The sequence below is a fragment of the Myzus persicae genome, unplaced genomic scaffold (assembly GCF_001856785.1).
Source record: "Myzus persicae strain clone G006 unplaced genomic scaffold, MPER_G0061.0, whole genome shotgun sequence".
Taxonomy (NCBI): Eukaryota; Metazoa; Arthropoda; class Insecta; order Hemiptera; family Aphididae; genus Myzus; species Myzus persicae.
This window is the reverse complement of record NW_019101353.1, coordinates 111,601-183,689: the sequence shown is the minus strand read 5'-3', so window position 1 is coordinate 183,689 and position 72,089 is coordinate 111,601. Positions and strand designations below refer to the sequence as shown.

At 27.1% G+C, this 72,089-nt stretch overlaps 1 protein-coding gene across 1 annotated transcript; it reads right to left on the bottom strand.

The window, feature by feature from the left end:
* Positions 1 to 46,477: 46,477 nt before the first annotated feature.
* Positions 46,478 to 54,779, bottom strand: LOC111028766. The gene is made up of 26 exons (XM_022307522.1): positions 54,699 to 54,779; positions 53,517 to 53,652; positions 53,086 to 53,176; positions 52,908 to 53,019; positions 52,393 to 52,487; positions 52,178 to 52,252; positions 52,013 to 52,111; positions 51,436 to 51,944; positions 51,200 to 51,290; positions 51,000 to 51,108; positions 50,834 to 50,934; positions 50,691 to 50,762; positions 50,504 to 50,596; positions 50,089 to 50,405; positions 49,626 to 49,716; positions 49,444 to 49,555; positions 48,772 to 48,866; positions 48,552 to 48,626; positions 48,387 to 48,485; positions 47,882 to 48,318; positions 47,639 to 47,729; positions 47,421 to 47,529; positions 47,251 to 47,351; positions 47,108 to 47,179; positions 46,921 to 47,013; positions 46,478 to 46,836 (listed from the first exon to the last, which is right to left on the bottom strand). The coding sequence occupies exons 2-26, from the start codon at positions 53,649 to 53,651 to the stop codon at positions 46,553 to 46,555; spliced, it is 3,558 nt and encodes a 1,185-aa protein (XP_022163214.1). The 5' UTR covers position 53,652; positions 54,699 to 54,779; the 3' UTR covers positions 46,478 to 46,552.
* Positions 54,780 to 72,089: the final 17,310 nt, after the last annotated feature.

Sequence of the window (72,089 nt, the reverse complement as noted above, 5' to 3'; positions counted from 1 at the left end):
ATTATTTACAAATTGTGTTATACCCACTAGTGGCATGTCGGTCAGTTTTATGAAAGGGCTATGGATGTTTTTATTGCGTCCATCTCCATCGTGAAAATATTGTTTTCGATTTATTTTTTGTTATTACTTACACAAGTGAGTACCAATGTATTAAGATGTTCTCGATGTATAAGTAACCAATCATTTTTGTATCGCTGTCTGAGGATTACTTACTACGTATAATATTATGCCATATATATAATTATATTGCTGTTCAAAAATGGCGAAACGATTCTTGATCATATTCTTTCCTACGACGTGTGCCGTTGCTCGTTCGTTTCTAGAGGATAACACGTCCGATGTTTTAAATGTACAATAAGTACACAAAGTCACCTATAATAGTATTACCATTTATCACATTTATTAAAAATGTACAGCTAAATATGTCCTTATGACATTTATTTCGAGATTAAAATTGATTTTATTTACATAATATGTATAGGTTTATAAAATCCAAAGAATGCTTTGGTAAAAATTTATATAAACGTGCTCTATGAAGAATTTCAGTACGATTATTGATTAAATATCCAGTGTATAATAATATGTATAATATTATGTATATTTAATCAATAACATAACATTATAACCTATAAATATCAATCGAGTATTATCGTGCATTATATTCGGTTCACTTATAAGCCGGCGACACATATGCGCATTTTGGTGCAATGTAACCTGTGATGCGCAAGTGCGCAAATAATAAAGAATATTGTCAGATCTGACAATCGTCCATGGATATTATTTAGGAATGCTTGTTAACCAAACAACTTTAAAATGCACTGTGAAAAAGAAATTATTTATCAATTAAATATTATATAAATTAACAGAAATATATATGTATTAGTTAAATTAAGTGTATGTACATTCTACCTTCTTAATTTATATACCATAGAATTATACAAGCGTACACAAATACACGATACATATACGATTATAAAATATAGCACCATAATAGATTTTTATAGATTGTTAAATATTATAAATAAAAGCTAATTGTAGAATATGAAATAAGGTTAAAATAAGGATATAATAATCATAATATAAAATTTAAAATGTCACAAATAATATAGTTTATAATATTATATGGCCAAGCATCCACGTAATAAGTTGTTATAAGTTATAACCGTTGGATGATTTGAAGTATAATAATTTTTGTGTTCTCGAGTATAAAAATAGGAAACTGTCATGTTACATTATTTGGTCTAAATGGGTTCCAAAAATGTATACAATAGGTTTTAATATTTTTAATTTGTTCAAATTTGTCCGGTCTGAAAAAAGTGCATGGTATAAAGAATATAAGTTGGTTGATATTGGTCTATTGATAGGTTATATTATATTCATATTTCATAGTATGTATAATAAATTACAATTCATATTACTAGTATTATGATCTTTTGTTTTATATGTGTAATAGAGAATGTAATGTCAAATGTGTATCGTAATTTAAAAATGTAGTTTCGTCTTTTTTAAAAGCATGTAAGTAATTCTATCGGCATTTCAAGACATTTTTTTAAATTTAAAATTACTACTAGTATATTTAATTGTATTTATCAATATAGTATAATGGTAGGTAGACGTCACGCAAACTCGTCGTAAAAACCATTAACTTACTATGAAAAAAAAACAGTTTTGATTCGATAAACTTTCAATAACAGCAGCTTTTAGACGGCCGCCAGTTACAAACACGCTCACTCGTCTTTTGTCAGCCTACCGTTTCCACCACCACTATAGGCCGTCGGCATTTATTCACACATGAGGTATATATCTATATACATGCATTATATAAAACTCCAACGAAACGGACGACGTGGAAAAGCCGGGACGATATCGTCATCAATCACTGACACATGCCATTCCCAAACATCACCACGGTATCCACCACACGCTCTACACACACACACCAATAAATGTATATACTATACAATATAATAACGCCGACATCCATTATTATAATAATATGTATTTTTGACGATATGCACTTTTGAGAGTTGTTAGACTGCAGTAGAGGTATTGCGTATTCGTCCATCATTCATATTCGTTCTGCCACGGAACTGAGTTAAGATTAATTCAAGATTCGTTGTATAGGTATGTTGTTTTCCTATAGTGTATAATATAATATGTAAATAATGTAGTGATATACAATACACATTACATATTATTATAGAAAAGCCTATAGGTACTGGAAAACTGTTGTCTACTCAATGCTCATATTAGAGTGCCTATAAATTCCTGTTTTATGCTTTTGTTTTACTTGTAGACTTGAATAACAATTTTTCCCTCTAGCATTATTGTTTACCACATATTATTATGTATGCATACAGACTATTATATTCAGTATACAATAGACATAATAATATACTCATTTACTCTTGTACGGGACGGAGAAGAATTTAAAAAACGGCCCGTCGCTGTTATACAGAAAATCATATTTCGGTTTGTTTCATTTTAATATTTTTATACTAGTGTGCAAGGCATTTTACATTTGAATTGCTATACTTAATAGTAATAGTATACAATATACAAGTATAATATTATTACATAGTTTGTTGAATAATATTCAACAGTAAGTTTTTAAATACGATTTTGATGATTGATAAACAGACTGTTGTCATTATAACGCGCCCTCTTTCATTTTCTGATAAAATAAGGATATTAGAAGTACATTCAAGATTTATGTATCTATTTACATAATATTATATACATACAAAATATTATATAATATAAGTTATTGTTATGGTATTTTGGTATAAATTAAGTGATAATTCCTTCGGCTATCGTTTTTATAATTATTTAAATATTTCGTTTGATTAATTTTGTATTTTGTTTATTTTTTTTAAATGTACACCTACATAAGCAGATGTAATCTAAGATTATTATTCTTTGCAGTCATACTATTCTAAAATGTTTTTGTAAAACCCAAGTTAAAATTGTTTTAAAAATATGAATTCTATTTGATATTTATAAATATAAACTATATAATTGATAAAAAGTTACCCATCAAGTTTGGTTGTACAAAAACTTTCGTTTAAAAATGGAATCAGCTTTTTAACTGATTTGAGGTACTGCACGTTACGCACTTTCAAGTGTTATCAACCAAAAGGGAAGTTGTTAAAGTTTTTGGGCCATCCGTTTAACAAGTCCATTTATGTCTGTCGGTGTAAAGGAATGGTAGGTGAGCTCGTTAAGACAATGACGGACGAGCATTTCGTCAAGAATTTATTTCCCAGCCGAGAGACAATTCCCGAGGCTAATTCTGTACGCCTGTTATCCCTTATATCTCGCACCACTCGGTAATACAGTTAATAACATTGCACAGTACTGTTTCCACCGATAACCAAAACGATTTATCAGCACAATGACCATGGCTGATTCTCGCACATGAATATACCTGTTTTTTTTTTTTTTGGTTTTTATATCCCTTGTTTAACTTCCGATGCATATTTTACGGGTCGTTAATGCAAAATTCACTGAATCTCCTGAGTCATGCGTCAATTGTTTGACCGGATACACATCATTCATATGCGCCTCAAAATCCTTTTATACCCGAAGTTTCACCGGAATGACATCACGATTCGCTAGGAACCAATAAATTATAAACGGTCGTGTTCGCACAATTGTAAAGTTGTGTTGAGGGTAGATTTTATGATCGAACTTGGTTTTACTGTACTTTGTGGGAATATGATATGAGCTATTATTTATATCGTACACCCTCGGTATGTCTAACTTATTACATGTATGATGTCGAAATTAATTTAACAACATGTTTAAACTTTTTAACCACTTTTCAAATGTATAAAACTGCAGACTTGAGAATGATTTGAAGTGAAAGTTTCCAACTAGGTATCACAAACAAACATAAATAAGTTTTTTGTAACTTATTTAATTATTATTGAGTTATTAACGTTTGTAAAATATCGTTATCGTTTTAATTGGCATTTACTAGATAAGCGTAGACCGAATGGGTTCGTTTATAATATTGTACTTTTTCTATAATAACCCATGTGCGTCCGTAGTAAGTATAAAATGTCATCGATATTTTTGTTAAAACCAGCTGCCTCGAAGATTTCAAACTTAACACGAGTATAATTTAAAAAAAATCTCTTTACATCTCAATCATTTTATCTACAGATAATTGAACGATGTTTTTCTCCTTATACATGCGTAGAATATGAGTGGGAAAATATTGAAATTTTAAAAGTTGAAAAAACCCATTTTTGGTGGTGTAAATCAGTTCGTACTCCCCGGGTAATGTTAAATGGTCAAGAAAGCAAAGTGCCAAGATAATATAATTTTTATTTTTATGTTGGGATGCAATTGAGTGATATACCTTTTACGGGCACACTCAGAATATTATAAGGACATTTTGGGACGCATTAAGGAGCTCTCCACTAGGATAACTTGAAATCTGATTCCAGTCATTGGTGTGTAAAGCCTTGTTGGTCGACCAACTAATTGCTTTTCATTCGGCATATTGTATGAACGACAAATAAAAATTGTTCTATGGAAAGGCACTTGAAAATTAATTTTCCTTTTGTAAAATGATTGTACTAATATACTACGTGATGGTTCGTTCGATATATTATTTATTATGAAGTTCAAAATTAATGTGTTTAGAATTTTTAGTTTTAAAATTTTACAATATTGTATTGGCAATCTTAACTAACGGAATGATTATTAATTATTTATCAATAAATCTACAGTTAATATTTAATAAATTACATTGTACAATTATTATTATTTTACTAAAATACAATAATATTATACAACGATTTATTATCGCATACTATGCTATTGTTTTGCCTACACAATGCGCCGGAATACTTTTTACAATTATTTTCAATATTTATCTTATTATTATATTTTATTTATCAACGCCATAGGGCAATTTATAATGTAATACAATATTGAATACATACATAAATTGTTGATATAATTGATTGATAACAGCACAAAATAAGGACGTTGTAAGAACAATTTTTACAATATTATAATAACATTATTATTACCAAATTGTGTTATTAAAAAAATTTAATTCTAATTTTATTTTTTCATGAATACAACAATTTTTATCATGCATTATCTACATCTATAGTTAAGTTTATCAAAAATAATCTGTTATACAAATCAATATTTTAAATCTAATAAATATTTGTAATATACAACATTAAAATCTAATATTTCTATGGTTTAATTCATATTGGATGAATTATGGTATGATTATGAGAAACAATTAGGATATAATTCAAATGTTTATTATTTTTGATTATTTATAATCTCATATAAATAGCTTTTTCGACTTGAAATATTTTTATTTTTATAAAATAATTATTATTTATAATTAGTTAACACAATAATTAATGCTGTCAGTTAAGTATATCATTATTAGATTTGTGGCCATCTGCTTTTATAATATTTATAGATAGGGTCTAAACAAATTTAAATATAATGTAAATGTAAGTAAATTATTGATTATTCGGGTATAAAGCAATTTCAGAATATAATTTGTCTAGCCAATTTGACGGATTTTATTCGTTTTGTAGTATGAATATATATATTTTTTTAAGAATCTGAGAGGAGCGATGAATGTATTGATTTTACAATGGTGTGTGTTCTTTGTGTGTGGAGACATATTTTATAATAAAAAAAATGCTTCAAATTTCAACTTCAATTATTATTGTTTTCTGATAAGAGTGGTGAAAAACAAGAAAACATTTAGGGAGAGATGGGAATTTTCACGCAAAATTAGTTTTTAACAAAATCAACCATTTTATTTGTTGTAAGTCAAAAACGAGTATCTCTGAGTACTTCATATTTGTATAGACTATTTTTAATACACAGAGTATAGTTTTCAAAATGCTTGGCTCTTTTTGGGCTATTATTATAGGTATTTAATTATTTTTTCTTTCGATCAAACATCTTAAAAATGTAATACAAATTATAAGTGTTGATTATAAATTATAATCATTTGAAAAATTTAAAGACACAATGTATCGATAAATATGTATCACAATGTACCGCTGCCATATATTATACTATACTTTTATATACTTTTCTATAATACTACCATATTTTATTATGAATTATAAAATAAATTACTTTAATAATTACTATAAAATGTATATGATAATAAATTTGTGACAGGCCACCTCTGTACTCAAAATCGTTTTTTTTTGCAACAATAATTTATCATCGAATTCATATTTTTGTTAATTCATGAGTAAGTAGAATTTGTGGTAGTATAAAATTCTCTTTATTTGTATTATTTAATTCTTCTTTATAGACATTAGAAGAAAAAATAATGCATTTTTCCAGTAATTTCTTCAAAATAGTAATAATAGCTTACTTATTATACATGCAAATAGTAGTAATATTTATAAAATGATCATGTCAAAACTATAAAAAAAATTTAAGAGAAATTAAATATATATTTTAAAAAGTTTAGTTTAAATACCTCTTATTTTTAAAAAAATGATTGAAAAAATAAATAAAGTACGTAAATTTATAAATTTTAATTTATTACCTGGGATAAAAATGTAAGTTTTCCGAAAAATATTCCACTTTTGTTAAGATAAATAATAATATCAATAATAAAAATAATAATAGAAATACAAGAAAGGCTGTTGTCTGTGAAGCGTTTTATCGAGTTATGTATATTTCATACAGTAGATTTACTGCGAAATAAATAAAGTTATAGGTAGGTACCATAATGTTTTTTTTTTATCATTCTTGTTATTTGAAAAAATTCATTTGTTACAAGTTTTCATTTCTTCTGATTAATGGGTTAGAAAAATGATGATAGGGTTTTCACTTTTTCAGTTAGTTTTTAGTACCACGTGCTTTATACGTTAAAAAAAATATTTTTATAACGAGGTGATCCGAGTTAATCATACCAAAATATTCATGAAGTACGAACGAAGTCATCACGATGTTATGCTATAGAAAGTGCATTAAAAAATTAATCTTGAGTTTAGGTTTTTATGTTTATTTGTATTTCGGTTCTTCAAAAAGTAATTAAAAATATATAAATTAAATGATAATAAACTTTGGTAGTTTGGTGTATAAAAGAAAAACTAACTCTCTTATTTTTGCATCACGTATCTCGATCATTGAATGTACGGATAATGGGGATATACCCAGATAAGCCAGTGAATGGTGAAATCACGTTCGGTGTACTAAATGTTAATTAAATCTTCGTTCGGACTGTTTAATGTAAAATGTACAAGTAATTTTAAATGAAAAGCGAATGTACTATTTGGCACGTTTGTTATAGATCACTAATATTGTAATATGTTAATATAACTATGTACAAACACGTTTTGTATCCTTAATGCACGTGATGGACCTAATTATGTTATAATTTTACCATATTGTGTACTAAAGTACATAACATTTACAAATTGTTAGTGAAAGTGTAATTAAATCAGTGTATCTACTAATATATACATTTGAATTATGAGTTAAGCAGAAAATGGTATCGGTTTTACAGTGTTGTTTTATCAACATTTTTATAGCCATAGTAAAATTTTCAAATAAATTAGATAGTAATTTTAAGCTATTTATTGACACTTGAAATTGTCGATTTTTTTTAGATTATGTTAGTAAAAACGTTGAGTGCTCAGTCAAAAAATTAAAATTAAACAAAATTATTCATAATTTGTACTTAAATATTTAAAAATATTGAAAATATATAGAAATATTTTTATCTATTTATGCGTTTGAAGTTAAAATTTTGATAAAATTAGTTCCAACTGTTTTGTAGTTAAAAATGTATAAAACTATAAAATGATTAAAATGTTCAGTATTTATTGCTGGGTTTGCTTGCTAATTTAATGCAAGATTGTTCATGAATAGTTCATTTTGGAACTAATAAGACTAAAAACTAAAAATTATGTGAAACTTGTTTTTTTTTTATACACATTTGAATTTAAGATTTTGATAATATCCCAAACACCATTTTCAATTTAATAACTCAGGTTTGACAATATACAATACAAAGTTTCTCAAAAGTTGTTATACATTTACATTTGGCCACCGCGTATATCATTATTTACTATACACAATGAAACAGTGACTAACTCAATGACGAGGTACACTCGACACCTACTAATATTTCTTAGTACTAACTACTATACAACATATTCATCTTTAGTTGAATTTTGGCTAGACAAAGTCATTTTAATATAGATACTTAAATATGACTAAGATGCCTATATAAGACTTAAAAGTTCTTTAGACTACATGATTTGGTATAAACATGACATTTGCAATTGTTCCCATAGAAATCTTTTAGCACCATTATATTGGACTCTACTCTCATAAGTATCGTAAGAATATTGATAATAAATAATAAATAATAATAATAATAATAATAATAATAATAAAACTATAAAAACCATAAAATATTACGTGCAGATGACATTTTATTAGACACGGATGTCTACAATCAGACTATTGCACAGTATTGCGTAGAAGGCGTATGTTTACAATTGGCTTGTTGCGGCTTATCACCCTAAAGCGTGTCCCTTGACGATCCACGTGCCGTGGTTGCTGTTAGCCTGTCAAATTAACGTCACTTTACAACATCCCTTCCATATAGTCCTTGCTCCCACAGCACCAAATGTATATGCAGGTTTAGCGGAGCAATGGTTTTTTAATATAATAAGCAAAACGGAAAACAATACTGGTGGAGCGACTGCTGTAGGAAGAGTGGGCAGGGAAGGGCGGGTTTCGGTTGAAAATGTCAATCAATTTGCTATAGACAATTGACAAAAGGTCGACATTTAGCTTTTGGGTGATGTTGTTACGCCTCGAAAAATGAAGAGGTGCCATCGAAAAAAAAAAGTGTATATACACTCCTAATGAACACACACAAGCATTAATAATCACCACCGGTGGCTGATTCTGACAATTTCTAATAAAGGACGCTGAATTGATTATTTTCACGATTCATGAACTCGTATATTAGGGTGTATAATGTGCGTCCGTCTGATCACGTATATATACTTACGTACATTTTGCCTCCACTATCACGTACACCACACGCATTTTCAAGTACTTTTTTGTTTTCAGTTCCTGGCCCCTCTTTTGCTTGATAAAAAAAAGACTGCGTACACCGTTGATTCCAGTAAAAATTTGTTAAAATAATAACCACCCAAGGTGCCGAATGCAGCAAAAAAATTGTTCAACCTTTTTTTTTGCCACCCATTGTGAATAATTATAAACCAAAGATTTATTCACCACAAACAACGTGTGTTGCGTTTGTTAAAAATAAAATTCATTTAAAAATAATTTAATTTATTTTGTTTTCCTGTAAAACTAGAGTATTATTTTTTCATTTGAATACGATATAAGATCATTTTGAGCTTAAACGTATATGTAAGTAACATTTTTAATAAAAAAAAATTGAGAGGATAATGGCCATTATTAGGTTTTTATTTATCTATTACAGAATATATTTCATTAATAAGATATTAATTACAATTATTTTCAAATGAGATAATTATTATATTGTAAAACGTATGTCAAGGTTTATATATAGCCATCCTTTAAACATTATCACCGATACTAAATTATAAATAGAAAACAGGCATTTACAATATAAAGATTTCAAAATTATTATCATACTAGTAAACTATAGGTGAACTACTTCTTTTTTTTAAAGATAGTATTTCCGATTAAATTTTAAAAATCATACATAGTTTAGGTATCTAAAGATTTCTCCTAATATATTAATTTAACATTAATCAATGTTCATATTAGTTAATATGCATGTTATGTTCATAATTTATAATGCAATTCATACGTAAAATATGCATAATATGTATAACATTACAACGTCATTATGTAAATATTAATATTAATATTTCAATATTAGTTTTGGTATGCAGTAAAAACTCTCTTTAACATAAACATTACTTAATATTGGTTGGATTTTAATTCATAGAAAAACCCCCAAAAAAGTATTGGCAGAAAAAGAAACTTTAAACAAAGATTATAAGATGATATGCTATTTTAAATATTTATATTATTTAGTATGTGAGGTACAACAATAGTAAACTCTATTATGTAAATTGTAAAAACGTATTTGTTTAAAACTTTAAAATTAATAATTAAAATTTATTTTTTTGTTGAAAACTTTTTAAAAAATCTCAATCATGAACGAAATTACTTAGTTCTTTAATCTTTGTTACAGAGGGTTTACACTGTAGTTTATATTGTTCTCCCATCCAATAAAGCCTTCTACTTATTAATACATTCATATTGATATATTTGCATTAATTACTTCCATTATAATATTACATATTACTGATTTAGATATACAACTAATCAAAACATTACAGATTCAATGTCTAAAACCTTGATATTATATACATATTTATAAAGCTAGAAGCCTAGAATATTACATTTTTGTCAACTATAGACATTTTCAGTGATTATATAAAATGTTCATATAGTTAAAACATTACTTCAAAAATAGCACGGTAACAGTACCATATTGTACGAAGTTCTATAGTAATTCAATTTTGGCCACCAGATGATCATTTCCTGTTGACATAATTTATACTTGACTAGTGCATCGTACTGTTGCTCTTACTGTAAAATTACAAACATTAAGGTTCATAAACTAGAATAAATTTCATTATTTTAAATAGCAATTATCTTATGAAATTACTTTTTAATATCGTAATGGTTTTTAAAACATTGATACTTACATACTGTAAAATCCATATATTCAATTTATTATTCGATTTTACTAAATATTTTAATACAATTCGGTGATAAAATATTAATGGTATGGGAATATCTTATGAAGACTACTAAAAGCTTCTACTACTGAATGCTGAACACGGAAAGGTCGACAAATTTTACGGTGTAGGGATCCTTGTTGTACTTTCTTGATTAGAATGCTGAATATCGCCCAAATACGATTTTATTAATGATAATTGAATAGTTAAAAGTACATTCTTCGACATTTTATTTTAGTTAGATCAACAGTAAAATATAATAAATATAATAAATTACTAAAATGTTACTAAATCTGCAATCTATTTAGCATTTTTTAAATATTTTTATTTTTGATATGAGTTTACAACTGACAAGGGCCAAGAAAAATATAGAGTTTAGTTTTCACATCATATTACGTATAAGACATAATCACCTACAACTTATAACTATTATCTATTGAAGAATATGTAAATAAAAGTGATGATAATTTAGTTCCGCTCATAATATTTTTTTGAAGGGGTACTAAGATTTATGATTGATTTTCAATGTATTATAATGCTCGTATATTGTAACTACTTATAGTGTACATCAGAAAATATTTAAACACTTGGTTACGTAATATGGATATAATTGTATATTTTAGATATTATATTAAATATTTTAATATTTTAAATGTCCATTGTCTATTACATTGATTAAATTCTTAATTTACATTTTAAAATTCGCAAAAACCACAAACATTTGCAAATTATTTTGATTTATAATTACATAAACATTTTTATTTTTATATCTTAGAAGTAAAATTTAAAAATGAATACACGATTCCTTATAAGTTTGTCTACCTGCATAAAAAAAAAAAAAAAAATTCTACCGGAAAGTCAAATTACATTTTTATGAGTGTTTGAATTTGAAATTATCACAACATTGGATATTTACTCGATTTTTCATGTAGGTTGGTGGGTATGGAGCATGATAAAAGAGATCTTTAATCGTGGTTCGTAGTAACAAACTAGGAATATTTTCAGAATTTATTCAAAAATATAGAATATAGATAAACAGTAGGGGTGTGTCACAGTCCACAGATGTCATTGAATGTGTATTGCGGTGTTCAAGACTCCGTGATATGATGTAAAATGAGTGAAAGTATTAGAGATGATGATCTCTAAATGTGTGTTGTGGAGGGTGTTTTAGTCGATAATGTTTAAGTGTCTTTTTCTTATGGCTTATTCAGTTATTCTATTCACGACAGTTGCTAGCCTTCTGTTGGTGATATTACCATTAAGCCAATAATATTTTCAAGTTTTAAAATATTTTGTGCTATGAATTTTTTAATATAATGTTATTTTGATTTAGATATCCCATAATATGTGTATAGGTACTGGATCAAAAAATATAACTCATCTGAAATAAAATAATAAAACTTTCAAATACTTATTATGCAAAATGCTCATATAAATTATGTGTGTAGTTTCATAAAAGTTTAACAAACTTTATAACTTCTATCAACAAATGTTTTTATCTTTTTAAATCAAAACTTCTGGGTAGGTACCTGCCAACTATAATAGAAGGGTTGAATATTATAATCAGTTTTACACTATTTGAAATATTAGTTATACAAATGCGGTAAATATACTATAAACTCGATAAATAAGAATAACCATAAATGTACAAATGAATTATAAGATTGGACAGTTATTATATGAATATATTCTACCATTGTACAATCAAATTAATTATTCTTTATGCAAACAAAATAACTAAATATTACGATTTTTAATAAGTGTAAGCAGTAAGCACATATCAATTATAATTTAATATTTCTCAGTATCTATATATATTTATGTTAGTGTCAATTAAAATCCTAGATATTTTTTCTAAATCCAAATACTTATTTTAATTTTCAGGAATGTCTGCAATTAATTTTTCAAGATATATTTTTGTCTTGATAATTATAAAATAATATATTCCTAAGGATTTTATGTTAAAATAAATATGACATAAGGGATTACTAAGATAGTACATTGTCTACAGAAAAAGCAAACATAATTAAAATATACACAAACCTCACTAAAACAAAATATATTACTAGGATATAACTGCCATAAACTAATTTGTATTTTAAAAGTCATACCAAATCATTTTCATTTTATCCCCGACAGGTTTATATATATTTTTTGATTACTAAGCAAAATTTTCATTTAGTCAACCTTTACACGAATGTCATATCTGATTTTATATATTACCACGGATTTTGTAATTTGTGGAAAATTATTTATTGTGTACTTTAGACTTTAGAGAGGTCGTTTTTGTAATGTTGTTAAATTTTTTACAAAAATCTGCAGAACAACTATAAATTTACGAATAAAAATGTAAAATCTAAGGGTTACGGCGATATGCTTTTTTTAATAATGTATATTTTGATTATTTTATAATTATTAAAAAAAAAAAAAAAAACATAGAAATATTCATTTTTAATACTTATTAGCTTTAGTATGCTGTAGTAAAATGTTAAAACAAGTTTGATGATTTCTTGATACCTACCTACATAAACTATTAAATCAGATACTAGAATATTATTATTAGTTAATATGCCATATTATAAACTTAAAGCTTTCTGTCTACTTCTTTGAATTATTTAAAATAGTTGGTTAATTATATTCATAAATTACGGGTTTAATTTCTGAACCACACAGGTAGGTATACAAAAAATTGAAAATACACATATATAGGTACACAATAATTGTTAATAAGAAAATAATTAATTAATATTTTTTCTGGTTTTGTTTTTATTCACCATAAAAAATATCCCGTAAAGGGTTTTGGAATGATGGATATAAATGTTGTTACTATGAAATATTATAATATCACATCTTAATGACATCAAGCAAGTGAATAATAGTGAGTAGATTTTACTCAAGCTAGAATAATTTTAAACTCGTCCAGAGTTAGTAATAATCTTTTTAAACAAGAGTATTCTTTCCTGCTACTCCTCTTTATCACTAATCATGCCGCCATTAAAATATTACATCAGTTTATTGATAATATTCTTTTATTCATTATTTTGCTACACGTTCGTATTTTCATTAAAAATACGTTAATACCAAAAATCAGTGGCTTGTAATATTATTAATATTTAATGCATTGTATAACATACGTAATGTACGTTATATGCACCTAAATATTATATTATGTATCTATTTTCATCTTTCTCCAGCAAATCATGGTGAATCCTCGTTTTTCGACAAAGTCACCATGCCGTCACCACGCCCCAAATATGTTTTTTTTGTATACATAATACCTATAGCACATTATTATTATTTTTCCTCGAGCTGTGTCGTCCCGCGACACACTTCGCCGGGCAACTCGGTCTTTTCGCGCGGGGCAGTGTCAAACCAGCGACAACAGCTGCGAAACCGGACGAACTGCGTTCCTACATATATTATTATAGTCGTGCCCTTTTAACCCCTACTCACCCACCACCCACCACCCACAGCCACCACACCACCCCGCTTCCTTTACCCTCCATAATCGTTTTCGCTCTCCTCGCACCGGGTGCCGTAACTCTGCAGCCACCCACCACCACCTCCGCCACTGACTCCTCCACAACGAAACCACTGCCCTTCACTTTCGCGCCTAAAATCTACCCCTCACCCCATCTCGACCACTCACTGACAATATCCACCCCTTGTGGCACGTGTGTGAGGTTCCGCGCAGAGTCACCACTCGTTCGATCCGACTCACGTAGGCGGTCGCGGTGGAGTGCGAACCGCGTCAACAATGACACTTATAATCTAAATAATATAATATACAGGTACAATGTACTTTTTTATAGTTTATAGTTTACAAATACATATAAACGCGAGTGGCGGCAAATCGAATTCGTTGTCTATTTAAATGATTTACATTTTAATATAGATACTCATTCTCTAATCCCTTTAAAACATATAGGACATTTTTTTTCTTGCATAAAATAATCAGAGTACAGTTTTGGTCTACAAATCATGCATCAATTTGAATTTTAGGCACTACTGTGCTCCTCCACTCGTTAGTCATACATGTGACCCACAATCGTTTATCCGGAATTCGGTTTTTTGAAAATAAAGATGCTCTCCTGTTCTATGGATATCAAATTAACTAACTATTGTACCATTATTTATTAGGTAGGTTCTTAGTATATTTAATATAACAATCACCAACCAAATTATACCTCATAGTCTTTAGATCTGTATCGAACACAGTTTATAATGTAAATTCGAACATGTTTAAATTAATTATATCTATAATCGTTGGTTCTAACTTCCATTAAAGAGTAAATATTAAACTTATATTAATTGTATTCATAAAAACGAATTAAATTGGAATTATCACGTTTTAAAATAATTAAAATTTCTTTCAGTAGGTGTTTAAATACGAAAAACCATTAAACGATTTATCATTGTTTAGAATATTTCTAAACTGTAATTAAGTCGAAACTAATGGAAATAAAAACCAACACAAAATTGTATTACATGTATTATCAGTTAATCAGTATAAGTGCGACTGAAAATTAATTAAACAGTTAAAGTTTAAACAGTGAGAGTTGGAATGGAATTTGCTTGTATAGTAAAAGTTTAAACAACCTTTCTATACTATGTAGGCATTTATGACCGCACTATAAGCATTCATAGCTTTAAGACGACACGAAATATAAATTGAAAATGTATACGTGAACAATGTATTTGACTCCAATATTTATACCCATATTTTATCAGTTATCTTCTTATTTATTTTGTAACTGAATTAATGGAAAAAAATATTAAAATTCAATAAAATTAAGTTACCTAAAAAAAATTAGAGTATATAAAACTATCTCAGTATAAACACCTACTCATACAGTCACACAATCATTGTAGGTACATGACGAATCTTTTAAAACAGAACATATCTTCGTACAAGTCAACTTTTGGTTTTAAAATAAAATAAAAATATCTATATAGTTTAAAGTAATTACTTGTGAAATTAAAATGTTTCCCATTTTACGACCATCTATATTTTTAATTTCATATTCTTAAGCAGAAAATTAATATGAAAATTTCCATTCATAAATTATAAATACGAATATCAATGTTCTCATATTAATTGTTATAGGCATTTAATGCGAAAATTAGTATAGTAGTACAACAGACTTGCAGTACAATTTTGAAGGGTAGGTATTCAGTGTATACCACTAAAATTATTAATTGTTATAGTAAAATTAATAAAATATAGCGTTTTAACTTGTAATTTTTTAATTATTATTTAAAATCATAAGAAAAATATTAAATAAAAATATGTTGTTGTAGAAGTACTAACAATTAAAAAAAAAATGTACCAACAACAAACTTATCGTGTGTAAACAATAATGTTCTGCTAATGTAACAAATTGATATTATTACTCGTATGTTCTTTACATAATTATCGTACATTGTACATATTTCCCAATTTCAGTGGGTCAAATATTTACCCAAATTTACCCTCACTGAACATTATAATCTATAATATTTTGACATACCGAATAAAACATGGTCATAATAAACATTAACATTTAACATAATTTGTATTACCTACCTTAAAAAATTGAAAATACATTTAAAAAATAATAGAACCAAAAATCTTTATAAAAATCAAAAACTGTACGTGTTGATATTTTATTTATATATGTCTTAATTATTTGATTGTTCTTAAATGAACAACAATTGTGACACTAATAAACTGCAATGTTCTGAAATTGTGCATTTATATCAAATAATTCGATCAATTCCCTCTGTTCACATGATTTTGGTAGAGTTTAGGTACTTTATCTGAATATAATGCATTAGTACAAAAATGCACTGGCAATTTGTGATATAATAATTATCGCAGTGTTAAATCGATAATTTTCAAATCACCTAAAATTTACACTGCACAGTCAATGTGCACAAATATATTTTATTTAGCTGAATATATTAACTGTTTAAAGAAAACAAATCATCAAGCAATATATTTTTATGATTCAAATGAGATATGAAAATATCTTAAAACCACTTAGGTTTGCTTAATTTAGTATGGTTTTCATTTAATTTTTTTTTTTAGTTGATTCTTAACTTTTTAAAAGTTTTTTTTTTAACTGTTAGAAAAGTTAAAATAGTTTAGTTTATGATGCATTTAATTATGTACAGGGATTATATTTCCTTGTATTACTAATACTATGACTGTGAATATTGAGTAATGATGCCTAGGTACAGACATTTAAAAAAATACCACAATAAGTTGCTTAATTTATTAATTATAGTTATAATCATGTACGAAATACCAACAGTTCATCAAATAAATGATATAATATCTCAAGAATTTATACTAACACGTTGACTGCCATGCGGCCGCCGGCGTCCGTATCAAAATAATTAGGTATTGATAATTTTTAGACCACCGGCTGCTGCACCATATCATTTGTAGGAGGCCATACGGCCGCGGGCTGTCGTAAATTAATTTGTTTATATTATTAACTTTTCCTCGGTGCTGTAAAATGATCTAGAAAATGCGCTGTGGCGTAGCGGGAATAATTGCAATTTTTTTATGTATAAGACATAATTTAAATATTTTTTTTTGTATTTTTAATTTTTTTTTTAATTCAATAGTATATATACAAATTTATAATGACACTGAAAAATTACTCTTGACTAAATAACTTAACTAAAAATTTAACTAAATAATAAATATTCTTGAGGCCGCCGGTGGCCGCTTGGTAGTCAATGTGCTAAGCTAAAGAAATACGACAATTATTATTGTAGTACTAAGTTGGAATCATCTCAATTTAAATTTAAGATACAAATGTTATAGATTTATAATTTAACAATTTATCATCATTACAAAACGATTTTATATCTTCTATAAGATATATTAAACATGTCTTGAATAAAAAAAACGATCTATTTTACTTGTGGAAAAAATAGATGTGAAGAATAAAAAAGTAGCAATCCAAAGTTTGGAAACAAAATATAATCTTTTTTCTGAACTTGTTCGGGATAATGTTATATACCTGCTAATTCTCAATACCTCACGTATAAAGTTGTTATAAAGTTCTAAGAATTCTATTAGTTTTCAATTTTGATTCAAAATTATCAAACTGTTGTTTCTGTTAACATTTTTGGTTTAGTTTTCAATTTTAATAAGTTCTGTGTTATATCCCAATATACTATTAAATAGTTTTACATTAAATTAAAAACATTATAAACCATTTTTGTTTTTTGAGTTTATTTTATATTCGCCACCCTCAGTTTTTATTAGTTGAGTAATATTGTAATGGCATTTTATTAAATTACACCATTCTCTAGTTCAATAATTTGTTATTGATTAGTTTTTCCTGGTTATCAACAATGCTATTTGATTTATAATTCATATATTTATGAAAGTTATGATTGGAACTGAATATATTTTCATTTAAGTGTGGGTCTGTTCGTGTTGTACGATCGTGAAGATAAACTAAAACCTCATCAATAAGAATGATTCGGTTGCTCATAAAAATATTTAACTTCAATTACACAATTTGATAACGGATAATACTATAATATTGGGGGACGAGGTGACCGAGTGGTCTGACTCTTCCGCTGCGACGCAGCCGGTCGCGGTTCGATCCTCGGCCACCGGGCGGCATTTTTCTCCGGACAAGTCGCGGTGACCGGAGAGCAAGTGCTGCCATCCCCCACCCCCGGGGCATGGCAGAAACCTACGGGTGCCCCATTCGAAATTCTGCCAAAACAAACACACACGTGTTCCCCCTACCGTTCCAAAAACCTACAAACCTTCAATACAAAAACCTACAGTACCTACTAATAGCTAATGGCCACAGTTGCCGGGCTCAGGATCAATTAAAAAAAAAAAAAAAAAAAAAAAAAAATACTATAATAGTCCATTTTATTAGTTTATGTTAATTTCAGAAACTTTTCTTCGAATGTTTGAAAATAACTTTATAAGTGATTACTTGAATATGTATTTTAAGCAATTTATTATTTGAATTATAAAAATATTTTTTTTTATTTATATAGCACTTCAAGTATTGTAGTTTTCTTTTGATTATTTTTAGTACAAATTTAATTTTAAATAGATTTTCTATAACAGTTACAACAACAAATAAAAAATTCTCACCCGTTCTCTAAACTTAAAATTCCGCCAGGTATATCATTTAACATTTTTTGCATAAATTAACATTTTCTTACATAATTTAACATCATCTTCCAGTTTTTCAATTTTTATAAAAAATATAATTCAAATTAATAATGAAATATTCGATAAACTGAAATTTGCTCAACATTTAAGTCTTAAGAAATTAACAATCGTAGTATAGCTTTTATTGATTAGGTACTTGATGCGTTCCTTTAAAGTAATAAATACGCAAACATTACATAAACTTGTATTATTTTATCAATAGGTACTAACATACTACGATGCGTGTTATTCTTACTGTATAAGCGCACTACAGGCTTTTCTAATAAAAACCACTTGAAGGGATTTATCGCCGTAATGATGTAGAATGAAGTAGGGTTTATTGCATTTTGAAAAGCAAGTCCGTACAGATGTATATGAAAATTCTGTTCTGTTTCATTGTCCTTCCTGCAGTGATATAAGAGTATGCAAGGCTGTTGTGTCGGTGTTAAACCACCATTAAACTTCTTTAAACTTTAACACGCATATGTCACTTTTCCTTATTTCTTTAGATGAAAAAAATATGTTGCACACGTTACAAAAATACACACAAAGCAGAATTTCATTACGGTTAAACTCATCCGACGGGAAATCAACGAGTACAGACATTTTTTTTTTACTATAATGTGCATATTTCTTATAATTGGTTGTAATGGGAAAAGTATATAAAAATGTATTTTTGTAAGAAGTAGGAAGTAGTATTAAATGAAGGTAAACTAAGTTCACGATTTTGGATGTTACCCAAAAGCTTTAGGCCTGTATAATTCGAAGGGTCCACTGCTAAAAACAAATAAATAACAAGGAATAGTGATGGCGGTGTTACCAGCTAGGGCATAATCGAATAATTCTCAGAGGGATGAAATAAAATATCCTCGGGGATTTCATGAAAAACGCCAGAATGAAATTTTACTTTCTTCTTCCCTTGTTGCGAAAACCAATACGGCCACAAGTAAACATTTGTCAACTGGTAAATTATTCTCTTTTGTAACGTGCAATGTTATTATTTTACTTCTATTTAAAATGAAATAACATTATTAAAATGGAACATTTTGTAATTGTTTTAAAAACTTAAGGTTAGAATTAATTTTTTTTAAACTGTATTCACATTTAACATATTTTATATAGTTGACCAATTCAATTTTAATTTTGAGTAAATTTCAGATAGAATGATTTAAAAATAACTTTTTTTATGTTTTGATCTTAAAAATCATATGCATTTTAGTTTTTATTCAATATTTGACAATTTTATTTATAACGCCTAATGCCCTAATATGATATTTATTATCTATTCTATACCAAACTTCGACTTAGATGATCTTACAAATGTAATAATCTGTCATTACTTTCAAACAAAAATTAATAATTCTAAACTTCTTGTGCCAAGTTGTAAACAACAAAACAACAAGAACAAATTCTCAGACTTTTATCTTAAATGTTGTTTGCCCTGTTACTTTTAAGTCCCCGTGAAGCTTATAACCCCATAAAACAATAATATATCCAAAATAATGGTTTACGCGTCGTATGTGGAGACTGTTTATGATTTGTATGAAATATTCGAACTGTAGCAACAAATAATTTTTGAATTTCTTCCTATTTTTCCTGTGGACAGGCCGGCATTATTCATTCGTGATTAATTTCGTTTTTCAATAAAAGAAGAGAAATCGTTGTATGGGTATTGTTTTTGAAGAAGGGACGCGTAACGTACAATAATTCACCATGTCCTGCGGGATCCTTCGTTGCCTCGTTTAAATAAACCAATTAATCGAACCATTATGAATTATGAATTGACAGTAACACGCTATAGGCTACATTCGCTGATATTGGTCACGCGAACCATTTTGTTTTACACTGAAAGTCAGGAACCAACATATAACGATTATAGAAGGTTGCTCTATAAACATATTTATAACTTATTATTTAAAATATTGTAAATCAGTATAAGTATCTTCAAAATATTATACAGTTATTATAAAGTGTTTTTATAAAATAGTACCTACTTTAAGTTTAATCTAGTGTTGTTTTTTATAGTGTTTGTTATTTAAATATATTAACCACTGAAAATAATACTATTGTATGTTGCAAATTACTACCTAATGAATAACGGCTAGACCAAAACTATACGTCAATATTTTATAAATGTTGATTTTTGTATTCATATTAAATCATACTTTTATAACATATATGAAGTATGGGGTATGTGAAGTATTATGATGAAAATGGGTTCACGGTGAATTCATAATATTTCGAATTACATTAATATCAAATTATTATTTATACAAATATGTAGGTATATAGTACTTACCACTTAATTTATACCTATTTTATAAACAATAAAAGAATACTTAATTTGATGATGTTATATAATACGTACCATAAAGTTATATTGTTTAATAAATATTAATTATTTTTTAATATTATAGAAACTATATAAATAAATCTTTTCAAAATAAACTGATATAGGGTACATTATTATAATACATGTTGCAAACTTTCAAGAATTAAAAATTACATTTAAAATACATTTAACTGTCATCAAGTTACTAAGTCTTAAATCTTAATAGAACATTTCAATACATGCAATAAAAAAAAACTCGAAACTTTTGAGATCTGTTTCTAATTAATTTAAATCCTATATAATCCAACTTCAGATATTTCTCATATTCTCCAATTAGATATCTTAAAAATATATAATATGATATTCACTATAGAAAACGAAACGTTTTTACTGTATTTCATACAAAAAGTGCAGTTGCTTCCCAATGGCCAAGTTTCCGAGGGTTGGGTTGTCAGGGAATTTTACTTGGAAAAAAATGAAAAAGTACAATGTAATAAACATTGAGTTCTCTTATACATTTTAAATTTTATATACGAGTAGGTAAGTAATTGATAATTTGTATACATTTTTTCATGCGTTTGCTTGAGTATCATTATTTTTGCTCGAAGATATTTTTTCCCACTATTTATCTATTATATAGAGTAGATATATTTATTTTATAACAAACATAAAACAGTTTATTTATGAAAAATATCTTATAAATAACTTAAAAAAAAAAATTCTTAAAATAATACAATTATGGTAGGGCTTATTAGTTATACAAACTATTTTATTAAATTTGTGTGTTTAGTTTAAGAAAAAACATTATATTTATGAAAGTAGGCAGTTATAAATATATTTGATTGTAGGGAAATCTCAATAAATTGCTGAAAATTGTTTCTGTATCGTCAATAGACCTTTTACATAGTTGTTTAGTTGTTATAAAATTTCTTTGTTGCACGTAGATAGCTGTTGTTCTTTTATTATGATAGGTACATATTGTGAAAATAATTTGAAAACTTCGGTTACTTAGAAATAAATTCTGTTATAAAGTATCGTTTGTTTTTCCAGTCCCTTTTTTTCACCCTTGCGGTGAAGAGCTTTGCATGTAATTGTGATTCCAAAAGGATCCAGCATGACGTAGGGTTGGTCGAGTGTCACAGTGGAATAAGTGATGAAGAAAAAAAAACCTTATTCTGTGACCAAGATAATGACGTTACTTTGAAACCGTATGTTTCATAGACAATGACGTTTTCCCCCCTCTTGTAGAAAACTTAAGGTGAAAACTCGACGTTGTTCTCGCGTGATTCGTGAAAGTTTTGATATAAAAATAACGTTAGGTTTAAGTTTAATGCATGTTACTGTGTTGTGGATTACAAAGTTAGTGATCGAAACTTTAACGGAATTTTCTGATTAAAAACAATACTCATAAAACATAATAGTTCACCTGCACAACAAAACTGACCCAACTAGGTAATCAATTTGTTTTTTTTTCATTTACGTTGCATTTCATATATTATTATCTTTTTGGCTATATTTCTTCCCTGTGTTAGTTCAATAAATCACCACAAACTAAAATTATCCTTATTAATTGATGCCCACTTTATTCTACCTCCATTATAGATATCGAACCCTTTGGTAAAACAACTCAAGATGATAATTACTATGATTTTTTTCTTCTTCTTCTCTTGAGGCATTGTATACAGTATACTTCATTATTTTTTAAAATTTTAATATACAGTTTCAAACAATAGCAACACTATATAAATATACGTGTATATTGTTTATTTGAACTGTAGGTACGCACTTGTTTGCAAGTATGTTTAATAACAAAAGCCAGGGTGAGTAAACTTCTTTAAAATACAACAATAAAAACTTCTGAGAATATTAAATTGTAATAATTATGTTGGTTAAACTTAATAGTGTTGTACCAAAATATATTAATTAATATGGTATGGGTAAATTTATATCCTTGTTGCCTAACAAATAATAATAATATAAACTTTGTTTTGCATTACTAAAAATTGATTGTTTTATATTTTTTTGACATCTAAATTACAATAACATAAACGTACGAGGCAATATATTAAACTGCTTAGTTCTTTAAATTCTAATAAACATAATATTTTTTGAGTAAAAAATTAATTTTTTCAATGGTGGGTGTGCCTTGTGAGTTACGGGATATTGTTATGAATTTATTACTAAACAAATATAAAAATATACATTTTTAAATATTTTAATATTTTAATCACATATTTAAGAACAAATTGTAGTCAAATTATTGCCTTGGATAGTATGATTAGTAAATAGCTAATTATGATTTTAGATAAGAAAAACTAATTTATTTAGGTCCAAAAAAAATTAACCAAGGTCAACTTTTTATTACAACTTGGGTTTGAAATTGATTATTGATACATGAAATATTTCAGTATTTATATTTATGACTGTTGCATACAAACTGATATACTTAGAATTTACTAATATATTATAGAATTTTTAATTTGTTAAGTTGTATACACAAAAAACATTTCTAAAGTCAAAGATTTCGAGAGTATCTCGTCATTGAAATATTGAATTGATGACTAACATGGATGTGTTAAATTTTAATTACATGATAAATCATCGTAAGTACATGAAATATGATTCTAATCGGAAACAGACAATATTGACAGTTTTTAACCATGGTAAGATCAAATTATAGGAAACCTATATTAAAGTTTAAAATATTCTTACTCATAAATAAAATAGTGATTACACAATAGTAGAAAATAACTTAGTATGGACAAACATTTCAAATGACTATAAATAACACAAAATAAGCCAAAAACAATAAAAAATGTATTTTGTTTCAAATATTTGTGCACTTAGATATGCACAATGATATGTATTTAATTTGTTTTGGATTTTACTTGTATGACAAACACAATAAGCTACACGCAATGAGAAGGGGAGAAATGTATTTGAGTAGGTATAAGTCTTTGAAAAGATACCAAGGGAAGTAAAAAGTAGGGGCGATTCAATGCTTTCAAATCGAAGTATTTTCTAAATGTGAAACGATTGGTGGTGCTAGAGATTAACGAAGGGTAAAGATTTTCTCAGAATAACCCCAATATGTAAGGGTGTATACTATGCAATTTAATTGTTCCCAGATTTCACATGGTCGGCACAGAGGAATTCAATATAAAAGATTGGAATTCATTTTCCCCTTTTCATAACAGTAGAGTGGTAGAGTGTAATGCCTTTGTAAAATCTTAAGAAAAAGTATGGTGATTATAGAATGTACTTACTTCATTAAGGCATATGAAAAATTAATATCGAGTCCAAAAAAGTTGCGATAGCTAAATCTGCTTAAAAAAAATATACTCCTGATAGTGCTTCATAAAAAACACCAATATTTTAAAGTTCTTAACTTCAGATTAATGTAAGTGTACCTACTGTTATATTATAAATAGTTTTATTACCTATATAAGAATAAGATCATGTATAACTAAATATTTCAACAGTAAAAATCATATGGATAGATCAAACCTTTAAATACAACCTAAATATAATAAATATTGATAATTTTGTATTGAAATAAAACGTTCTTCGTTTTTCGTATTTTAGGTTTTCCAAAAACAATAATTCTTATCATTTTTTAATTATCTTGATTCTGAGTAATGTATCTATTGGTATTACAATCATTATGTTTATCGTTATCTTTTAGAGCAGTCAAAATGCTTCTAATTTTATTTTTAAAGACCATTTCTGATAGAAAATTTGACATAGTTGCTGCTTTGTGGTCCAATGAATGATGACACAGTCGTAACTTAAACTATTTAGCAAATAAACCTCTCTTTAAACTTTTAACCGAAACACATGATTTCTTAATTGGTTATTACCTATCTATAACGTTAAGTATAAAATAGGTGGGTGGGTAATATACAATGTACTTTTAGGTAAGATTAAATTCATATCCTAACGTTCCCATTAGTTTCTTTTTAAACTTTTAAGTTGTGTATAGTACATTTTTACAAGTAAACAAATTATTTGACTTGTCTTAATCAATTAAATATTGAAAGTAATTGAGAAAAAAATCATTTATTTGACTAACAACTATACTTTGAGTTAACATGTAAGCATTTACTTTTATTAAACTTTCAACTTAGCACCTAAATGTGAAATATATATGATGTATCTAGATGAAAAAGGTAACATTTATGTATAATAATATGTGAAAAAAATAACATTTATATGTTATACACACATATATATGTGTGTGTGTTTTGAGGCAATTTCGGTCACTATGATTTATGGCCGTACAACTTTTGCCATTTCGATCTAAAATAGTAAAACTTGTATTCCACTCACTTAAATATACATATCTTATACAACTCACGATGCATTGCAATTTCTCAAACTCAAATATGGATTCACTATGTTACATTCTGCAATTTAGTGTATAAGAGCCAAAATATTTTTAAAAAGTTTTGACTGTTGAATAAAGTATCCAAAATAAAATTTTTAGAAAGCTTTTGAATTTGAATTCGAATTTTCAATTACATTAGAATTTATGTATTTAAGATATATCATTAACTTAGCCGTATATGATATTTAGTAAATTACTTCCTAGAGTGAACACATATTTTCCAGTACTATTGACATATTATGTAGCATATATATATTAAGTTGACAGTTATTAGTTATTACATTAACTGTTATGTTGTAATCCATGGACAACTGTGTCGGTTAGAATACCGAAATCGTGTCATTACAGGAGACACAATAAAACTGCTTACAAGGGAGAAATATAATTCAAAACCAGCAGTCAGTCTGCTGTAAATACCATAGATAACCACATACTATACTCTGGTGATTAAAATTAATTGATACATTTGAGAAGAATCGTGTTCATGCATTACATTACAGTTCAAATAATTCATTTTAGTTTTTATATTGTTCTTATTTCAATATAGATTAAATAGGACTGTATATTTTTTTTAAATAAAAATAATTTATTCTCAATTTTATTTTTTAAGGAGAAGTAAGAATGAAATACATACTAACAGCTAAGAAATGTCTAATATTTTTTGTTAAACATTTTCTATCTAACTATAAATGTATTTAGATTTTTATTTATTTTTATTTTTATTACAATATTTATGTCAGAATATATTTTCAGAAAATTTGATTATGATATTTGCTATTTTACCAAAATAATAAATAACGTAGTTTTTCTTTGAACGCTTTTATTTTTTTGATCGACTAAGTCATTATACGTTCATAAACCACACGTGTGTTTCTAACTGCGCTAACCAACGAGGAAGAAATATATAGCCTCGTCCAGTATCTCGTATAATTGCCTTGGGAGTCATAAGGTGGTTATTTCTCAAGTAAACGTACTTTTTCTAATAAATAATTTCCATTACAATTCAACGGTAACGTTACGCCAAGATAAAACTAAATTGTAGAACAGTAGGTAGATGGGCGTTTTCAGACTTTGTAAGTTCCATTTTTATTTGTATTTGTCTGCTCGTGGTAGTAATCAATATGTCTTTTTTGTTATTAAATTTAAAAAGAAACTGTTGGTGGCTTCTATTATATTGATGACAATCAATATCAAACTGTGTAAGCTTTGTATTGTTTATACCTACTTACCTATATAACAATATCTGTTATAATGGCTGGCATTTTAAGCTTTTCAGATATTAAGTCTTTACCAGACGGACCAAAAAAACCATTATTTTACTGAACATTTTTCGCTATTTATAGGTTACAGGTACCTATACATGCACATTTATCATGTGCACATTTCATTTTCTTTTTTTCTAAATTATTAAATTTGTTTATTAGTTATTGTTTAAATTTGTATATTAAAAACTGTATATAATTCTTATTTATTGTTATATAGACCATAGTGTTATGGAATATTATTTTCGTTCACTTGTATTATTAGAAAATTTAAACTTGAATATTATGTAAATGAAAATATGTTTATTATAAATTAGTTGTATTAATTTTCATGTAATAAATAATACTACAGCGTAATAAAATAAACTATAGAAAATCCTCAAACAATAATATAGGGACTGGACATAGGACAGATTGAGATCGTATTAATATGGGAATGGCAATAAAAATTCCCCCCAGAATAAAGACTTCTCCGAAATAAATAACGATCAAACGATAAAAAAAATACATTCTACAAACAATGTATATAACTACAATTAATGTTGCTTAGACGCACTTATAGGGGATTCACAAATATGGGATGGAACTTCTCATGATAAAATTACAACGTTGTCTTATTTCCAAAAACGATTGTAAGAAACTTTGTACCTATTATTATATTGTTGTAAACTAGAGGGGATGATGTATTAGGTAAAAAATTACTTTTGGGAAGTAAAAAAAAGAATGGAATGTGTTTTACGAAGCCTAAACAACCAAAATAAAAATCCATCATCTCTGTAGTTATAGGACAGAAAATACTTCTAGGTTAAAACTTCTATGTCAATTTTTAAAATACGTAGGTATAACATCATAATATAATATATTGCCATTCTACTATAACTACTAGTAATTTCATCGAAACATCGGACACAACTTTGTGGTAGGTATCCATAAACTTTTTTAAACACAGGTTTTCCATTTTTTATTTCAGAAGAAAATAAATATATTTTCAACCCCAACGGCAATACATTAATGAAGTTAATAATGTATGTTGCGCACCCTTTTTAAAGCGATATATAATTTTGATATGTTTAGATTTATGGCATAATAACGAAAACTTTTATTAATTTTAATATTTCTTTTGTGGAATTAAAATTAAAATAAAATAAGTTGATTTTTCTAAAACTATCAAGAAATAAATAAAATTAAGTTTATAATAAATAAATAATTCATGCTTACATATATATATTATACCTACATTTTAGACGTGTTTGTAGATGTTTAATTTAGTTTCAACTTCTATATCACAAATACATTTTTAATATTTTAATTTTTAAAGTGACCATGTGATAGTGATATCTTTTAAATCTTATGAATAATATACAAACACCAATTGAATGTAAAATGTTACAACTATTTTTATTTCTACCGTTCAAGTCGAATATCAATAACAAGTGAGTTTTGAGATTAATTGATTATTTGGAAGTATATTATGGTTTCAAAAGTCCAAGATAATAGACTCAATGACCATACAAAATAAAGTCGCTAAGCAAGAAATAAATATGATCTATAACTTTGCTGTATTATTACTTATTAGTATTTCTTTCTGATAATAATGATAATTATAAATTAAAAATAAATACATGTGTATCTAAATGCTACATCATCAGATATTTATTTCTAAAAATTACACACATATAAAAAATGTTAAGAAGAAAAACTAGAAAACTTTTGGAAACTCGAATACAATATTAAATATATATTTATACATAACATATTTAAAATAAGTCTATTTTCAAGAAACATAACAGATCAGTCATAAATTTGAATAGATATTTTTTATATTATTAATCAATTGGCATTAAATTATGTCTAATACGAACTACACTTTTTCAAATAAAACATTTTAAGCTTCCAAGTTTTGAGTATAAAGTAGGATAAATTCATTGATAATATTTCTTTTGGCATAAAGATAGTTTTCTATTATTTAATATTGAATTCTTCGAAGTCAGTGCATTTTTAGTGAAAAAATATATCTTACATGAAAAACTGACCCTGTGGAATAGTTGGATTTTGCTTCATTAATATGTCATATTTTTAGAGTTTTTTTTTATTTAAAAGAAGAGAACATTTTTCAGGTCACGTCAAAGCCTGATTTTAAAAATTATAATTGTAGAATCATAACTATAGATTTGAATAATTTACAATCAGTGTTATTTTTTAAATATATTTTTCTTGCTCTATTTAAAGTAAAATGAAAATTCACACTTTTATCCGACCTGAAAAATGTTCTCATTTTTCAGATAAAAAAAATGGACATATCAATGAAACATGAGATTTTTTCTTGTGAAGTCATTTTTTGTTGATATAATATATAGTTTTGTAATTATTAAGGTAGTAAATAAAATATAAAATATAATTTTTAAATTGTATAGAATTGTGGAAAATTTATTAAAAACGGCACCAACCCCCTTAAAATGTATTTCCTATTGCTATCGGCTAGGTTTATAATTCTACAGTTTTAGTTTTTTAGTGTTATAATGATTTATTCAATTTAATAAATTACCATATTTGGTTTATATTTGATATTAACCATAATATTATGGAATATATTAAACTAATTAAGTCAATATTCGACGATGAACCAAATGGTCATATTTAATTTTTATTGTTTTATAAAACCGATTTCGAAAACATCAGTAATATTGTTATAATCTCCTAATGAGTTATAATGAGATACTTTTTGTAGTCGATAGCTATAGGACTATAAAGTGTAAAATGTACACCTACTATAGTCTATAGATCATATTATACTCAACGCTCTCGTGGCATTTAACTCACTTGAACGCATTATATTATCTAGTTTTATGTTATTTATAAGTATTTACTAGCTATCTATGATAATTTGTATATGAAAAGTCAAGGAATAGGTTATCTGAATATTTAATTTTGTTCAGACAACTAAAAAATTATAAACTGAAAGATATTGCATACAAAATGATATTTCAATTAAAAAGTTAGTGTTCTCTATACTGTATTTTTTCAAAACATTTACAACTATTGATTAAATACAATTAGGTAGTTAGCTGCATCATTAAACTGATCACTCGATCTGTATGTATGAAAATATTTTTTTTTCACTTTTCAACTAAAAATATAAAAATAAATTACAATTAAAAAAACGTAAGACATATCCTCATATTCATAAAAGTTTTCATTTTACGATATAAGTTTTTTGGTGACTTGCTGAGTTTTTTGGACTTTCTGTTTCTAATTTTCGTACATGACTATGTTTTCTTGCACGTGTAGGTACTATACTTACGTCAATACTATTTTTTATGGGAATAGGCCCTGGCAGTAAAAAAGAATAAAAAAACGTATTTTGTTGCAGAGAAAAAGTGTGAGCGGATCGAAAAAGGAATCCCATAAAAACGTGACCTATGGACCGATAAAAATCGGATAAAAAGTTTATTTGGGCTGTTTGATCTTTTAATCTGCTTATAATAGTTGCTGACAATAAATCAGCTCTCGTTGTGCACGTTCACGAAAATCTAACGGAATCCGATCTTACGGCATGTCGAGTTTTTTTAACGACCACCTTAGAGGTACATATAAAATGCTCGATAATTGAATTGTGTGATTCAGCTTTGAAAAAAATTGTGATTGTAAACGTTCTATAAATAATTTTTATGCAAAAAAAAATATATAATATCATAAAGACGGATTTTATGCACCAATTTCGTTCAGCAATCAAAACTATTCCCTCATCTCGTCGCAGAATGTATAGTAGGTACCTAGTGGTTATTATTTTAATTTGAAAATAGTTTGGAGATTATAAGGTATTCAAAATACAATTGATTTTAATAAGCTTTGAACCGCACATGCTGAGATTCTTTCAGTATCATTTCATGTTGCGGTAATATTTTTAATCTTTTTATATTTGTAGGAAGTGGGAACTATACGGGTAAATTCAAAAAATGAATGCATAAAAGTATCAAATGTCTTGATTTTCAATCAGATACAATGAGCTATATTAATTGACATTTCAGTATTCCACTGCCAGAAAACGAAACAAATTACTAGTGTAGATACAAATGTCAAATTCCCTGCATTGTTAGGAATCTAAAATAACTACAACATTTTATACAAGTCTTAGTTTCATTATATTTACGACTTGTTGAAAATCTAGTAGAAAAAAATTTTTATTATTTTATTATTTTACTTTGGCACTTAAATATATATATTTAAAACATTTAGGAATATTAAAATAATTATATTTCGTATTAATTATTAATTTGTAGGTGTTATTATTTTTCATATCATGTTGAAAATATTAATTATTTATCCGTATAAATACTTATGTGTTGTTTCAATAAATATTGTGGACCAAAGCTTTATAATTTATCCTTTTTTTGTTGTAGTTATTAATCTGTTAAAGTTAAGTGAAGTTCAAGTTGTACAATAAAAATGATTGTATCATATAAATTGCACAACTTTATCACTCGTTTTGTGTATGAACTTACAACATATTTTTTGTAATTGTTATTTAGCAAACTATGCGCTCGTCCACAATATATTATCACAAATATGTCACGTACTTACTTCATAATTTCAAGAAAATTATTCTGAATTAATAACTATGGTAACCATAGTATAAAAATAAAAATGAATTCAATTAATTTTAATGTATTATATTTAGAAATTAGAGAAAAAAATCTTTATGCTTTAAAATGTTTAAAACTACTTTTTTTAACTTCGACCTTCTTAAGTTTAGTGAATTAAATAAATAATAGTTTTAATTAAAATAATATTGAAAAAAATATTTATTTGTATATGTGCCTTTATTTCGAAAAAAATGAATAAAATGTTTGTTCCTTGTACTTTAATAGATTTCCAAATTAAGTTTATAAAAAAATATCGAATTGTATAAATAACTTTTTTTTTAATATTTTAGTTGTTGTAAATTACATGTATTATTTGTATAGTAGTACAATTTTTTCTAATTCCATTAGGATTTATTATGATATTATATTATAGGCTCACTCGTAAGATAACTTTGGTAACACTTTTTGTTTTCTGTGTTCTCACTTTTCACACTATATTAATTATTAGTATAAGGTATTATTATTTTAAATAGCATCGATTTTTCTGGAAAAAATACAAATAATTACGTATTATCTCAAGTACCACGATTTATTAGTTATAATCATCTGTAACTTAACTTAACTCGTATTTAATGTCCACGTGAATTTAAAATCTACATTTTTGTTTCAAATAATAATAAATCATAAATTAAAGAAATCATATTTGTACATTCGTAAAAAAACTTTTATGTTGTGGCAACTGGCAAGTGTCAAAAAAAACTTGATGGTTACATGTCTCTTGAGTATACTTTATACTCATTACGATTATATTAAATGGATAATTCGGTAAAGTATTATAATTTATAACTAGTTTTTTTATTTTATAACAATTGTTCCCGTTTGTATTCTCATCAGTATCTGGATAATCCTTTTAATACATCCAGTGTGATAAAGGGATCCCTCACAGAACCTAAGAATAAGAGACTATAATCTGCTTATGGCTAGCACCACCCTTTATACCACAACAAAAAAATAGCATCCAATTTGCATACGTATTGTCATTGCTGCATTATCATTTATCGCGACAAATGGAATTAGCGAGTTTAACTATTTAATTTTTTTTTAAAGGTTTAATTTTTTTATTTGAATAAAATATGATAAAACACGTCACGAATTTAAAATAGATTATACTTATGTATATATATATACTGTGCTTGTATAGTATGTGTGAGTTTGTGTGATGTGCCTCTCGCCATGTTGTTAGGATAAATACCAAATCTGAAAATAATTGCTTATACTTGTTCAAAAAATATTTTTATTTACTTTTAACGCTGACCCGTGTATTTTGAAACATACGTAGATGAATTCAGAATATTATTAAAATTATTATTAAAAATATTTATTCACAACTCTATTACACTGTGCACATTTTCACTTTGTGTATTTCTGTATCAACGAGTATAGCATAATATTACTTACAAGAATAAATAAAAAAAAATATTGTATTAATTTTTGTTTTTCAATTAACATTTTGTAAAAAGCATAATACATCACATTCTTTGTAATCAATTTATCGATTATCAAATATTATAATGTGTTTATTGGCCTGAAATGGTTTGATAAATACCTCATTTGAATCATAAAAAAAAGTATTTTGTTTACCGATATCCCGTATTTTCTGTCCCACATATTTTTTTCAATTACGTTGCGCTTTGACAAATTTATGTGTTACAGTCTTTTGAGTACCAAAATTAACAGGTTTATATTTATGTCGAAAGGATTTAAAGATACTAGAGAATGTAAAATCAGCCTATTTTATGGTGGTTTTCCAGTTTACTTACCATTATATACAGCGTGCTATATGATACATTATAACACATAATTTAAATAAAAACATGACTGCAATGAATTTTAAACAATATATTTTTTATAATATTTTAACACAATTATTCATTTGTTTATAATATATCAAATGTTAATTGCATTTTAATTGCTATCAATTTATTGTTAGCTGTGCCAAAAAAAAAATAATAACTAAGAAATCTTATTTCACTTACACAATTTCAAATACAATATAATACAAGTATATTATATTGGTAACTGCATAACATAAAGTTGTGTACAATTTTTTTTTCATTTTACTTGTACGTTCTTTTAGATTAAAACTTATTTACTTTATAATAATTTATAATTAATTAACTTAATAACCGTGTCCACCATCCATCAAAATATTTACATTAAAGGTAGACTAACAAATATGAATATAATATCGTTTATTTTATTTGTATAAAAAATATACATAAGTATACACAATCTATACATTATATTTAATATGTACATTAAATCACATTAAGTATATATTTTATAGTTTACTATAGAATAGTTACCAGAAGGCTTGGCGAGCTTAACAACAAAATATTTGGCAACGATATTACAGTTAGTATTAATTTGTTCGAACTTATTACCGTTGATAGAATAACATGTTAATAACATATTCGATGATTCGCCAAAAAGGTGTAATTAGAGTTTCCAAATTGAAGATTATGTGTACCTGTACCTTTGAACGAGGTCCCCAATCACTAGCCGATATTTGAAAAGAACGAAATTTGTAGATTTTAGAGTAAATTTAGAAACATGGAAATAAATAGAAATAATAATAATCAAATAAAACTTACAACACAATATTGGATACAGAAAAATCAAACAGCACCATAAAAGTTAAGGTAATTATTAAGGCTGACATAAAGATAATTGCAAATTAATGTACCCATATTAAAATACAATTCAGTTAGTTCCTAGAATACCAAACGGGCGTAATACTCGGACAGTAAAAAAAACAGTGAAACCGAAATGATATAAATAGTATCACCTTGGACAGTTACCTGATGGCCGACTATATGATAATAATAATCAAATGTGATTGATATGTGTTTTTCGGATTCATTCATATTTTCTTGGGGCGTTGACAGGGCTGGTACGTGGTTATAAGCTTTTTGGTTATTTTAACATCATTGAGCTTGGTTGATAGTTAGTTCCAATCTTTCTTCCACTGACAAAGTGTATCCATTTGAATTACATTATTTATGTCATGATAGGAGAAGAGAGGGGTTATAAGAGCATCTAGGGATGAATGAGCGAGTTTTGTGGCCTTATCCACGCACGTTCGTTGCTCTCTATATAACGGAGACCAGGAATCCCAGGAATCCATGTGTAGGTATGAAATGTTTTTCGTAGTGAGTAATGTCATAATATGGGAGTTCTGAATTTATTTTCCCAGCAATGTCACAAGGGTTGTGAAAAATTCGGATACTGGTTTTGTTAGATAGTGAGTCACTGAATATTGTGACATTCCTGGTATCCACTTTTAGGATAATGTATTTAATTTCTATATTTATTATCTTACTTACTCACACTGTATAAGAATATTAACAATGTAATGGCATTTGATGCGATGCCTCGGACTGATTATAATAAAAACTAAAAATATGTTTTGTACTGCCCATACACTTGAACATGATACTACATACATAATTATACATCATGTATTCGATGGTCATCATCGTTCTTCCTGTGGACAACGTCGGGCAAGAGTTTAGCTGATAGCTCTTGGTGATATATATAACAGTTCGATCTATAACTCTAAGGTGATGGAAAACAGAATGCGAAATATACAGAATATGAAAAAATCTGTTGTTCAGGTACACTTCGTCTTGGATAGTAGAAAAGGAAGAGAGAAGACGTTTGAGATTGAAGTTTGTTGTCCGTTGAAGAATTTGTTTGGAAGCCGATAATATAAATAATAATGATTAATGAATAATTTAAAATATGTGAATATTTGGTTGCTGGCAAAGGCAATGGCTGGTAGTTGGAGTGTACTGCCGGTTGTGCCGTAAAACTTCCACACACTGGCGAGTGGTACGTACGGTTTTATAACAATATGAATAATATGATATTCGACAAAATATATTGTATACATATTTATAGTACGTCAATAGAGGTAAAATCGAATAAATCCAACTTACTCTATACTTTAAAACAGTAAAAACAATCTAAACAAAAACTTAAATAAAACGTTAAAATACTATTAACAAAATATTTTAACAATAGTAATGTTAAAATGTGTGTGAATTAACACTAAATAGCAAGTGCCCTAATAAAATTAATAAGCAGAAATCAAGAATTGTTCGAATAGGAAAGTTATAGAAATTAGTAACTACATACATTTACTACCTAGGCATAAAATAAAATAATGTTTTTTTCATATATTATTTAAAATGGAAATTAAAAATTAAAAAAAATAATTAAATAATAAATAACTTTTGTTGAAAATTTTTAAAAAAGAGATAGAATATTGCATCATCTACATATAATTAGTATTTATATAATTTATTGAGCAATATAATAGGTGCGTATTAGGTATGATGTAAAAGCATTGTATTTGTGTATTTATCACCTATGTAGTAGGGATTATAAAATATTTTTTTAATAATTTCTAATATGTAACAGCACATGAATGAATTTAAAATGACATTATTATTTAAGTACCTATAATGTATTCATTTTTGAGTTTGATCTGATAAAATAATATTGTCGACTGTCGTATAGTTTATTTTCACTTGGGTGCAGTGAAAAACATTTAACCTCTCTCTTGTATTGTGGTGTCGCTGGTGTTAAATTTATGACCACCAACCATTGTGGGGTGTTGCTTTACACTTCATTGGAGTGTTTTAGAGATCAACAATGTATATGACATACACAATCTGACATAGGAGAATGATAATGAGAGATACAGTGAAGATTTACACTTTGTACTCGTACCTCATCATGGTTCATTATAAATCCACCTTGTATTAACCCATATTGCTTTTACAGTCTAATGGAAATACTACATTGCCATTGCTATTATTTTATATAATAGAATTTCAGGTTAAAGAAAATTGGACAATTAATAATCAATAATGCATTTTTTATTATAAACTAATCAATATTATTTTGTATTTCTATAATATAAATATAATATAATATATAAATATATGTATATACGTATCAATATTATAATATTATATGAAGTCAAATTATATTTATGTGGTAAGAGAATGTTAGGATTTATCCTTTAAATTACAAAAATAATGTTTTTCTATACAAATAGATTGTATGACTAATAACATGGCAGAGAAGACACTTAGACTTACCAGGTTTTGCCACATGGTGAAATAAAATCACTATAACCTATAAACAATTACAAATAAGTAAAGAGGGACATATTATTATCAACTCCTGCTCCATCTCTTAGCTGATACACTTTTGACGATTCATTATGAAGTGTACTAGTATATTTTATATAATAAACTACTTGTTTTAACTGTTGTTGTTCATTGGTTTCTGTATATAATGAAGTACAAAGATATTTATAGTTTTTTTTCTAATATTAATTTGTTTTATTCCCAAGAAAACATTCTAAAAACTTCTACATTTGATTTGGTTCGTTCAAACTTCACAGTCTAGCACGCTATTGTTTCAAAGTCTTTTGTCACGTTACATGTAGAATAGATGAAATTGATAGTTAATTTAAATTTGCTTATTATACTGGCAATCCACGTAAGGGTTTCCCAATGTTTACTTTGCTTCTATTTACTAATCAAAAGCCTTGAATAACATCATGGTTCGAAATCAATATCGAATCTGTTTATGTCTAAAAATATGACTATATAAATCACGTAATTATTTATATTAGCATCAGTAAGTATTTAGTTGACACTTGTAGCTATTGTTTGGTTTTTTTTCATTTATAAATAAGATATTTTAAAGAGGAAAAACAAATAATTTTGCTGTAAATATTAACCAAAGCAACTATATACCTATTTTTTATTACTTATTAGTAAAACAAATGACTTTAATATCAATATGACATAAATATACCATATAATATATTTAGTAAAATTGGTTTAGTAATCTTCTTGTACAATATTTTTATGTACACATAATTAATATAGAGTAGAATATAACAGTTAATTTGCTTGTGATTTGTATATTATAGGTAGTACCTATAACCTGGGGTACCTTTATTAAAAAATTATGATGATAACTTTGAAAAATTAATTTTTTTTGAGTAACGTAAGTTTGCTCTATAATTCAAATAAATTGATCCATAGGTGATTGATGATATATCAAAATTTTACGCTTACTATTTAAACAATATATATATTTTTTAATGTATTAGTTGCTAGTTGATTGATTTCAATTTTTTTATAAATCGATGGTATTTTACTTAAGTAAAATTGTTATGAATTTTTTTTTATACATTTTTAACTTCTTCTGATTTTATTTTTAATTCTGTCAAATATACACTGAACATATATTATACGCTCCATGCATTTGTTGGTGGATCAATTAACAATTGGCACTGACAGCAGGTTTTTGACGAATAGAGGAGAGTATTTGCGAATAAGAGGAATTCGCGAACAATGGACTCGTATTTTAGCACTGGTTAAAGGGCTGGGAGTAAAATCTCCCGTCGATACATGATAATAGGGGTAGAGAAGGGAGACATATAATATGAGTCACTGCCATTCCAAATTGCTGCTTAATAAGGCCATGTCATTAGGCTTCTGACCTTTTGTTCCGACGAGGGGAGGTTAGACTCTTCACTAAAACGATGTGGTCAGGTCATTGACAGGATTTTTTTATTCAAACTGCTGACATGGACAAGTAAAAGCTCTAATACAAATCATATATTATACTATTTTGTATTTTGTTGAGCTCTTGTTATTTTAATCTTCCACATTTATTAAACGTTACACTACAGATCTTTTGTTTGAGGTTTAAGTTTAGTTTTATGTTTTGACACAAAATATGGTTGCTCACGCAATAGTTTTTAATTTATATACTTAGTCATATATTTTGTATAAGAGTAAGTTTTCAATTTTTTATTCGATTACCTAAAAAAGTTAAACATTTATAATTTGAGTGATTTTCTATGTAGTGTTTTTTATAGGGACTCTATTCCAAATGGAAAAATAATATACGCCACAACCATCTCAATATAAATTATAAAGTAAAATGCATTTTCAATCCGCAATAACAATTTAAATGCGTCATCGTTATACTTCAGCAATGACATATTAACATATTACAATATGTTAATGAAAAATCTAAAAAAAAAAATGTACCTAATAATAAATAATTTTAATCAAGACTGATTACTTTAAAGTTTTTTTTTATTTCTAGTTTTAACTTTCATTAAATGTATTATCAAAATAAATAGCATTTTTTGTACACTAATGAACGCGAACTGCAAGTACTTTATTCAAAAATATTTCTATTACTCTTAAATATTCGTTATATGTACACAGTACAGTCTATCTAAAATTGAATTGTTGTAATTTATGAAAACATCTTAATAATAATTACAGTTGGTATTAAATTATGCTTTTACCAAAAGCTTGGTTAATTTAATGTAGGTTAGGTAATAAACAAATATTACTTTGAAGTGTTTAATTATTGATTACCTAGTTACTCGCAATCATAATTCGTATTGTATTGTTTAAGGGTTCTATTAACATTTTTAGATTTAACAACAGGGAAATTATATTTTTAAATTAATTATTAAAAATAGAAAGCATAGACCGGATTATACAAAAAAAATAAAGTTTGTCATCACTTATCAAATTAGTTAGGTAGTATAGTTGAAATAACAATAACTCGGTTATAAAATGAAATGGCACTCGGCATTAGGTATATTGTTTGTGATGACTATTAGACTAATTTAAATAAAGCAATATTTATATACAATTTTAAGGTATGATTTAAATTATTTTAGTTGTGGAAACATAATCATTTACTTAGGTTTCAATCAAAAAGTTTAAATTTACAATTTGATACACATATACGGGACTTAATATAAAGTGTTTCAGTGCTCGGGCTATTTTTTGTACACCTCACTATATCTGAATATAACTATAGCGTGTTACTTAGTAGTATTAATGTTCATTTTAATACTTCCCTTATCGAATAACATACGACAATTCGGTAAACTGCACATTTTGTTCATTTATATGACACACCACTGAAAGATGACCTACAATATGAGTAAAATATAACACATTCAATACACATATAAGCTTAACTCAGAATGGATTGTGACAAGAATGTCATGTCTCCCGGGCATTGTAGTGGTTGGTTCACAAAACAGTTTTTTGACATAGGATTTTACTCCTGATTTCTTTTGCTTCGTACCTATCTATTATATTTATTAGCATATACCAACATAACCATCACCATTTCTCTATACTGATTTCGTACACAGTCACTAAGGAATTACATGATTTTTTCGTGATATTTGTATTTCAATAAAATAACTGTGAGTTAAAATTGTAACAATCATTTATACGTTTATAACATAATATTATACGATTATACGCACTTTTTTTACTATGTATTTCAATACAAATTAGTACTCATATTCTCCTCAATAATCAATACGTTATGCTTTCACAAAGATCGTAGGTATGGCTGTCTGCATGTAGCTATTAGTTCATACAAGTCATTATTGTATCACAGTGTAAGTATTTTTATTCCTGAATTGCAATTTTGTGTTTGACCAAAAAGCGTATTTAATGAAGTATGGTGTCAAATGCTTGAAGTCGAATCCATATTATATTAAACCAAATGTGTGTGTATTAATAAAATATACAGATGTTTTATTAATTGATGACATTCCTGGTAGTATAAGTTAAAAATGTATGTTGGTATTTGTGGATACTGCATGCACCTTTGTATAGTAAGTTTATGGTTAAGGGTAGGACACTTGATAAAATATAACTTCAATTTGCTCTATATTATATTTTTTAAATTTTGTTTCCTCTTTTAAATGTATGGACGCTCACGATCACTAAGGCCTCATTAATATATTTTAACATATCACACTAAGTTATTGTTTAACTCACCTATATAACACCATTTTCTGTATTTCAACAAAAATCCACTACCTGTTAAAACAACCCTTATGTTGGATGATGGTAATACTAACCTTGATTAAAAAAATCAAAATTTTAGGTTTTTGATCAATATATTATGGCATGTTTTTCAATAGCCTCATTGTTTCATCATAAAAAAAGCTATGGAAGTTTCTGTGTATACAATTTACCTTTTGAAAATAACCAAAATATATAAGCCAGTCATCGCTAGTAGCAAGTAATTATTACTCGTACATATGAAACTCAAACTGTATATTTATATTTTATTTATATCATATATGATGGTATCCAACAATCTAATATTATTTTGGTATTTCAAAATCCGGGAGAACCTACTTATGGACAATTTTTCTATGATTTTAAACTTTTAAACATGATATTTTATAAAAAGTTTTTTAATTTCATAACATAAGTAGGTATCTAAGTACAGCGTATCTACGCATTAAACATATTATATAATAAAGGTAGGTTCCTATACATCTAATAGACTTATAGTACCTACCTATTTTAACAATAATATTGAAACGATGAGTATTAGGTATTTGTATAATTGTATGGCCTTTACCTATAGCTTGGAAAATGCATAAAACAAAAATACTTATAATTGAGACACATTATTATATGATATACCTATGTATAATATCTGTCTTTTCTTTTTAATAAATCTGCATTCAACTATCTATATATATAAACGTCTTTTTATGAAACCTCTATAACTAGGATTCCAAATGTCATATAGACAATGACGAATCCAGAGGTTTTTCAAAAGTGGGGAACTTTCCAAAAGTATTCAAATATCGTAGGTATCAGAAGTAATGTATTATATTTATGAGGGATTTTTAGTATGTGAAATTCTACTGCCGGAAAACATGTACAGCTTGTAATAATATTGCACATAAACAGTTAAAGAATATGTATTACGAATTACGTAAAAAAACACGACCCAAGGGTGGCATAACCCTACACCCTGCTTCGTATCTGCCACTGCATATACAGAACTTAGATTTTGAGTGAAGCGAAAGCTGTATTTCTTTACTTTCTTTGTTCGACCGTTTTCATGTGGTATATAGCTTACTAAAAGTTATTAATCTTATCCAAGGTAATTTTTTTTTTAATGAGAACTTTTTAAAAGAAATTACACCGAATATCGAAAACAGTGGAATACCTCTCGCCAACCGTAGTTTTTACCGAGCTGCACTCAAAATTAATATCCGAATGCAACGATTCAACATTCGAAGTTGCTTCCAAATTTATTATATTAGCAGCTAGAATTTCAATGCATTAGCATATTTTTAGTCAAATTTTCTTTTAGTCCAAATACATTTTTAGTCATTTTTTAGTTATGTCCACGATTCAGCTCATTGTATTTAAATTATATATTATATATATACTTGGATATTTTAAGCGGATAGAACATATTTTTTGCATATCTCAATAAAATACACACGTACTTATACCTAATTCATATCAAGAGTTTTTAATATTTATTTGGAAAACTAATATAAAATTGTAATAATCTAACGAAGATCAGTTATTATTATTTGTTTATCATAATTTTACTACCTATTTATAACCTGATATGGTCGATTATATCGAGTAAAACTTAAAATTTAGGTTTGCATATAGTAGACTATGATTGTTCATATTTACTGCCTAATTACTATAATACAACCTTTGTTTGCAGTGTAGAGACATAGTATTATATGTTGTGCGTCATGCGCGACATTTAGAGTAACATTTATATAATGATTTCGAAGAATGCTTTAGGTTCAAAATTAAGTTGCTAGATATGACAATTTTTTGAAAAATGTTCTGTCAAAGCTGATGTAAAATATTTACTTTATTGTATTATTTCCTACCAATTTTTATGTAAATCTATATTTTAATGTTTGATAGAATCTTAATTATATTTATTTCGCATGTAGTTACAAATAAAAGGCATATTTTACCTTTTTATTGCATATAAATCCTAGCCTAATAATAATGATAATAATACACCAGCTCTTTTCTACGTCGAGATAAGTGGAGCGATGAGACGTGTTTATAACTCTGATTACACATAAGCCACATGTTGTTGGTGTTTCCTTCATGGATTTGTAATTTCTAACATTTTTTTAATATACCTAACCTTAATTGCAATCATTAAACAATTAATTTCACTTTGTTGGTATCCATAATTATTTATTCGAAGATTTTTATGGTGAATTATTACATTCAATTTAAATTCGGTCAAGGGTTTAGGAAAGCGTCCTCTATAATAGTAATTTCAACATTTTTAATACAGAAAAGTAAGTTTCTCTGGATTAAAGAATGGTCCCTTTTTTTAGAAACAATCAAATACCATGCAGCACAAAAACGGAGCTTCCTGAAACTACTTTAAGTAGTTTTCCAAAATAATATAACATTTTTTCGACTACCATGAAATCAGTACTTATAATTATCACCGTGTGTTCAATAATTATCATAATATGTATAAATTATATTAATTTCAATTCAAAATGGTTTTTGTCATAATTAGGCGAAAAATGTATTCGGTGAGGTGAATTAACCAAATGGTTAGCTTTGACTCTGACCTACGGACGAGCGAAGTGTTAGTACCAACGCTTGAAACCAAAAACAATTTTTTCAATTTCGATTTCAGTTTCGGACATTGCTATTCATTTTTCCGATTTGGATATCGATTTCGGATGTCGGTAAATATTTTTTCCTATTTCGTTTTTGGTTTCGATTTTTAACTTTTTCAATCGGTATTCAAAATCGGTATCGAATATCAGTTTCAAGTCCTGGTTAGTACCTATTAATATCAACATAATATTTTTCTATTTAGTTGTAATACAGTTGTGCAGGCATGAAGGTAGCAGATACAAGTCTTGTTAAATACTAATTAAAATGTAAAATGATTTGATAAATGCTTATAATTTTTAATCGTTATAAAAAAAAATAACAGAATTTCACAACACCATGAATTACTCTATTAGTACAGTTCTTAACCAAACGTTGTTTATTCGTCCGGTAGAGGCCGCTCTAAGTAACAAAGATTGCATTATTATTGGTCATACACTCATATTATTATAATTATTATAATGACGTAGGTACTTAGATATTAATATATATTATTATATTAAAACATAATGATACTTATGGTTTTAGACGGTCGATCTTAAACTGTGGTGAAACTACTGCGAAGTTAATAATATTATTTTGCTAAACAATATATTATTATCATTTTAAATTTATTCGTTTGAAGAGTTAGGAAACACATATGTTCAAAAAGTAAGCAACTAACAAGATGAGACCGATAAAAATAGTAAAATGGTATTTTGTTTTTTATAAATAATTTAAATTATGTTTTAACTAACTTTTAGCACACAAAAATAATATTTTGAATAACCGACATTTTTTTTGCGATATTATGGTGTTAAAAGAATCTCCGTGTATATTGTATGTTTGAATAATATATTAATATTATAGGTAAGTCTAAATAATATGTAAGTATTATTTTTTAAATAGTACAGACTTTTGTATACACGAACTGCTTATAATCTTTTGAAATTTGTGAAAAACAGAGAAATTAGCATTTCTCGTTAATATCAATAATATTATTAGTAATAATTAATAAGATATTATTATAAGAAAGCCCTGAGTATGACAGTTTTCAGTTTTATGCTACATAATATTATATACAATTGTCAATTATAATATTTGAGAATATGAGTATAGGATACTATAGGTACAAATATCCAATAGGTATCATATAAATTAATAATATAAAATCATTGTAAGTACTTATACGAATATGCGGTAAATGATTCTGAGTGAATATGGTCTGTCACGTTGTAGACATTTTCAATTTTTGATTGTTTTAGCTTTTTTTCTACGTAAATGTTAATAACATTTTTTTTGTTGGACTAAAATGCTTGAAAATTTAACACAAGGTTCCTCATAAGTTGTTATAATAGCAATTGAAAAATTTTAAAGATCCATAAGCAAAGATTTTATGTGTATTTAACATTGTACTTTGACAAACTGTATCAAACTCTCGAAAATGTGCAAAACTATTTTGCACCTAAAATTGTATAATTTTTTCAATTTTTATTTTTTATAGCTACAAATAGAAAATTACAATAAAATATTCTCATCAATAGTTTATACCATTGTATCCATGAATTCAAATTTAATATCGTCCATAAGTCATTTAAGTGACCCAATTGTAACCTATGGGTTACAAGTATACAGTATACTGCGCAGCAGAGTTGTTCCCTCCTTTTTTTATTTACAATATTACAACTTATGAGTAAATTGTTATTAATTTTCATTCTTTAGCTATAAATATGAAAAAATGTTATAAATGCTTAATCATTAGTATACATTTAAAATAATATAGGCCCTAGAATAATGCCTTGAGGTACTCCAAAGTTCAAACCGAACAACTTTAATCCTTCACTTACTAAGTCTTAAATTAGTTTTATTCGTACATACATTTTGTAATAGATTCTTTCGGTAATGTGTAACCTTTACTCAGCTTTAAAATAAAAAGTACTGTATAGGAATCAATGATAATCGATTACTGCAGTAGACTAAGATGATAAGACTAAATTCAATACATAATTATATTTAGGCTAGGTTATGTTGACTTCGTAAAACTAAACGCTTATAATATGAGAGCCCCTGGTTAAATAATAATACTTTTACAGTTTAGGGAGCCAATGTTCTCGTATTGGAACAAGAATATTAATGATTTTAAATAGGTACACTAAGATGATTTAGTAATCTAATTTATAAGAGTATTGTGGAAATGTATTAAACATATAAACATTAATTAATGATTAATTAAAGGCTACGGAGCTAGTTTTTAGTAAAACTTGTCTTACAGGAAACGACCTGCAGAATAGTCAGATTTCCCTCATTTTGTTTTTTATTTACAAAAAAAAAACATTTTGCAGGTCCGATCAAAGCCGGATTTTCAACATTATAGTTATTGTAGCTAAAATATGCATTTAAGTATTGCACAATATTTCCAATTTTATCCCTTTTCTAATGTATTTCCCGAACATTACTTATTTAAGGTAAAATTAAAATTCGGAGTTTGATCTAACCTGAAAAAAGTTCGCATATTTTGGATAGGTGAAAAAATGTTTTCAAAATTCTACATACCAATACGCCGTGAGAGTTTTTCCTGTGAAGTCATTTTCGTTGATATAATACACTGTATCAATGACCCTTAAATAGTTATCGTACACTAGATTAGTAAAAAATTATTTTAATTAAGGTAGCGATTAAAATAAAATAAATCATTTTCAAATTATATAGAATTTCGGAAAATTGGAAAAACTGGCACCGTCACCCTTAATATAACCCTATTCAAACTTCCTGTTTATAAGTGACAAATTTAAAAAGTAATACATTTCAATATATTGTCTGTAAGTTGCACTTACTCCATTTCTACTTTATTATTATTATTATTATTATTAGGTATTTATAATGAATCCCCAATACTTTAATGATCAGTAAATAATATTAGAACATTAATTTAAATGTCGGTCATTAATACAGCTGTTATATTATACAATATTCTGTTACTGTTAAATATAATATATTTATGTATAGATTAATATTTAACGTTTTTATAAAAGAAGATATATCGATGTTAAATGAGACAAGATACTTAAATATCCAAAGTAGGTACAATTTGGTATGGGTATGATACACCTAAAATGTAAATAATATAACATATTTTCATCACCAATCATCTGATAACAATATACAGTGTAAGCGATGACATAAGTTTACTTTTCCACATTTATAATATTATGTAGTGCCATATGAGCCGGAAGGATATTATTATCATAGGCCTTAAACTACTAGAGAAGAACTGTGTATAACAGTAGCATTACGAGCGGAGTTACAACATCTCGCAGTGATGTAGGCTGTCCTTACAAAAAATACAATTGTCTATATCTTTTAAGGGTAGTAAATAAAAATAAAACACAAAATAATAATGCATGATATTTGTATTTATTTATTAAATTGACTGTAATGACATTTTATATAATATTGTTTTAAATGAATTAATCACACGTAATGCTAATAGACGAACTCGAAGATGAATGAGTAGATGAACTACTTGAATGGCTACTACTACTGCTACTACTGCTCCAACATGAAGTGTGCGATTCGAAATATGAGGTATCAAATACGTAATCTCCATCTATAGTTTTAGATTGATCTATTTTGATCATGTGATTTGGATTGTAACCACTGTACAATAATGATTGAGTAATAGATTTCATAGTATCCAGGCTTGGAATTCTGTCCCTCGTATAAGCATAGACTTGGTATACTTTTTCTGTACCTGTGTAAACAAACAAAAATACTGTAATACAGAATTGTCCACAGATAATAACAGAACATATTGTCAAACTATGTGAGTACTAACTAAAGAACGGGTTGTTGAAATCGTTTGCAACGCAGAATATTAAGTAATCGTCTTCTTTGTACCCGATAATACTTGCTATGATTTGGGTATTGTCTAGAATTAAGTTTATAATTTATTAATTGACATATGGTTACAACATGAATACCGTAAAAAATGTAAATTCATAGTTAAAATTAACAATAATTACATATATCTGATGGCGGTTTACAAATCATTCCATCAACTGGTAGACAATCTTTTTCCACAAGAGGTTTATCATCTATAAGTAATCAAATCACAAATATTAATTGCAATCATTAAGTTCACATATTTGAGAATTTTAGGTCGTACAATATCCTTCAGTATAGAATGCAAAAACGGATGTACTAAGTGGATGGTCTTCAGGATAACATGATGAGATATAACTTCTCGTCTCTTGTAATTCGGAAGTTCTAAAATTATGTAAACAATGTGTCATTAGTCATTATATTTTAAAATAATGACCTAACATTAAAGCTTACATCATATTGTAACCACGATCCATCACCATGTGAGGAATTTTGGGATTCCATTTTTCCATTGATACAGTATCAAAACACAGTTGTAATGAACATGCAGGGAACGCCGTATCTAAAAACAATAACACGATCAAATATTAATTTGTTTTTGGAGCAAATGGCTACATCATAATTTATAAACAGTCAAGAACATAATATAAGATAGCGTTATAGGAACTTACTCATGAAACCGACCCTCGAATACTTGCTGCCGTAATATGAACAAGGTGTAGCTTCTTGCATGAAATAAACTCCAGAGAAAGCCTTTCTAATCTATAAATAATAAATGCAAATGTTGATATTTAATTTGTAAGTCAATCACTTTAAACTTATAAGTTGAATCGTTCATTGCAACACGAAAAAATCAAACAGATACTAGTTCAAATATAGAATAGTTGAAAATTAAATTAAACATTTATAATTACTGATATATTATCCAGGCCATTTAAGATTTGGATACCCTGGTATAAATCACATGGTGCGTATTGATACAAGCTAGTGAACTCTGTGCTCTTCTCAATTATCACAGTCGATTTCATAGTTGTTGTTGTTGAACTAGATTTTGAAGTTGAAGAAGAACTACTGCAGTCACTAACGATTGATTTCGTTGATGATGACGTTGAAGATACGGAAGTATGTTCCACCACGTCATTGATATCACCAGTTGTAATTGGTGACAATGAAGGTACCGTCAGTGAAGGTACCCCCAGTGAAGGTACTGAAGTTGGTACTATCGAATGATCAACACTTACCAAATAGTAAGGGGACAGACCACTTCTCTCAATATCTTCGTATACTTTCTTATAAGTACTCCAATCAGGGTTTTCATCTCTTGTTACTACCCAGATGATATACTTATTTCCTAAAATATATTTTTATAATTTTTATGTTGTTTTAAAATAGTTGAATTACTTTTACTATGATTCTTACCGCTAAAGAAGTTTTCATACTGGTTGATAACAACTATCGTCATATACTCTTCCCAGCAGTCATCAGCACCGATGACAGCGATTGTGTATTCTCTCTGACCTGTTATAAAAACAGAAATGTGTGATTTGAGAAGTTATTATTATTATTTATACTATATTAACTTACAGGTACCCTTGCCGATCTTATGCCTGAATAACTTCTTGTCAATAAATGGATATTTTTCAGTAATTGCGGTATCATCTGGAAATATAATTTACTAAATCATTTTTCGTGTAATTAAATTATTGTTTTTATGAAAAAAACAAATAATATTATTTAAATTTAAAAAAAAATATTTTTAAAATTATTTTTGTGATAAAATATGTATAAACTGTGATTTACTTACAATATTTTTCAGAACCGACGTTAAAGATTGCATATGGGCTAGAACAGCCATATGCTGGGCATAATAATGCTTTTTGGGTTTCTGTACACTGGGTACTAATAATGACAAATAACTTATTATAATATACAAATATGTATAACTTTAAGTTCTTAAAATATGTTAAATACATTTAATCACTTTTAAACCACAATATTAAAGGTTTTATTGTATTTTGTTTTGTTTGGTAAAGTATACAAGTTCTTATAGGCATTTGGTAATACTTCTACGTAATAATATTCAAAACATTGTAGGTTGTATATAAAAAAAATTGTCTAACTCAGTAGCATAGACACTATTGTGAAATGGTGGAGGGGTTAAGTATAAATTAAACAAAGTTTTTAACAGTTTTCGGAAATAAACAAAACATTTATTATGTCAATTTGGGGGGGGGGGGGGTGAACACCCGAAATTTTCCTGACTACGTCACTGCAGATCTAACTAGTTTTTCAATTACATATTTTTTAATTTTTCAATCCAGTTTAATTTACTTGATGATTTAACACATTGAAAATATAATACTTGTTACTATTTTTGGTATGTTAATTTTTGATTTTACTTTGTTAAAGTGACAGTGACAACAATCAGGCTTCTAAAATTGTTTTGACTTTCAACTTTAATATATTTAATACTCACTAGATATTGTATGATGAATCAATCATTTCGTATTCAGTGTTATAATCGGTATCATCACATGGTGTGGTATCCTTGAATATCAGTTGATTATTGGTGCAAGGATAACTGTTGCCTGTTATATAAAAATAAATACAATCATTGAAATATTTGTAATAAATTTTCAATAGTAATATTTTACACACAGAAGAGTCCGGTTTTTAATGGATTATTTCCATTTATGTATGTTGGTGTAGCCATTTGTAGATTCCATGTTCCTTGGAATGCAATAGTAGCCTATACATATTAAACAACTTAATGAACATTTGAAAAAAAGTGATATAGAAAAATGTTATCATAGATCTACCTAAAATTAAATGGCCTGATTACAGAGAGAGGGGTCTGGTGGCCGACATTTTTAGCAGAGGCTTAACCCTTTATGCCCATTAGTATCAGAGAAAGAAATTAGTTCATCAATAATGATAACAACATTATTTAAAAAAACGGAGTAGTATGTAACACGTCTAGTCAGTACTTCAACTAAGAGCCAATTATTTTGTATAATAATTGTACTTAGGATTTTCAATTTCCACTTCTCATTAATACCTACCAACTAGATCCAATTTGATACCAGAGACCACCCTCAAAAACTTAAACTTATATACTTACGTATTGACTGTCAAAAGTTTTAACGTCCCAGTCCTTTGGACATATTGAAGGTAGTTCAGTTATAGGGGAATCATTTCCAATGCTGATTCCACGTGTAGAAACCATACTTTTAGTCATAGAAGTACTGGTAATTGTTGATTTAAAATACGATTCATCAAATGTATATAAATCATCAATTGTTTTCGAATGATCAATTTTGATCATGTAATTTGGGTTAATTCCACAACGCAAGATTTCTTGGGTGATACTATTCATAGTAGTTAGACTTGGAATTCTATCTCTGGTGTAAGAATAGACCAGAGGTACTTCCTTATTTGCTGAAAATTTAAAGTAATGCGTAGGTATAAAACAAGGAGATCCGTAAAATATTTTAATAATTTTTATAAAAATGATTGTGGATTGTTTAACTACTAACTTATCAACGGGTTATCGTACTGGTTTGCAACGCAGAATATTAAGTAATCATCTTCTTTGTACCCTATAATACTTGCTACGATTTGGGTATTGTCTAAAATTAAAAATATAATTTATTAATTGATATATAGGTACAACATAAATTCCATTAAAAATTGCAATTCATAGTTAAAATCAACAATAATTACATATATCTGATGGCTGTTCGCAAATCATTCCATCAATTGATAGGCAATTTTTTTCCACAACAGGTTTATCATCTAAAAGTAATTAAATCACAAAAATAAATTACAATCATTAAGTTCACACGACAAAGAACTTCAGGTCTTACAATATCCTTCAGTATAGAGTGCAAAAACGGAGAAACCAAATGGATTGTCTTCATCATAAAATGATGAAATATAGCTTCTCGTCTGTTGCACTTTAGAAGTTCTAAAATAATATAAAAACAATATATCATTAAATTGTAGAATAAAAATCATAGCATTAAAGCTTACATCATATTGTAACCACGCTCCAACACCATATAACGAGTATTGAAATTCCATTTTTCCATTGATACATCATCAAAATTTATTTCCATTGAACAAGAAGGGAACGCCGTATCTAAAAAACAATGATACGATTAAATATTAATTTGTTTTTGGATCAAATGCATAAATTATGAACAGTCAAAAACACAATATAAGGTTCTTACTTAAAAAACCGGGTTTTGCATCAAGGTAATCGTAGAACGAACATGGCACAGCATTTTGCATGAAATATCTTCCAGACAAAGCTTTTCTAATCTGAAAACAATAATGCAAATATTGATATTTCATTGAGAAATAAATCACTTTAAACTAATAAATTAGATTGCAATACGAACAAATCAAATAAATAATACTATTTCAAATTTAGAATAGCTGATAATATTTAGGCTTGTATTATTACTGTTATATTATCCAGGCCCTTTAAGATTTGGATGCCCTTGTATGTGTTGTACAAATCACATGGCGCGACTTGATACAGGCTAGTGAACTCTGTGCTCTTCTCAATTATCACAGTCGATTCCGTAGTTGTTGTTGTTGTTGAACTAGATGTTGAAGTTGAAGAAAAACTACTGCCGTCACTAACGATTGATTTCGTTGATGATGACGTTGAAGATACGGAAGTTTGTCCCACCACGTCATTGATATCACCAGTTGTAATTGGTGACAATGAAGGTACCGTCAGTGAAGGTGCCGTTAGTGAAGGTGCCGTCAGTGAAGGTGCCGTCAATGAAGGTGCCGTCAGTGAAGGTACCCCCAGTGAAGGTACTGAAGTTGGTACTATCGAATGATCAACACTTACCAAATAGTTAGGGGACAGACCACTTGCCTTAATGTCATCATAAGCTTTCTTATAAGTACTCCAATCAGGGTTAACTTCTCTTGTTACTACCCAGATGATATACTTATTTCCTGAAATATATTTTTATAATTTGTATTTTATTTTAAAGTAGTTGAATTACTTTTACTATGATTCTTACCACCAAAGAAGTTTTTATACTGGTTCATAACAGCTAATACCATATATTCTTTCCAGCAGTCATCAGCACCGATGACAGCGACTGTGTATTCTCTTTCACCTGTTATACAAATAGAAACGTGTGATTTTAGAAGTTATTATTATTGCTTTTATTATATGAACTTACAGTTATCCTTGCCGATCTTGTGTCTGAATAATTTATCGTCAAAGAATGGATGTTGTTCAACAATTGGGTTTTTATCTAAAAATGTAATGTAGTTATCATTTAATGCGCAATTGGATTATTGTTTTTATCATAAGAACAACAAATATTATTTGAATTCATAAAAATATTTTTTAAATCATTATGATATAAATATGAATTAACTGTGATTTACTTACAATATCTTTCACAGCCGACGTTAAAGATTGCATATGGGCTAGATTTGCCATATGCTGGGCATAATAACGCCTTTTGGATTTCTGTATTCTGTGTGCTAAAGATAAACAACGTATTATAATATATAACAATGAATAACAGTGTTCATAAAATATGTAATATACATTGAATCTTTTTTGAAATCACAACATATACGATTTAAAAGTATTTTGTTTCGATAAAAATGTATTTTAAAATAAGAATGTTAAACTCTTCTAATGATTTTCAGATTAGTTTACATTGTTAAACGAATGTGTTGATTTTATATTAACTAGTTGTAAAATGTGATTTTTTCATTTTTTGATTCATTTCAGTTCATCAGATTGATTAACATATTGAGAATATAGTCCGTGTAATTGTTTAACAACGTAATTAGTGTATGCCATTACCTACTGTACTTATGAATTACAAAATTACAAACAAATTTGTTAAAGCGTCAATAGTCGGTGTTTTGATGTACAATATTCATAATACTCACTAGAGATTGTATGATGAATCAATCATTTCGTATTCAATGTTATAATCTGTATCATCACATGGTGTGGTATCCTTGAATATCAATTGATTGTGAGTACAGGGATAACTGTTGCCTATTATAAAAGTTGAAATTAAAATTGTGTATTTTAATTAGTGTTCAATAATAATGTTTTTCATACAAAACAGCCCGGTTTTTAATGGGTTTTGGTCATCTATGTATATTGGTGTTGTCATTTGTACGTTCCATGTTCCTTGGAATGCTAATGTTGCCTGTACATATTAAGATGCAATACATTTTTTTTACGAAGAAAACATAATGAGCTGAATGAATTTCAATTTCAATAATTTATGTTCCTCCATAATCTTGTTTATTATATATTCAATTAAACTTATGTGCTATGTATTCATGTTTTTGAAAAACATTATGTCGACACATATTATATCATAGAGCTGTTATAATTTTATTAAAGAAATGGAGAACATAAACTATTATTACTAGTTATATTGAATACTAATTTTGTGTTTTTACATGTAATTGTGTGTTTACACTACATATATTATTATTATTATTTCCTCTCAGAATTTTGATATATATTGTTTTATTACTTACGCATTGGGATTCAAATGTCTTAATTTTCCATTCAGAAGGACATATTTTAGGCAAACTGATAGAGCAATCATTGTTTTTTACTGGGCATGCCACAGCAGCAGCAATAATAACGGAAAGAATCAGTACAGCCCTCATCCTAATAATGTAAACGTAATGTTAGTTACAAAATAGTGTATAAGCTTTTTTTCATTTTTATTTATATTTCTATAAAATTGTTAAATGTTTTTGTTTATCTAGCACACAACAAATTCAATTAAATATAGATATCAATATTATTTATAATATAATATTCTGTAATACAATGATAATTCAATGATTGTTATATTGAGTATTGACATTGTAATTCAATCATTTTACTGTTGATATTTATTTTCAATCCATACCGATTTATTAATTCAATTATTCTGAGTAATTGTATTTTAATTTATCACTTACGATCGGTAAATTGTATTATATATTTTTTTGAAATATTAATCAGTTGCATTGTTCATTTTTTATTTATTATTATTATTTATACGATACCGAAGTTAGTAAAAGCTTATTTGATTTACTTCATAGAAATTTCATAATAATTATTATATGTACTATAATATTAATACATATTGGTGTGTTGTAAATGCTAGTGTTTAATAAAAAAAAAATTGTTCTTTTAAGCTTTCAAGGCCCAAGCCCGTCATAATATTAAGAATTCTGAATTTGCAACTTATTTGTGCATAGTTGACAGTTTTGATCACATTTGTGATAATATAGTGTTTGGAAGAATGAAAAAATTTAGATTTTGATGTACAGTACTATAGTTCAACAGTAGGTCGAGATTAACAATTATTAAGAAGAAGGTAAAATAAAATGTTTGTTTTACTTATAATTATAACTGTCTAACTATATTCGTTGTTTAGGTATTTATATTTTGAAAGACTATTGAATAATAAATTAATTATATCTAGATAAGCAGATAACATATGCATTACACATAGGAAACTGCAGTACCTAGTTCAGATAACTGAAATATTAAAATATCTATTTTTTTTTTCTTGTCCAGAGTTAGTTGTTTTTTTATACTATTATACATTAAATAAATAATAAATAAATAAAATAATATTATTATTTTGCATGAGCATTATGTATTTCTAAATCATTTTAATAAACTTCTAAACAATATATTATGTATTAATAAAAGCTTACCTGTTAGTTGTCTTTGACCGGTTCCCAACAAGACGAACTGAAAGTTGATTCTAGGTGTGTTGGGACCCATTATTTATAGTCAAAAACTGTAACAAATATTTATTTTATATCAACTACAAAATCAATCAATGTCAAAATTTGTGTTTACAAAATTAACAATATGATCTGACTTCAATTTATTTGATTTAATGAATGTTTACTAAAGCAAAATTTATGACGAACACTTATTTTTTTCAAAACATTGTAAACACGAAAAAGACAAATCAATTAATTTTGAATCATTTTATTCTTATTTATGCTCCCATGAACTCTGAATTTTTAAATTTTCATTATTTTAAAATTTCACATAAGTGAATTTTTTTTATAGTTCTCGAGTTTTTTCGATTGTTTAGAACGTTAAGATTTTATTAAGATAAATGATAATTGAAAGAAAATGTATGGTCAACCAATCGCATCGATTTTAGTTTTATGTTTATAAAACCTGGGATGCAGCTTTTTTGTATCGTAGATTTTGACTTTCGAGTATACCTCATTATTAGTTCAAAGTAGAGATGTAAAAATCAGTGTACTTTAGTTCACCAGTCATATAAGTAGCTAAAAATTGTGAATACTGCATTAGAAAATAGTGTAATGGTAAAGGTCCTACGGTAGATATTTTTTGAGTTAGGTACCTACAACAAAATAATAAAAACTGTTGGATAAGAAATCCTTATTTTTGTAAATTTAAATTTAAACTTTCATACAGAATGAATGTGACTTAGTGGCAGTTGATATGTTCTTTCTTTTATTTCAGTAGGTAAGAATAATTTATGAGAAATATTTTATAATTTCAACTTTATGCTATTAATAAACCAAATCCATTTGGTCAAAATTTCATAAAAATAACAGTTTTTTCTGAATTTTCTTTTTCTCAGTTGTTCTGTAAAATACTGAGAATTTTAAATCAAGATTTAATTTTTTAACAGAAAACAGCATTTATAAATAAGCATTTATATTACTTCAAAAGTTGATGATACTGAAAAATAATCATAGACATCATTGTAAAATCATTACATTATCACTCCGCTTAGAATTTAAAAAATTAAAAACCTAATAAATAAATTATGAATTATTCTTTAAAATTTCGCACAGAGCTAGTTAACCTTTATGCAATTATGTCATAAACTATATACCTATTTAAATTTAAATTAATATTTCATATAATATTTTTAAATTACATAACTATAACTAGGTACCTCTATTTTATTTTGTGGAAAAAAGTTATAACCTATGTAATATAATGTTCAGTATTCAATATTTTACTTAAGCTGTTTTAATATATATTGCTAGTATTCTGTTTCAGTTTTTGAAAAAAAAAAATCAGTTATTAATATTTTTTCATACTAAAATAAGGTCAGTAAATAAATTTTTTTTTAGATATTTGAAGTACAAAATTCAAGAATCTAAAATACCAAACATTTTACAAAAATATCATTTAAAAGAAGTTATTGAATAATGGATATAGTATACTTATATTATATCTAGTTTCTATAAATATTATTTTCTATGCGACATCCAAATCACTAAATTTCATTGTATTATCGTATGTAAATTCTTATAATTTTACAAAAATTTTCAAATAATATCGAACTTTACTGTGGAGATTTGAAAAGCCCTTCACTGCTACCTAATTTTTTGTTAAAAGAGCTATGTAGGTAATATGTTTCAGTTCCATAATAAAAATAAAAATCACCATTGATAAATATTATTATTATATTATTAAGAAATAGTATGAAATGTACAATGAAGCTATTTTCATTCTACTCGTATATCGTATTTTTAAGTTTCCTGATATCAATAACAAACCCTTATAAGTTATAAAGTTAACTTTTTATAGTGTTTATAATAAATGTTCTAATTTTATAACATAATGCTATTTAATTCTACACTTATCTAAAGCATTTTAACGTTTACATTCTCATTTAGGTTAGAGTATGATTACACATTAATCAGGTACTATAATTAGTAATTACCATTATAAGATATTACCTATACATGTATAAAGATCGTCTAGATTTATTAAGAGATTCCTGGGAATTTACTTAGCTGACATGTCCGGAAATATTACAATTAAGACTAGGAGCTTATCGGGAGTATTATAATCTGTTAGATATTGATTATATATTTTAATGTTTAGTTAAATATATGGCTGTCAATGATTAAAACGACAAATATTTTATAACCTTAAATATTAGAGAAGAATGTGAAAACTTTAATTTTAACCCTAACCTATCCGTTCTGAATGGACTTTTTTCATCAAGCGCGCAGTGCATTTCATTTATTGGATTTGGTAACAATATTGAAATGTAACAATCTATTGGTTAATCGTGACAACCCTTCAATAATATGCACCATCAAACATGGATAAGGGTCATTGTGTTTTTGGAGTATTAGGTTTTTACAAAATATTATTGTAATAAGCTGGTAATTATTGGATTTTCTTAGTTATCAAAAAATTAACAACTAACTTTACATAAAAACTTTTGTTGTTAATATAATAATGATGATCAACCATGAAAAATAAATAAAATACATAACATAAATAATACTAAAAAACCTTTTTGTGATTTTTATGATTGACATTATTTTTAAAAGTATTTTGACATGTAACAAAAACTTGTTCACACTAATAGGCATGTTACATGTTTATTTTACATGACAATCGATTTATTTTGTTTCGATGAATTTAAAACAAGATGTCATTAAATTGATTTAGTGTTCATAAAATATTTCGTTATAAAGTCAATGTTTGACGATGCTATTCTAATAGTTTTGTGGCACAAAACAATTTCGAGTAATATCCTCATATTTTTATGATGATCAAAATTAATGGTAGTATTATATTAATATTTATCACCCCAAAAGCCAAATATATAGATTTTGTTTATGTTTTAGTAGTACATTGTATATTTAATTCAATTCAGCGATTTATGTGAGTTTAATATCCATATTGTTTTATAATATTGTTAATTAATAAACTAATTTGAGTAATTATATAATTGTTTATCAAACAATACATTTTTGTATCCTTAGAAGAAACTTTTGTTGATACCTATATTTTATTGGTAAACACGTTATCTTTGATTATAAAAGTACATTCATTAAAAGTTGAATGTATCCAATTATTTTTTTCTATATAAATTAGATGTATACTATATAGTGTTCTAGAGGTTATATTTCTAGAATTTCCATTTTTAATATTTATTATATTGAGTACCTATATTTATCTCAACATTGTATGTGTATCGTATATTATACATATGCATTTTACACTGAATACATGAGATGTCCTAAAAATAAAAGAGTGCTCTACTCTACTAAGGTTTATAAATACTATTATAAACCTATTTACTTTATTTATTCACTATCATTATTTATTTTTATAAATTCATGGATATCTGCGTCAAAAGCGTACAAAGGGTTAACATTTTCATATCATCATCTTTATATAAATCATAATATTATTATATATTTAATGTTTTACTCAGTAGTATCGTGTACGTCCACTTAACCACTTATTAAATTTAAAGTACAAAATGTGTTCTAATATATACCTATTTAATATGTAGCATATTGTAATATGTCAATGTCGTTATACTTGCATTTACAACAGCTTGTTTTTCGACAAATATATTACGCACCCCTTTTTTATATTCAAATTCTTTAGTTTCAAGTTATTGTTATAACATCAAACTTACACGCAAATAATATGCATATATATATGTACTACATATTATTATCATGAACACTACATGCGGTTTAGTTTCATATAAACGAGTATTTATGTTTGGATACAACATTTTTTTTTCTTGTATAAATGGAGTTGTGTCTTTTACATGACATAGAAAATAAACAAACACAATATTATTTCGTTGACACTGTAGATTTTGAACGGATTTTAGAACATTTTTGGCTATGCAATCGCTCCAAGGTTCTTACACGATATATACATACTGTTATATATATATATTATATATTATAGATTTAATTGAATATTTATAGTATAATGTACTTTTGTTTTATTTTGATTATTTAAACGCTTAAATAAGGATGCTATTTTTTACTGTTCACCATCTGATGATGTGGATGATATTATTATTTGAAAAAAATATAAAATACAATAACAGATGATGTAATATAAAAACAGAAATAACTTTATGTGTTTTCCACCTTTTCTGTAAAGAAAATTAATGAAAATGTGTATTATTTAAGATATTTTATTAATAATGTGTACATAAGTAATGCACGTGTCAATACATAATGGGTTTCAGCATTTGTCTGTCCATGCTAATGTAACATGGAGTAAAACAGAACCCCCGGCCATCTTATTTTTAAATTTGAAAATACTAGCCTCGTCACATACCAACATATGCATGTTTATAATAAATAATGTACAAAATAAGCAAACGAAAAATATCAAGTAGACTCTGATTATGTCGTAATTCCTGGTAAATTAACTATTATTATTATACTGTATGATAAAAGTTTAATTAAAATGTTTTCATGAAATAATAAAACACACTTTTAAATATTTTAACACGTACAATTTTAATTTGAACTTTTTCAACATTTTTCAATACAAACAAAGTATATTATAAAAATATTATAGGATTCAAATTGAATATGCTGATAAAAAACTTTAAAACTTAAGGTATAATGCATTTTAACATTAAACTTTTATGATGATTATTATATGTTTATTAAATTTATACAATACGTAAGAATTAAGTATACCTACCTACTGGCTACGTCATAAAATATTATAGGTTGTGTACTTTGAACTCTTCAAAAGAGTGAAAATGTTTTAGGTATTGGTATATAAATATAAATAGAAAATGCATTATTATATCGAGTTGTTTTGAACAGTATTAAAAATGTTTCAACTATTTATTATGGCTTCGTAAAATAAAGTGATGCATAATGGTTGAGTGTAACTTTAAATATTTCAAACGTACAAGTGATAACTCTCGTGTGATGATAATCACAAAATATTATTTTGGAATAAGCCAAGATTTCGATTACTTGAAAATTATTATTTATACATTTGGTATAAAAATAAGGGCATATTGAAAAGCAAAAGCAATCTACCGATGGTTATACTACCAACGAAAATTCAATGGTAAAAATAATCACTATGCGTATCTTGAAAATGTTGTAGGTACATTTGAAAAGATGCATTTGGAAAATTAAATACAGGTGCCTGCCGTGTAAGGTGAAAGTTTCCCAAACAAAATTCATTAAGTCTTATCCAGGACGTCAAATATACGAAATATTTAATCAAATTAATGGAAAAGTAACTAGTAGCTAACCATAGAATTTAAATATTTTTTTCCTGAATTATATATTTTTAATAATCACATTATTTTTCCTTGTCCCTTGGCTCTATAAATGAAGGCAACAATATCTTGGGACAATTTTAAATTAGAACCATGATTTATGAATTTATAATTAAAACAATAATAGAAATAAACAAATACATCTATATAATATGGTTTACCTATCTCTAAATATATACCTATAATAAATATTAATCGCCGTGAATTGTTGGTAAAATAAAAGTTGTATTGAAAACTGTATCTAACAAAAGTATAACTAATTTAGTATTAGTAGTCATACGAGAACTATTTAAGATTTATAAATATTTATTAAATACTCATGGATGAATTTCATTAACTTAACATTATATTCATTATAATTTTAAAATAAGAATAGATACCTAATAGAAATATTGGAGTTTCAATAAAAGGATGGATGGAAAAACAAAATATGTTTCACTGTTGTCTTTTTTAACAATAACTATATTATATTATTATTCCATCGCTCATTAATCTTTTAAAATTTGGTTTTTGTTTTATTACAATATATACATAAATGTGTATTATAATTCATTATAATATTCATAACTATTCTTGCATGATTAATGATAAGTACTTGCTAAAATTAATCAGCTTATAGGAGGAACTAATATTTTGTAGACTTGAGAGTTTAAAGAAACTTATATTACAAGTAAAGCTTATTTTTAAGGTAGGTAACTTATTTACTCCGTATTCTAGCAAATTGAATCTCTTTTTACTTGTATGTTAAAGCACTGAAAAATTAAAGATTTATCAGTTTATAAATAACTCAATTATAGCTAAAGTATAACTAGGTATTATAAATTCTGAATTATTTCGTAGATAATTAAGTAGATACTACGTATAATCATATACACGTTGTCTGTAATAGATCTGGTATCATGTTTAGACTATTTATCTAAAACAAATAATTTCAAATTTCTCTAGCATCGATCTTCGCCAATAATTTATATTTCTTGACAATACAAAATAATCAATTATAAGTTTTTAGTTCATATAAATAATGAATGTCTATATGTCGTCTATTGTACATATACGTTCTGTTTATTGGCCCAATAGCTTCATGGTAAAATTTTGATATCATAATACTGTAGTTTTAGAATAAAGTCATCACAATGTCAAATTCTATTTAATCGAATGTGACAGCTGGTAGACGGTGTCGGTAAATTACTTTGAAATAACGACATTGCATTTTATCATTGTGGGGACGCCGCCCCCATGTGCTGTCAATTGACCCATAGGACTAGTGAAATGTTTCCGTTGTTTAATTAAATGGTTTATAATAAATTATATTTTTGATAATTCGAAATATTTTAATACAACTTGTACACTATGCCATAGTAACTATTGTATGAGATAGTAATTTTATTACAAAATAAAAAGGAAAAGCTATTGCCTGTAGAATACGCTTTCATGACGAGTATACTTTATTTTTGTGACCAATTCAACGTGTAATTTCCGTTAAGACAACATCATGGCATCATGTATGATATTATTGATAACCACATTACATGTTTTATCAGAAGAAAATACTTGCATCGACTAAAGTATACTTTAATTCCTATTCGATGAGTCGTCACTCGTCAACGCACGTGGGAATGATTTTTTTGTTCACACAACCATCACTCCACACCCAACCGGACATAACTCTATACTTATATTATTATAAATAGCTGAACGGACCAACAGTGATCGGTTTCCGCCACGGCAAAACGATACATGGCCTGCTTCGGAGTGTGATCGTAGTATCGTACGAATGCTTCGCGGGGCAGTGATGTGTGTTCAGCCGGACGGATTGCCTACAGTACATGGCATAGCACTTATCGACGGCAGGCACCGGGTGATCGGATGAATAGGGAACCGAAAGCTCAACGAAATCGACAGTCATTATAAAATCTCCGGAATCACTCACCCGCCAATCGCAAAGAGAGTAATATTGTCAGTTGTCACCGAAAAGATTAAAATCGGTCATCATCATTGTCAAAACTATGATGTTAAGACTTAACAGTTAAGTTGATATTATTAGAATCATATGATGATTACCTATGTGAATAACAATACCTATGATTTTCGATGAAAATCATACAAGCCCGTCATCAAAGCCCGTGGCCAGCCCAAATATTTAGGACCGAATTTGAAATCAAAATGTAGAGGTGGGGTTATCTTAAAAATGAGGAACAACTATCAGAATAGTAGAATACCCATATTATATGGGGTGACTTTTTTTTACACATCAACCACAATTGTCTTAGTTGAGAATCAATCAATTGTGAAGCATTCTTATTACTAAGTACATTTAGCGTTTAATTAAATAAGATATATAGGTACATTAATTCTAACAGGAAACACTCTGCTCAAATGGTGGGGATCACCAATCACCATGGTTACCATTTGGTCAATATTATTGGACCAATTAAAATCTGTAAGTTGAAAGTATAAATGAAATTGTTAAATTTTATAAACGCAATAACATTTTCCAAACATTTAGATTAATTGTATGCTGTTACTTACTTATGCTTTATACTGTATTACAATAACTACCTAGTAAAGTAAATTACAAAAATAGCAATATATATATTTATAATATGATAATAGGCTGATAGTCTGTCATCGTATAGAATCTTTTTTTTTTTTTTATTGAACAAAACATAATATTTACAAGTTATACAATTATACAATAAGTAAATGTGATGGGAAATGATTTACAGGAGGGGGGAGTTGCCCATTGGCGACACCCCGTGAGAAGAATATTTTTTTACGTATGCAATAATTTATAATTATATTCAAATTTAACACATCCATTACAGTGACTTACTCAATAGGCGATAACTAAGTATACGCTAAACTCCTACTGTACACCAGAGCAAAGTTCTCTTTCAGTATCTCTCCTTTTTTAAAAATCAATTTAAGCATGTAAAAATATGGTGTAATTCTGATGTACAAAATCTACTGGTTATGTGACAAATTTAATTTTGCTAAAGCATTTAAGGTATCCTCGTGGTCTTTCTAGATAGGCTGATTTCCGGAGACTGGTTTATTTTCCTCTTGGACACTTGAATATCATTTGTAGGTCAATTAGTTGACCATTGCTTGAATTTGATTTCGTTTTAACTTATAGTAACTTTGTGTATAGACACGCTTTATTATACACTATACTGTATAGTGTATAATAAAGCGTCATAGACTATATTATTAAAGGAGTAGGTAATGAATAGTTATATCAAAAACTAGTTATTGTTTGAAATCGCTGTATATGATCACACGTAAAACACGTCGTCAATTTTTAACAATAAGTTAATAATAATTAATAAACTTATTGGTCACCTAATTTAACCTCATTTTGTGACATTTTAGGTGTATTCAACAACTAAAAAATGTTCTACAACTATGGTCCCATTACATTTTTCACACACACACACACACACACATTATTATTATTATTGTACAAATATTACGATCTGCATATAAAACAGACTAATGCTATTTTTATTCTTATTTTAATAAACAACATTCTAAAAAAAGCATAATATTGATTTCTTATATGGACTACATAAATATTATATATAGGTGCTTGGAAGAGGGTTTATTTAGTTTCTAACAAAATATGTCTCATGAACAATACAATGAAAATTTAATAATTTATCATGCAGATCAGTAGGTATTCTATTATTATTTTCTCAACTATAGAATAGAATAATCAAATTTTGTATTAAAAATGTGTGTACCATAAGTTATTTCGGAATTTTAACAAAAACTACGATACAAATCTATACTAGTTCATCATATACCATCTAACTACCTATCTAAGTTATGTGTTAGATTTTCAATATAATGCATAATGATAAAAATAAGAATTTTGATGTTTCAATTAAATTTTAATCAATACGTTTTATTTTATATACTTGTAGAATGTAATATTTTAAGCTTTTGATTTAATTTTGAGTAAAAAGGTTTTTAAAAAAAGAAACTATCTATGTTAAGGATGTATGAAATATGGTGTACATGGAACATAAAACGTATTTTGTGTAATATTATAATTTAATGTGCAGGTAGTTTACAACATATGTTGCAATATTGTTTATACTATTTGCCGTGTTTGGTTAGGTAAGGGTAATGAGGTATGTCATCATAAAATAGAATCGGTATAAGAGGTATGTTTTAAGCTGCAACTGGTTTTAAGAGCCACATTTAAACTTTTAAAAATACAAATTGTGTATGGTTTTTCATTTAAAAATATGAAAAAAAGTTTCTTTTTTATTGTCAGTGGTCTACCATATTTTATAAACTGTATGATTTTGAATTTTTTCACTTCAAATTAATATATTATTTTTTAAATAAAATTACTAATAACTATTAATAGCATACATATTACATACTATTTTTTTTTTTTTTAATGAAATGTTGAACAATCTGCACATAAATAATATTTAGTACCAAATAAAATTATATTATTATCAGTAATGGTTTTGACAAAACTACATAGGGAGGAGAAAAAAAATAGCACTACTAAATTATTTTAATCATCTTGCTGAGCATTGTCCAATCGTAGGTGTACTTATGTTTAATTATTATTATATTATAAAACTTTTACATTAGTTACTGTTAATAATTGCCATAAACTGTTATTTTTTATTATCACAATTTAAAAAGATTTAATTAGTCTCATGGTGGTGAAGGGGGTCACCCCTATCACCTGTTCCTAGAAACCACCACTGATTATTATGGGTATATTTTGATATTATTAAGAATAAAGAAGTTTTCTGAGATTCTGTTAATGAATGGTTTCTTCTTCATGTGATTCATGTTTTTGTATACACTTTTCTCTCTGTTATCATATTTACTTATTGTTTTTCTTTTGTAAGCAGATGGAATATATTTAAATAAATTTAAAAAATGTATTGATGAATCGCTAAATTAGACCATAAATAATATGATATATGGTTCTCTGTCGTGTACCTTGTATTGCCTATACCTAACGCCGTAATACAATACGCCAAACAATAAGCATTGATTAAATACAAATAGATAGCCCACGCCTGTACGTTGTTCGGCAGCGCTCTGTACCCGATATTTGGACCCGATATTTGTATTTAATCAATGCAATAAGGAAACAAGGTGGGGTTGTGGTGAATCTTTACTATTTGATTTTACTTTTTGATATCGGGTTTAAGTGCATTCAAAATCAATGATGGTTTAGACAATTATGTAATTTATCAAATGATACATAATGGATATTTGGAATAAACGCCAACAGGGCGGGTGAAGAACAATATCCAGTATTCCAGTGATGGCACTTCAGCGTAAACTAATTAAGGTTTATGGTAAATATTTATTTATAACCTTTCGGAAGTATTTTCGTGGTTAAAAATAGATATTAGGTTTGAGAGTCTTGAACGCAGGAGTTGGTATGATGTTTAAGGCGGATTCTGAATTTGGTAGTATTGTAGTTTGGCTATATTTCAGTGAATATTAGTATGGAGGGTATAATTTGAAGCATACGGAGAAGCGTTAATTATGACTTTGTAACTGTAAGTATGAGGATTTTTGATCGGAATACTTTTTTATTTTATATTAGTTTTTTGTAGAACCCCAAAGTCGAATAATTTATTTATTATATCATAAATCCATGATCCATGGGTATGCATCTATAATATTATGGATATGAGTTTAAGCCAACTTTAAGACAATAATTAATGTAAATGTTAGTTTTGATGTTATCGTAGTATGGATCTTCTCAGATAAAGTTGTCTATTTAATTTGCGTTTCTCATATCTTAACAAAATAACTAAAATAGATTTCGAGAATGATCGGAATACCATAATATAGTTATCTATCATAATTTCTCAACTGCAAACTATAATCCTTACTTTAGGTTTGAGGGATCTACAGTGATAAAATAATAATATAACACATTACACTTTGGTATGATATATTACCTTATTTTGATTACATTATATATAAGGTAAATGCACTTGTTATTGGCATCAGTATGTAAGGTTATTTTACTTATTATGATACTTGTATATTACTTGATTAGTTAAGTTAATTATGTAACTGTCGAGCTATAATATTACAATATACTAAAAGTTCAAATTAAAAAAAACATTTAAAAAAAACATTACACAAAAAACCACTCATCGATGTTAATCGAATAAACTTCTTACCCCACAGGCAAACTCTAAAATGTCCATCGGGAATGAGGACCATACATATCATTTATTTTAATATATAAACTAAATTGACTGGCACAAAATATAATTGGTTAAAGTAAAATCAGTGATTTCTAATTTAGTGAATCATATTGTAATATTATACATAAGAAATTACGTTTTTCGGTCAATAAATAGTTACATTGCTTCAAATAATATTTAATTTATAAATCTATTCATCAACATTTTAAAAAAAATGTATCAAAATTAATTTTTTGACACAATTTAAATTTTTTTTCATTTTTTTTTCAAGCTGTCCAATTAACTGAATGCTTTTTAAACACAATATTATATTATATATTTTTTATCTCTTAATGATAACTTTTTAATATACTATATTGAATGAACCCATCGACGCTCATTATTCAAAATCATAAAATCTGCATAAAATGTCTGGAACAGAATTTAAATAAAATATTACAAGATTAAATGGTTAGATGATAATTTAAAAACAATTGCAATCCTTTAAATTGAAAAGTTACTTACTAATTTACAATTATCATTTAAGTATTCAAGTGTATATTATTCTGTTGAATTTTTATATCACGTTGAATTAAAAATACTAATGCTATTTAGGGTACTATTTTTAATCCCAATTTTATTTAATACTCGCAAGAAAAACATTTAAAATAAACGAAAGACAATTTTCATAAATAATATAAAAAGTTTTGGTATTTTTAATTTTAAAAGAACAGAAAAATACCATCATCGTTTAGTAATATAAATATCTTCTTTCTTTTTTTCTTACCCTGTTTTATTTTTGCAATTTTAAATATTTGTCACTCGTTTTGTGTCTATATTTTCTTTATACTTACAACAGCGTAAAAAATGATTGCTCAAGTGTAATCATCAAGTATATTTGTATATCATAAAGTTTCATTTTAATCGTACAAGAAGAAAACAAAAAATAAACCTTTATTATAATTTTAATAAAAAAAATCATTTTTATTGACAACTTATGTAGCATAATACATGTCTTCATTTATATTGTTGTGAAATTAATTTATAATCCTATAAAAAATTACATTCATACTTCACCTATTAAAAATCACCATCACTCCAAAATTTGAAGATCAAAGCATATTTCTACTTTATAAAATCGTGATGGCTAACACAAAAAACCAAACACATCATTATAAAATCAATCATCACTCCGCGTAAAATTGAATATATTTTAAATTAATGTATTAATAAATTGAAACACGTTGATATGGGTCAGTGGGTTAATTATTCCCATTATCGTAGGTTCTATAAATATACACTTCGGAGTATTTAATCAAATGCTCAAATCGTGTGTTCATTGTTGTTTTTGTATATTATTTTGTTATGTGTATGTTTCGAAAGGCGCTTAATTAATTAGGCAATTACATTGTTTAAGTACATCATTTATTACAGATCGTCTACTGTATTTTGAACCACCACCCACCAATGTTGTATTCGTTTACATAAATTATTTAAAATAAAGTTTATTCCAATAAATGGTGACGGCACCATCTATTCCTGATGTAATTTCAGTGGAATGTGTCAGGGGTGGTTCATGAGTATTGCTGATGTCACACACATAAAAAAAAATGACATAAACTTATAAGTACCTGAATAACCAGCATTCGTTTCACGTATGTACACGAATTACGGTTACTTGATACGCTTTTATCAATGATAATGTGTCATAGTCACATAATATCTTAAGATGATACGTATATAAATATTTTTTGTTTGTTTTTTAAACTTGTATAACCAGACGTGAGTGTTTACCTATAGTAGGTACTCATATTAACATAATTTTACTTGACGTGAAATTATTAAGACATAAACATAGGTAATGTTAATTGTTTAAAATATTTATTTAAAAAATAAGTAGGTAATAAAAATTATATTGATTTTGATCGGTATACTTTTATGTCGAAAACCGTATTATTTACCTACCAATATTCACGGCACACTTAAAATATCTGCCTGTTAATATAATATACCTATTATGTATTGAAATTTGTAATATTGTTATGCAATCTGACTTATGAAAAAAATAGTTATTAGTTTATTCTAATTAGTATTCATAGAGATTGCGTAATAATTGCAATAATTATTATATAGATACTTTGGTTTATGTCGATTGCCAATAATGGTCGATGGAAGATATTTAAGAATATTATTGTTGTCCTATTTTTTTTTTTTTTTAAGCTTCGGCAACTGAGGCCATTAGCTGTAGTAGGATTTGTATTGTATGTTTGTTTGTATTGTATATTTTGGGACGGTAGGGGGGAACACGTGTGTGTTTGTTTTTGGCAGAATTTCGAATGGGGCACCCGTAGGTTTCTGCCATGCCCCGGGGTTGGGGGATGGCAGCACTTGTTCTCCGGTCACCGCGACTTGTCCGGAGAAAAATGCCGCCCGGTAGCCGAGGATCGAACCGCGACCGGCTGCGTCGCAGCGGACGCGTCAGACCACTCGGTCACCTCATCCCCCTGTTGTAATATTATTTGACGTTTTTGGTAAATAGTAAATACCTACACAGTTATCTACACGTCTGACACATCTATAAAAAGAAATGAGATTTTTAAGAAAAAATGTTCGATACTTAGTAGTTAGACGTACTGAATCGAATATACAACTAACACAGATCGATACACTCAAATTTCTTGGTTGAAAATCTTGGGAGTCTGCAGCTGTATACTGTACAGATATATTTACAAATTAATCAAACGGATGATGGAAACGAGACCTAGTACAGAACACATACAGCTATTGTATTGTCATAAAAGTTTTAAAATATATTGAATAATATTAATATATTAATACAAAAAAGACAATGTCACATTTGAACAAAAAATGATGCGATTTTTATAGTTGAAAAAAATATTATATTGAAGCTCTGAATAACTGTACCATATTAGTATGTTTAAGGGGAAAAACACACAATATAGACTTTATATTATAACTTAATAAAAGCGGAAACTTTACTTTCCGCTCTGCCGATGCCGATGTAATATCATAGCATTTTGGCCACGATACAAAAAGGACATCTTTGGTCATTATTATTATATGTTCCTTTTTACTAGAAAAACTTGAATTCAGTATGAAATGATTTGCTATTATGTAAGATAATTATATATTTTATTAATAGTATACAATAATATAGTCAACCTATAATACAATTCGAGTGCAATACTACCGTGTACTTAGCTGCCTCTTCGATAAAGTCCTAAACAAAGATTATACAATTGCCCACAGAAATAAACATACGCGATACGTTTTTAAATCTAGGATGGTTTTCAAATACGACAATAGTTTGAAATTGTTCTAACTATGCAAAATGAAAACAATTTTGGAAAAGAAGCTTCCTCTATGTGTTTAGTCGGTAATGTCACCAATTCACTTTACTGCCCTACGAGTGGAGGGTGGGTGGCTCAATTTTGAGTTGCTTATGGGTTATTTTAGGTTCGTTTCGCCACTGCCCCAAAGCATTCTACACAACAGACATTGAATCTTATTGGGAACCCTTTGCGTCTTCGTAGACCTTCAGTGAAGTTGAGCATTTTCACTGAGATAGACCTTAATACTATATCCTATTGTATTCCAAACAATATTGAATCTTAATATTCGTATACAAGTGCACTATATAACATAATACATATCTCTTGTTCATTTGAACATTTTTGTTTATACTTTATTTGTATTGGCATAGTCTTAGGATTCCGATAAATATCTTCCAAGAAATAAGAATAAATATCTAACTACTTATAGTATTGTTGTGTAAATTGTAGCCACGGAAAAATCATTATTATCGGGAAATATTTAACTTTAAAACGTTTGAATATTACTTAACACATTAAATAGTTTAAATTTTTGTTGTGCACTTGAGCACGTTTTTATTATTATTATTATTATTATTATTAACCTCGTTCAATTTCATAAATATATACAGAGTTGACTTTATCTTAAAAAAGGTAAACATACGTCATTCTCATTAAATGCAAAAAAATAGTTTCAAAAAGTACAAAGATAATATTATAAGTATTGGAGTAGTGGTAGAATTTCGATTAAGTCAAAATGTTGGTATTTAATTACCTTTATTGGATAATAAAATGTGTTACAAAGTAAAGTTACACTAATTTGTTTATTACATCCCCTAATAATACGATAATTATACATAATAACAATTTCATAAATAATTAGTAAAAATGTTTTGTTTGCTTTTATTAATCTAAAAACTATAAATAGTAAATACCTAATTAAGGGCTTGAGTTTAAATATACAGCTAAATTACAACTAAATTCTATTGTATTATAAAATATCGCTTGAAAGTAGAGGCTACGTAAAAAAAATTTAAATCTCTGCTAAATATTAATACATTATTGTCTAATATAAACATTATGTGACAAATCAGAAATACTGTATATTTTAAAAATTAACTGTTTGTGAGTATATATGAAATGTATATCATTAAATTACCATCATTAAATTTAATTATTTATTTTTATTCAACAATGTCTTTAACTAGTAACTATAAACTATTAAACAGTTTTAATCTGATTGATAATTTGACATTATATTAATTAATAAGAATTATCTAATATTTTACATGAACTAAAAGCACTTTGTATATGAATCGAACTAATATTATTACATTCCACTTGATATCAAATATAATTACATTTGTATTTATTGCATAATACAATTTATTATAAATTATTTATGTAAGTATACTAGCATTACAATGAACAATAATTGTAAGTGATAATCACAATAAAACAATTAAAATGTAAATTTTTCTACGAATATCACTTGACATTCTCATACATTCTCATTCTCCATACATTTATTGTGTTATAAAGTTTTTTGTCATTGATACATTGCTCTTGGTCTTAGTTATTTCTTTATAACTGTTAGCTGTTTTGATATCGAGAGTTAAATAAAGGGACCACACTATATTGTAATTATGTATATAGGATTGTCAAAAATTATGTGACGCAGTGGTGTATATTTATATATTTTTCTTCAAGACAAATAATAGACGGAATGAAAAAAATAACCTAAAAAAGACGTGTTGTGTAATATTTTGACAAACTTTTTGATAATACAAAATCAACCATTGGGCTAACGGAGGAGGGTATGTGATTGTTTGATTGCTTTAGCTGAGCCCGTTATTGCAAAAAGTTTTTTGTTTTCCCTTATTTTTGTTCTTCCATCAAGTGCCCACCATCGCCGCCGGTCGTGTCGAGTACTGTTTTTTATTTGCATTTTGGCCGGCTCTTTCAATCCCCCCGAAACTTTTGCCAGCTTGCTTCGGGGTTCCTAGTATTTTTTTTATTTTGGGTTAAGAGACAAAGATACTTTATGCCATCCAAGTGAACAACAGACAAATAGCTGGATCTCTTTTTTATTCTCTGCATTTGAGAATTTCATCATAACAAATTAAGGAAAATTAAGTCTTTTTAAAAGCCAAGTGCCTTCAGAACAAACCAAAAAAAATAATAATAAAAACTGACGCTATAAATGCTAATTATATACGAAACTATATATAAAAAACACAGTTTTGTTTATGAATGACTTTTAAGACCAGTGACATCAATCCAACGTTATATTTTAGTATAGCAGCTGTCGGAAGGTGTGGATTAATGCTGTACCACCCGGTGCCCGGTAGTTGGATATTTGTATTAGTCAATTAAATTAAACTTTTAAAATAATATTCTGCACCACTCGTTTACATTTGTGTTAATAGATTTCTGTTATAGACGCGTTGAAGCTTTTACTTATAACATTTTAATTTTCCTCGTGGAACAAGACAT

Bases quoted from the DNA above. Each gene is read 5' to 3' on its own strand.
- LOC111028766 (XM_022307522.1), bottom strand. From the start codon at position 53,651: ATGAGGGCTGTACTGATTCTTTCCGTTATTATTGCTGCTGCTGTGGCA. The intron at 52,253-52,392 runs GTAAGTAAATCA...TTACATTTTTAG, and splicing joins CGTCGGCTGTGAAAGATATT to ATAAAAACCCAATTGTTGAA. The intron at 48,486-48,551 runs GTAAGTTAATAT...TTTTTATAACAG, and splicing joins TAAGATCGGCAAGGGTACCT to GTCAGAGAGAATACACAATC.